This window comes from Polyodon spathula, chromosome 5, assembly GCF_017654505.1.
Source record: "Polyodon spathula isolate WHYD16114869_AA chromosome 5, ASM1765450v1, whole genome shotgun sequence".
NCBI lineage: Eukaryota > Metazoa > Chordata > Actinopteri > Acipenseriformes > Polyodontidae > Polyodon > Polyodon spathula.
This window is the reverse complement of record NC_054538.1, coordinates 79583977-79649542: the sequence shown is the minus strand read 5'-3', so window position 1 is coordinate 79649542 and position 65566 is coordinate 79583977. Positions and strand designations below refer to the sequence as shown.

At 42.9% G+C, this 65566-nt stretch overlaps 4 protein-coding genes across 5 annotated transcripts; 2 read left to right on the top strand and 2 right to left on the bottom strand.

Annotated features, from left to right (window-relative positions):
* Positions 1-4939: 4939 nt before the first annotated feature.
* Positions 4940-12304, bottom strand: LOC121316368 (peripherin-2-like). 2 transcript variants are annotated; one of them, XM_041251446.1, is made up of 4 exons: positions 9849-12304; positions 8556-9342; positions 6338-6584; positions 4940-5314 (listed from the first exon to the last, which is right to left on the bottom strand). In XM_041251446.1, exons 2-4 carry the CDS (start codon positions 9134-9136, stop codon positions 5090-5092), a joined length of 1053 nt encoding a protein of 350 aa, XP_041107380.1. In that variant the 5' UTR covers positions 9137-9342; positions 9849-12304; the 3' UTR covers positions 4940-5089. The 2 variants fall into 2 exon arrangements, with proteins under 2 accessions (XP_041107380.1, XP_041107379.1); XM_041251445.1 differs by having other exon boundaries at positions 8556-12304.
* Positions 12305-12453: 149 nt separating this feature from the next.
* tbcc (tubulin folding cofactor C) lies at positions 12454-14126 on the bottom strand. Its single transcript, XM_041251443.1, has one exon. The coding sequence runs from the start codon at positions 13735-13737 to the stop codon at positions 12646-12648; it is 1092 nt and encodes a 363-aa protein (XP_041107377.1). The 5' UTR covers positions 13738-14126; the 3' UTR covers positions 12454-12645.
* A 3782-nt stretch (positions 14127-17908) lies between these two features.
* Positions 17909-37140, top strand: LOC121316463 (BRD4-interacting chromatin-remodeling complex-associated protein-like). The gene is made up of 13 exons (XM_041251527.1): positions 17909-17984; positions 24390-24438; positions 29024-29069; positions 29419-29467; positions 30006-30071; positions 30513-32174; positions 32884-32983; positions 33102-33199; positions 34565-34614; positions 34840-34985; positions 35393-35487; positions 35843-35945; positions 36935-37140. The coding sequence occupies exons 3-13, from the start codon at positions 29029-29031 to the stop codon at positions 37138-37140; spliced, it is 2616 nt and encodes an 871-aa protein (XP_041107461.1). The 5' UTR covers positions 17909-17984; positions 24390-24438; positions 29024-29028.
* A 46-nt stretch (positions 37141-37186) lies between these two features.
* Positions 37187-40641, top strand: LOC121316462 (BRD4-interacting chromatin-remodeling complex-associated protein-like). The gene is made up of 3 exons (XM_041251526.1): positions 37187-37197; positions 37834-37898; positions 38868-40641. Exons 1-3 carry the CDS (start codon positions 37187-37189, stop codon positions 39425-39427), a joined length of 636 nt encoding a protein of 211 aa, XP_041107460.1. The 3' UTR covers positions 39428-40641.
* Positions 40642-65566: the final 24925 nt, after the last annotated feature.

Here is a 65566-nt window from a genome sequence, read left to right as displayed (position 1 = left end):
AGCAATTTCACACCGGAGCGATGATGTCACACCCGGACCGATTTCAGCCAACCCATTTGTAATGTGCTGTGAGGAGTTCATTCGACATTTCTAGTATGTTCTTGTAGCCACCTCAACAAGAAAGCATCCCTTTTGCTAGTAGCCCAGAACAGTTTTAAAATTGAGTGATTGCACTTAATAAACCTCCACTGAATACAAACGTGGCACAGCAGTAAATGGACACCTAAATGTGTGCAAACAGAGGAGTTGATTCAATCGATCTAAACAGAGCTACGATTTAAATATCATAGCAGAACCAAACCTGTTTTTACTTATTTTAAAAGACAACCCTACACCTTTTATCAAGCAGTATTTACAGTGGCTTGCGAAAGTATTGACCCTCCTTGGCATTTTCCCTATTTTGTTGCTTTACAACTTGGAATTAAAATTGATTTTTTTGGGGGTTTGTATCATTTGATTTACACAACATGCCTACCACTTTGAAGATGCAAAATATTTTTTATTGTGAAACAAACAAGAAATAAGACAAAAAAAACAGAAAACTTGAGCGTGCATAAGTATTCACCCCCCCAAAGTCAATACTTTGTAGAGCCACCTTTTGCAGCAATTACAGCTGCAATTCTCTTGGGGTATGTATCTATAATCTTGGCATATCTAGCCACTGGGATGTTTGCCCATTCTTCAAGGCAAAACTGCTCCAGCTCCTTCAAGTTGGATGGGTTCCGCTGGTGTACAGCAATCTTTAAGTCATACCACAGATTCTCAATTGGATTGAGGTCTGGGCTTTGACTAGGCCATTCCAAGACATTTAAATGTTTCCCCTTAAACCACTCGAGTGTTGCTTTAGCAGTATGCTTAGGGTCATTGTCCTGCTGGAAGGTGAACCTCCATCCCAGTCTCAAATCTCTGGAAGACTGAAAAAGGTTTCCCTCAATAATTTCTCTGTATTTAGTCCCATCCATCATTCCTTCAATTCTGACCAGTTTCCCAGTCCCTGCCGATGAAAAACGGTGTTCTCGGGGTGTTGAGAGGTGTTGGGTTTGCGCCAGACATAGCGATTTCCTTGATGGCCAAAAAGCACAATTTTAGTCTCATCTGACCAGAGTACCTTTTTCCATATGTTTGGGGAGTCTCCCACATGCCTTTTGGCAAACACCAAACGTGTTTGCTTATTTTTTCCTTTAAGCAATGGCTTTTTTCTGGCCACTCTTCCATAAAGCCCAGCTCTGTGGAGTGTACAGCTTAAAGTGGTCCTATGGACAGATACTCCAATCTCCGCTGTAGAGCTTTGCAGCTCCTTCAGGGTTATCTTTGGTCTCTTTGTTGCCTCTCTGATTAATGCCCTCCTTGCCTGGTCCGTGAGTTTTGGTAGGCGGCCCTCTCTTGCCAGGTTTGTTGTGGTGCCATATTCTTTCCATTTTTTAATAATGGCTTTAATGGTGCTCCGTGGGATGTTCAAAGTTTTGGATATTTTTTTATAAACCAACCCTGATCTGTACTTCTCCACAACTTTGTCCCTGACCTATTTGGAGAGCTCCTTGGTCTTCATGGTGCCGCTTGCTTGGTGGTGCCCCATGCTTAGTGGTGTTGCAGACTCTGGGGCTTTTCAGAACAGGTGTATATATACTGAGATCATGTGACAGATCACGTGACACTTAGATTGCACACAGGTGGACTTTATTTAACTAATTATGTGACTTCTGAAGGTAATTGGTTGCACCTGATCATATTTAGAGGCTTAATAGCAAAGGGGGTGAATACTTATGCACGCACCACTTTTCCATTATTTATTTTTTAGAATTTTTTTAAACAAGTTATTTTTTTCATTTCACTTCACCAATTTGGACTATTTTGTGTATGTCCATTACATGAAATCCAAATAAAAATCAATTTTAATTCCAGGTTGTAAGGCAACAAAATAGGAAAAATGCCAAGGGGGTCAATACTTTCGCAAGCCACTGTAGATCGTCCACCTTTTAGATAAACGGAGCAGGTCCCAATGTGCCAGATTTCAAATATTCAAACATGTTCATTTACAAAGAGGTTTCTTTTTTATGCAAGATGCTTTTAATAGTGAACATACTTGTAAGCAGCATATAAATAATAACTAACAGCATTTCACAAATCGCCTTACTCACTGAGCTGAGATAAGACAAAGATAGGCTTACCTCTTTATATAATACAGAAAAAAAATCCAGCTAACAGCTTTGTAGGAAAGGACAAGACACAAGAGTCAATTTACAGTACTAGTTATTTAAAAGTACAATTTCAAGAAAAAAGTTGAATTATAGATACATTGAAAATTAGAATTTTGAAGAAGGGGAGTCAGTAAGGCCGGATCTTGCCCCTGAAATGCTGAAGTCTGAGACAGTGTGAAGCTGTCTACGCAGTGAAGTCTGAGACAGTATGAACCTGTGCACGCAGTGAAGTCTGAGACAGTGTGAACCTGTCTACGCAGTGAAGTGTGAGACAGTGTGAACCTGTCTACGCAGTGAAGTGTGAGACAGTGTGAACCTGTGTATGCAGTGAAGTCTGAGGTATTGCCATTACATTATCCACCTGTGTGACCACATTACTGATTGGGACCCCAAAGTGTAAAAAGATATCATTTCAATGGTTAGAGAACTCCGATCCAAATGAAACTGGCCTCACACAAGACTTGAACAGTTCTGCATTACCAAGCAGTTTCATTAGTGCTGAAGGAAAGCTCAGTGTGAGCTCTTGTATCAGACCTCACAGTTCTGCACAAACACTTCACATTGATGGAAAATGTAATGATGGAACCCCAGGCTTCATTCCGTACGCTAGCTTCACAGTTCAAATCGTGGAAACATTCAGACGTATTGTTTCATGAATTCTTCAAGGGCTCAATCCAGGCTTTATTGGCTGTGCCCCGTCCTTTAACATCAGTATCATGGACACAGTTTTATTGCATCCATAGAGCACGGTATGAAGGGGCAATGTTAAAATGTGATGTATAGTTCAGACCCTCCTCCAGTATGGTAACTCACTCCCAAGGGGCTGGTGATCACAAACACTGCAGGATGCCTGCATGCAGGACCAGGTTTTTATGGGTTATTTTTTGACATTCCCCCTTGCAAAGCTGCAGCGATCGACTTTGAACCCCATATTTGCTGTTACTTAACCCTCTTCTTTCTGTGTTGAAAGCCTCTGTTGTTCCCAACAGGGATTCTCAAAGTAGGACACCATAGAAAGCAGACTGAGCTGTCTGGTAACTGACTGCATGGTGTGTGCAGGCTCCCTGACTGCATGGTGTGTGCAGGCTCTCTGACTGCATGGTGTGTACAGTCTCCCTGACTGCATGGTGTGTGCAGGCTCTCTGACTGCATGGTGTGCGCAGGCTCGCTGACTGCATGGTGTGTACAGTCTCCCTGACTGCATAGTGTGTGCAGGCTCTCTGACTGCATGGTGTGTACAGGCTCCCTGACTGCATGGTGTGTGCAGGCTCTCTGACTGCATGGTGTGCGCAGGCTCTCTGACTGCATGGTGTGTACAGTCTCCCTGACTGCATGGTGTGTACATGCTGCCTGACTGCATGGTGTGTGCAGGCTCTCTGACAGCATGGTATGTATAGGTTCCCTGACTACATGGTGTGTACAGTCTCCCTGACTGCATTGTGTGTACATGCTGCCTGACTGCATGGTGTGTGCAGGCTCTCTGACTGCATGGTGTGTACAGGCTCTCTGACAGCATGGTGTGTATAGGTTCCCTGACTGCATGGTGTGTACATGCTGCCTGACTGCATGGTGTGTACAGGCTCCCTGACTCCATGGTGTGTATAGGTTCCCTGACTGCATGGTGTGTGCAGGCTCCCTGACTGCATGGTGTGTACATGCTGCCTGACTGCATGGTGTGCGCAGGCTCTCTGACTGCATGGTGTGTGCAGGCTCTCTGACTGCATGGTGTGCGCAGGCTCTCTGACTGCATGGTGTGTACAGGCTCTCTGACTGCATGGTGTGTGTAGGCTCCCTGACTGCATGGTGTGTACAGGTTCCCTGACTGCATGGTGTGTACAGTCTCCCTGACTGCATGGTGTGTGCAGGCTCTCTGACTGCATGGTGTGTGCAGGCTCTCTGACTGCATGGTGTGCGCAGGCTCTCTGACTGCATGGTGTGTACAGGCTCCCTGACTGCATGGTGTGTACAGGCTCTCTGACTGCATGGTGTGTGTAGGCTCCCTGACTGCATGGTGTGTATAGGTTCCCTGACTGCATGGTGTGTACAGTCTCCCTGACTGCATGGTGTGTACATGCTGCCTGACTGCATGGTGTGTGCAGGCTCTTTGACTGCATGGTGTGTACAGGCTCTCTGACAGCATGGTGTGTGCAGGCTCCCTGACTGCATGATGTGTACAGGCTTGTACTGTGTGGGACTACTATGAGTTACCCAGTGAAAGAACCCCACCTCCTCACATAGACAATCTCTCTCTGATTAAACATGGGCAGGCAGTGCAGCTCTTCACTGGCTGTGGTGTACAATAAGCTTCAGATGGATAGCCATGGGGTAATCACTTATCGGGTTAAAAATCCATTCCTTATCTCAGAAATGAATCACAATGCAGTCACACAAGGGAATATGATACACATTTCATGAAAGGATGGGTTCATTTAGTTATTTGTGTTTTTCCTGTCCTCTAACTGAGGGTATTGCACATTGCAAAGCAAACCTTCTAACTTTAAAGCAGAACTGTTTGATGGGCTGAAAGCTTATATGAATGAGGGAGTGGTCATGGGGAGATTTTACAGTCTATTCAATTACAGTGGGTTGGCTCAGGGTTTGGATTGAAGTCTAATGTTACAATATGTCACAGAGACCAACAAGTTGTTTCACGTATTACATCTAAAAATATATATATTATATATATATATATATATATATATATATATATATATATATATATATATATATATATATATATATATATATTTATATTTATTGTTCATGTGGGTTCGCATTCTACATGGTGTAAAATACTTGTTCACTTTTGAGTGCAGTTAGTTTCTTGGTTGTCTTGCTTCCCTCCCGCTCTCTGATCTGGGATTGGTCAAAGTCCCCCAGGCTGACACTCCTCAGCTGATAGTGGTGACAGTCTGTGCCTCCCCTCCCCCGGCCTCCACGTCGCTGTCCACCTGGTTCGACTTACCCATGGACTTGAGGCCCTCGAGGAACGAGCTCACTGTCTCCTTCACGCTCTTCTCCAGCAGCCAGCCTTCACTCTCGCTCTCTGGGTCCTCCGGGTTTGACAGGCTCTCCAGGGAGGTGTGCAGGTACCGCAGCCCCACCATCACTGCCCCCTGCAGGTGGGGATGAGTAAACAGACGCGTGTTACACAGAGAGCCAGCAGGCAAACACATGCCCCACTCCCCACTCTCCCTGCTATCCGTGCTCCTCCACTCCCCCGCTCTCCACTCCCCCATTCCCCACTCCTACCCTCACAGCTCCCCCATTCCCCTGCTCTCCCTGCTCCCCTGCTCCCTGTTCCCCACTCTCCCTGCTCCTCCATTTGCTGCTCCCCCACTCTCCCTGCTCTCCATGGTCCTCCATTCCCCACTCTCCCTACTCCCCCTGCTCTTCCATTCACTGCTCCCCCACTCACCCACTCTCTCTGCTGTACCACTGTCCCTGTTCCTCCCGCTCCCCAATTCCCCTACTGTCACTGCTCCCCCGCTCTCCCACTCCCTGTTTCCTGCTCCCCCACTCTCCCCGCACCTCCATTCGCTGCTCCCCCTGCTCCACCATTCGCTGCTACCCTGCTCCCCACTCTCCCCGCTCCCCTTGCTCCCCCTACTCCCCCGCTCCCCTGCATCCCCTGCTCTTCCTGCTGCCCTGCTCCCCTGCTGTCCCTGCTGTCCCTGCTCCTCCACTTTCCTTGCTCACCGGCTCCTCTGCTCCGCCTGCTCCTCCACTCTCCCTGCTCTCCCTGCTCTCCTTGCTCCCCCCGCTCCCCACAGTCCCTGCTCCCTCTGCTCCTCCACTCACCACTCCCTGATTCCCCTGCTCCCCATCTCTCCCTGCTCTCCCTGCTCCTCCACTCGCCTCTCCCTGCTCCTCCACTCGCCTCTCCCTGCACCCCCGCTCCTCTGCTCCCCCACTCCCCACACTCCCTGCTCCCCCGCTCCCCATTTCTCTGCTCACCCTGCTCCCCATTCCCCTGCTCTCCCTGCTCCTCCACTCTCCCTGCTCCCCCTGCTCCTAAGCTCCCCCATACTCCCTGCTCCCTGCTCCCCCTGCACCTCCACTCGCCGCTCCCCCGCTCCACTGCTCTCCCTGATTCCCTGCTCTCCCTGCTCCCCCACACCCCCCACGCCCTGTCTCACCTCCAGGAGCAGGACGAGCAACACCAGGATGCCGATGGAGTTCAGCATGCCACTGTAGTAGCTGAGCAGCGCCTCTCGACAGCCCCGAGTCCAGATGTTCAGCTTCTCGCTGTGGTGGTCGTAGCTGTAGTGGGCAGAGTTGTTGGTGATCTGGAACTGGATGCAGGGCCGGGGGGAGCTGGGGTTACAGCAGCTGAAGGGGACCCCATCCATCAGATACTTCCCATCAACGTTACTCTTAATGCGGCTGGAAAAACAACAGTAAGAGAAGGTGAGACGCAACGCCCAACACACGCTACAGCAGGGCTGCAAAGACAACTAGAGCTCAGAGTTACAGCGTGCCTACTGAACAATATTTAGCTGAAAACATGCATTATTATGATTTAATTAAATTAGAAATAAATACAGCTCCTCTATTTGGGGCTTTAATTTCTAACAGACAGATAATTTCCTCTAAAATTCCTTTATTAATGGTTGTCTCTACTGTGGTTGTCTCTACTGTGGTTGTCTCTATTGTTATTCAGCTGACAGTCTTTGGATTGTCCCGCTGTTTTGGAATGTTGTTTTTTAACAACCAGCACTCGCTATGCACTGTACCCCACTGTACTGTGTAGGTCTGATCAGACACATACTCTACACCCCTTCCATCCACTGTACTGTGCAGGTCTGATCAGTGACATACACTCCTTCCATCAACTGTACTGTATAGGTCTGATCAGACACATACTCTACACCCCTTCCATCCACTGTACTGTGCAGGTCTGATCAGTGACATACACTCCTTCCATCAACTGTACTGTATAGGTCTGATCAGACACATACTTTACACCCCTTCCATCCACTATACTGTGCAGGTCTGATCAGAGACATAGACATGTAGGTCTAACCTTAATATACAGTGTACTGAACTCAAAGAATGCTAATGGTATTCTGGAACTCTGTTGGAGATTCCACTATTGTATCAAACAACACTGTTTTTATACAAATACAGTGTTTAATTTGCTTTTAATCTTTATCAAAAAAGGAAACAGTTAACAGAAGTCAAACAAAACATTAGGATTGTTGTGCAAGATATTCCAGTTGTGCCACAATAGAAAACAAAAAGAGGTTCAAACCAGCCACTGACACACAAACACATCCACCTAATCTAAAGCCTCACAGCCGATCATTCAGCCTTCGATGTCATGAGAATATTCATAGGCTGACTGTGAATGCCTACTAAACTGGAGCAATATACTTCAACACAGAGCATCAAACAAGAAGTGCATTGAAATGCACTGCAACACAGAGCTTCAAACAAGAAGTGCATTGAAATGCACTGCAACACAGAGCATCAAACAAGAAGTGCATTGAAATACACTGCAACACAGAGCATCAAACAAGAAGTGCATTGAAATGCACTGCAACACAGAGCATCAAACAAGAAGTGCATTGAAATACACTGAAACACAGAGCATCAAACAAGAAGTGCATTGAAATGCACTGCAACACAGAGCATCAAACAAGAAGTGCATTGAAATACACTGCAACACAGAGCTTAAAACAAGAAGTCTATTAAAATACACTACAACACAGAGCATCAAACAAGAAGTGCATTGAAATACACTGCAACACAGAGCTTCAAACAAGAAGTGCATTGAAATACACTGCAACACAGAGCATCAAACAAGAAGTGCATTGAAATGCACTGCAACACAGAGCATCAAACAAGAAGTGCATTGAAATACACTGCAACACAGAGCATCAAACAAGAAGTGCATTGAAATACACTGCAACAGAGCTTCAAACAAGAAGTCTATTAAAATACACTACAACACAGAGCATCAAACAAGAAGTGCATTGAAAGGCAAGAATAGGAACCTGCTTGGAGCTGCCAAGACCTCAGTGCTGTACCTCAATGATGTTTGAGGAAGGGACGTGAAGCAGCATTTAATACAACTAATACTATAGTAATAAGAGAGGCATTGAAACAACACACGCACATTAGTAAACATAAAAATGAATGAACTGTTATGTATCAATAGATAATGTGTTAAAAGAATGCACATACAAACACTGAGCTTTCTACAGACCATGCACCTCTCTCTCTCGGTTTGTTTCTGAATCACTAATACAAGATTTTAACATTCTACTACTTTAATGTAATATCCTAATAAAACAACACTAGATGAATTGAGCTGATCATGTAAAACAGCAGAAGAACAGGAGAGAGACTTACTCTTTCACCTCCTTGGAACTGAAGTCCAGGTAGCGGTTGCTGATCCACTGGATTTCGAACCAGTCCTTGTAGTTATTATTCCCGCAGCAGCGGAATTCGATCTGCATCATGTCCAGGGTCGTCTTCATGTAGCAGCGGCCGGGCGTGTCTGTGTCCTTGTAGTAGCGCATGCCACTCTTCAGCCCATGCATCAGGGTGCTCTCCAGGGCCAGCCGCATGGTGAAGCACAGCCCAGCCGTGAGGAGCAGCAGGATGTTGAAGATGAAGCAGGTGGCCAGGTAGGGCTTCATGAAGGGCTTCCACTTGCTGTACTTGGCCAGGTCCAGGGAGTCATAGCAGATCTTCCCCCCAAAAGCGTTCAGGGCGCAGCCAAAGATCCCCACGCAGATCAGAGAGTTGGGGACGAAATGGCTCTCGGCATTGTCCATCATCTCGCTCCTCTTGCGCAGCTCCACTTTGAGGACCAGTCCCAGGCTGAAGACCAGGACCCCAGCCATCACAGAGAACCAGTTCATCAGCCATAGTCCCTGGGCAAGCGTCACCCTCTTCTTCAAGTCAAACTTCACCGTCATGAGCGCCATCCTGCCTTTCTACACTGTTCTCCAAAAATATATATATTTATTATTTTAATTATTAAAGTACAAGAACAAATATAAAAACCAAAGTGGCGGAGAAATCAAATTTAAAAAGAAGCTTGTAATCCGTTCCATACAGCAGCTGCAAAAGGCAAGACTTTGTTTGAAATCCCAGGTTGTCCATCCATGCTGACCACCCAGCTTTTCGTAACCTAGAGCACAAGCAATTGAAAATGCATCACCCCCCAAAAAAATGATATGTATTTATTATTATTATTTTAATACATATGAAAGAACTGGTCAGTGGGCTTTACAGCTATTTCAGATCCTTTTCCAGCAAAGGAGAAGGATTGTGCGGGATCCAACTGATAAACCCTGAAGTTCCAGGACGTCATCCTAATGCCACTAATCAGCCTCATCCCAATTACAAAAATCCCTGTCAGCAGATGAGCCAGGAAAATAATCCTGTTTTACTATTTAACTGCTTTGGTCGTCTTACTCACAAGGTCATCCTGTCTGTGCTGTAGGAGCCAAGCAGGGGTTCAAAGCACAGTCCGTTTATAGGGGCTTGTTGAAACAGAGGACATGGGGGAAAGCAAAGCCATGTCTCACTATATAAGACCCAGACCAGTGAGCTGCTAGTTAGTTAGAAGGGTATCAATCAAGTCAGTTCAATAGTTATTACATATTTTAAACCAGGTCACAGTGACCTACATACCCAGGTATAACAAATGCTCATTATACAAAGCAGAAGAGTGCTTCCCAAGATGTAGCCTTCAATAGTTCAACCAGTCAGTACCATGCAGCAGTTCCCCATACCTACAAACACAGTATGTGGAATAAGTACATGTAACAAACGTCTTACAGCATTGCTTCAAATTTGGATGGGATTTTTTTTTAGCCCAATCAATGAGGTAAGATCACCAAGGCTTGAGTGCTGAACCTATAACCTATTATTTTGAAATATATTTTGAAATATATGTTACAGTTCATGTGTAAAATCGGTACATCTATAGATTAACCAGTAAATATGTAGATTAAGCAGCTCAGCGGCCAATCTATAAAATAGCCAGTATATGTGTAGGTTTACCAGCTCATCGGTCAATGTATAAAATAACTAAGGAGATGGTAGTTAATGCTATAGTAGTTATAATGCTGCAGCATGTGAGGTGAATTCGGAAACAAAGTAGCGTCAGAATGGCAAAAAATAAATAAAGATTTCTGTAAGATCTGCTACGTAGTTGGGAAAATTAACTAATTTGTTATTTATTTTTCTTAAACTCCAGCCTTAGGATTTATTTGTATTATTTGATTAATCTTATTATTAGTAGTATTAAATAAAAACAACAAAAGCACCGTATGTATTCAGCAGAGACGATGTATTAATGTTTTGCCCGATGTACAGACATGATTAGAGACAGATTTCTGGTTTTATTTCTAACCATTTTATCCCCCTTGTCTCTCGCTTTATTTAAGAAAAATGCACTTTCACAATTTTATTTTAAATCAAAATGTACCAGAGGGCAAAGTCAGGTACGGTAATAACAGCATCTCTTCAGTAAAGCTCATGTCTTCACTAAGTGTGATTTAGTATTATTTAGTGGAACTCATTTAGAAAAAAGCATAACCTAAGTGCAGCAGATTTCGCATCTCAGTGAGCTACTTTACCACCAACACATTATTTTGTACTGTGAATTGTTGCCATACAGTGTTCATAGATGTAAGTAAGAACGTATTTATAATTGCAGCATTAAAGCAAAAGACATACTGAAATCTTTAGCCATATTTCACATACAATCTACTGCTGTTATTGTTTTATTTTTATTTTCTCCAGAGCTGAATCTGTACATAGTATATTGCCCAAAGCACTTAAATATTTGAAATAAAACATGAGAAGTTACTCAGGGCAAGAGACATCTGTCTCAATTTTAATTGTGTTTCTGGGAAGGACACAGTCAATCAGTTAACACCTTACATCATCAATAATTACTTTACAATAATTACACAAGCAATTGACTTTTTTTTTTTTTTTTTTAAACATTTCTAAAACAATCAGTATATATTGGGTGTTGAATCGCCATTGGAACATTTTTATTTTAGTTTAACATTGAAAGCCACGTAGTTTTGAAGTTAGGAACAAAACAGAGGGAAGGAACAAAGCAAGGAACTATCAGTGGACACAAGTCACAATCCTACATGCTTATTATTTCTAAATACTCTACATAGAACTGCTGCATATACCACATTCTACATATGTGAAATCCATTACTTTTTTCCATCCTTTGCATTATCACCTGCTTTAGATGAGACTGTATTTACATCACATAACTTGTACAGATCACTCTATGCCATATCAGCCAGTGCACAGACATTGAATGAGTCTGAAGTGTCAAAAGGATCAGAGCTTGTCAATCAGTCATACTGTAACGCCGGGAATAGTACTTTCCTTACTAATGACTTACAAGCATTAAGAACTATGAAAGTGCATGTCCTCAAATAGTTCTAGAATGATATTCCTGTAAGATTCATATTTTACTAAAGATAAATAAACAAATAGATACAGAGTTCTATTTGTATGATTTCCCTCCACATGCACGTTTACTTCTTACTACACAAGGTTTGTATTCTCCCCAAAAGATTCGTTTTTATTGAATAACAAACTCAAGTAAAAGCAAACACAACATAACGGTTTGCATTCACTCTACGTCACGTGTGTGTGTGTGTGTGTTGTGCTCAGCATGCATGCCAAGGAGCACTACATCACGTAGGGGCTGCCTGCCGCTAAAGTGATAACAACACACCAACTACAAAGACGCTTGGTCTGACCCATTACACTGTGTAACAATTTTTTGGTGTACCCTTTCTATAGTGAACTATACCCTCCCCAGCACTGTCTCACTGCCGATGTGCTCAGGGCTATTGGGCTATTTGATGTGCGTTTGCGCTCTAGGGGAATGAATGTGTGCAGTGAAGCTGCATGGATTTATCTCATGCGTCACTTTATCCAGTGTAAACGTACAACACAGGAAAACCAGTTCAATCTCACTGCAGTCCAGTGTTACATGAAGAAATACCATCTTACCTAATTTTAGTTTTTGTGGCAGATTACACCGTGTAACAATTATTTTTTTTTGGTTCCTGGGTAGTAAGTGTTATTTCCTAATTGCTTATGCCTCAAAGTATAGAAAATGGCTATTATTCCCCACAAACTTTACGAAAAGACACACATTTGCCCGTTTTCCCATTGGAAATAATGATATTTTGAAATATCACTGTCCTGGTCACAAAAGCAAAGTTTGTGGGGAATAATAGCCATTTTGTATACTTTTGAGGCATAAGCAATTAGGAAATAACACTTACTACCCAGGAACAAAAATTGTGTTACATAGTGTTATCTGAACAGGTTCGTGTTACTCTGTGGCATCCAGAAATACATGTCAGGTGTGGGGCCCGATACTGAAACCAGGCAGACAAGCAATTCGAGTAGGTTTTATTGCAACCCCTTTCACATGACTTTAATCCCAGGTAGTTTTCCTCTCCTCCTCGGGAATGACACTCCAGTTGGGAGAAGGGGCGTCACTCACCAGCCAGTTGAAATCGTCCACCTGAGTCCAGTTATTTCTTTCCCTGTCTAAGCCAGACACCTGGAAGTCTTCCTCCAGGCCCGGGTAGCTCCAGCTAAAGGGTGCAAATCGCACCCCGCTGCAGTCCTCTACAATGGCCCGGCTGGTGACGTGCAGGTACGCCTGGCTATCTGTCGTGTTGTGAGTACGCAGCTGCTGGCACGGGAACGCAAAGGTGCAACCCGAGCAGTGGTCGATGAAGACGGAGCTGGAAACGGGCCCGCACAGTATGGTGGAGTCCCTGACGTGTTTGATATGGAGGGTGCTCGGGGCTCCGAACAGCTTCACCGTGCAGCTGGACAGGTGTGTGAGCAACACGTCCCTCTGACTAATCTCTTCCGCCCTCTTGATCAGAACCTGCGAGTTCACGTTGGAAAAGCCGCACTGCGCGCTGACATCATCGCTGTTAACTGGAGGCGCGGTGGCACAGGCGTCTGTCAACTCAATGGGTGTGCTTGCTTGCTTGCCCCCCTTCCTAGGTTCGGGGGTCTCTTTGATATTTGCCCCGACATTGCGCGATCGGAAGGCAAACTTCTTCTTCGGCAGCAGCTCGCCTCTCTTCTCTGCCAGGTCGCTCTGGAGCTTCTGCAAGGCGGACTGGGCCTGCCGCAGCTCGTACTGGGGCAGAAACACCATGCTGTCGTTGAGAAACTTTTGCAGCTGCTGGATCCGAGCCGAGATATCCTCCAACCGACCTGCCAGCGACCCGGGCACCGCCTCACCGCCGCTCGCCAGCATGTCCTCGATATCCGCCTTCTGCTTGGAGAAAGTGCTGGTGAAGAAGTCGCTCTTTTCCTCCGTTACCTCCTTGCTCCCCTTCGCCTCTTTGCGCCTCTCCAGCTCCTCCTGCCTCTCCTGGTCCCTCTTCTGGAGCCTCTCCGGGATCCTCGCCATCCTGCCCGGCTCCACGCCCCCGTTTCCCTGGCAGGTCTCCCCGACTTCGATAACGGAATGCGGCTCCATCTTGCAATCTTTCAGTCTCATCAACACTGTGCTATTACAGGAACCGCGCAACTGCGCGGATAGCCACTTCCGAATAAACCCCAATCTCAGTGGGCGAATCTACCCGGTCCCTTCTTGTATGCGCACTTTTCATTGGTGTTCGTTGGTTGAGTCAAGGGGCACTGTTTATGACCTCTTAAAGAAGTCCCGCCCCGCGGTTATTACACTATTTCAATGAGTCTGCAAACACTGGGTTAGATTATAACTCTGTTTTGCCCCCACTGAGAAAGAAACCCTGCCGTTTCTTTTAGTTGTGGCAGTGTATTTATTGAGGAGAGAGTTATTTTCGGCTTTGATTTGTTATACAGTCAATAAGGGTCAATGCAGGGTGTTTTTCTCAGCTTGATTAGCACTTTGTATCGGTGATAAGCACAGGTGGGTCTTATTAAACATAGTAAAACCAAGAATGGATCAGACTGCTATGCAGTGGGAGTCTTATTATTATTTATTCCTGGAATGATTCAGTTAAAGTGACACTAATATTAGTACTCTATATAAATTGTGGGTAAAATAAAACACTTTTTGTTTATTTAAAAAAGGCACATTTAGTGGGTTTTTTTGTGTTTTTTTTTAAGTGTAGCGACAATGTCTTGGAACATACTATAACGGAGATAAGGAGCCAGATGGGCGCAGCAAGTCTTGACTGCTGAAGTGAGGGTCAGCACACGACACAGCCTTTATACAGCAAAACCCCTTTTAAAACATGGAACATTTACACATTTCCAGACATACACTGTAGACATAACAAGACATATGATTGAACCCCACAAATTGAACGAGGGATAAACACAACATGATTGGACAACATTCACAAGCACACTGGGGTCACGACTTGCTCACATGCACTCAAGGAACAGCGACACAAAACGATACAACACAAAACACTCAGTACAGATTGCTAAAATATTTTGAATGAAAAATAATATGTTTCGACAGTATTAGGTAGCCCACAAGTCTACCTGTAAGCATATCACAGACTTGGTTCCAAAAGAGCAACAATATGAAGTTATTACAAAAAAAAGTCAAATTTGTCTGCAATCAGGTGTATAGTTGTGTGTTTGGTACAAGAATCAATGTCTAGTTACATATATAATCATAAAGTAGAATAGCTTTCCTCCATACCAAAGCCGTAGGAATGCAGGATCTAACCAATGAAAAGATCCAGGGCCTATGTCCAGGAAATGCCTCGACAGACACCCCGTTATAGGATGGCTCTTATATGAGATGTGGTAATTATGCTAATGCATGCAAACTGACAGAATGGAGCCCACTCTGGGAGGCAGGATCTCTGGGGTGCAGGCAGACTGTCTCACTTCAAGACAGGAGTGTTCCCTGAACACATGAGGGAACAACTGCATTAGTAGGACAGTGAGGACAGACTGAGTGCAACTGCAAGGAAATAACCCCACTAACACTCACGTCAATGCAGTTTCTGTTGCTTATAATAATAATAATAATAATAATAATTATTATAATAATAATAATAATAATATATTTAGTTTTATATAGAGGCTGTGAACTGTGTATTATATGCAGAGTCACTTGCAATAGGACACTGATTTAACATCTCATCTGCAGGATGGAGTACAAGGAGGTTCAGTGACTTGCTCAGGGTCACAAACAGTGGCAGAGGTACGATTATTTTTCTTTAATGTGTGTAAATTATTGGTACCGGTAAGTTCAGATGGTGTCTGCAACTATGAGATAACATGAAAAGTGCTATTTATGAGCAAAACTTGCTTAATGTTACATGGGAAAGATCCAAAATTTACATTCCAGTTTGTTTACATTCCCTAGGTGCCTTGCTCTTTAAAACCTGCTTTTTACTTTATCATTCTAGGAGCCCCACTCTGCTGCAGCAGCACGTGGTACAGTGAGCACTCTACACGCAGCCAGCAATGCACCAATCACAAAGATCGGCTAAGTGCTTACAAGAAACACCAGCAGCTCCCTAGCAACCATCTGCCATACAAACAAACCCCTTCAAAGTTTATTTTAATGTGTCTTTATTTCCTTGCCTGTTTCAAGAAATAACAAATAAACTTCTGTATCTAATTCGTGTTTAATGTGCTTTTATAACATTTACAACTGTACTTACAGATGCACCAGCATGCATTTCTCAGTACCCTTTCACTGGAGATACATATCTTGAATTTTACTGGAGTGCAGTGTTTTCACGCATATTGTTCAGTCACACCTGCCATGGTCTGTTTCATCTTGGTCTACAGATGTACTCGTATTTATGTTTTTAAAGGCAATGCGTTGGTTTGGCTACGTTCTCGGGTATGAGACTAAACTAAAATGATAGTGGTACCATGTCAGGACTTTGTATGACATTCCAATAACATGACAGTGTTTTGACTCAATACCCAGTATATGAGATTCACTGTGAAACACTTACAGTAATGATTATTTATGTAGTCCAGGGGTATAGGCAGCTATAATTGGGCACGGGTTTCAGCTCAAGTACGGCTTTACAATTTGTGCTCACTGAAGTTGCAATAAAAGGCAAAATATTCTGATGAACACATTTCTTTTTTCCCATTTATTTAATATATAATTTATGTCACAGCCGTTTGGGACTGACACCCTGCTGGTTCAGAACAGAATACCAAAAAGTAGGTTTAAATCTTGAAACTTCATTACATATCTCTAGATGCACAGAATTAAAAGACAGATCTGGGAATCTCTTTGGAAACATGTATTCGCTTTCTATTCTGCAAAGTCAGTATAAATAATACAGAATAGTCTGCATGCAAACGTTCATCATGTTACTATTTACTTCCGACTGTAGCATAATTATGTGTGCCATTTAAAATGTTTACAATATCAAAAACATTAACCTCAATATAAAACAATAAATAACTATTTGTTTTATTAAAGCAGGGATCAAAATTAACCAGAGGGACTCTGTATAACTTTCTGTGGACTCTTGTGTTTTCTTCCTTCATTTTCCTTTTGAAAGTATGAAATTTATCCAAAGCAAATTCAACCAGCCGCTATTGCTGTTACTAAAATGCAGCCACAGTAATAAATAAAACAATAACTGTCGAAATATGAGTCTTGTGATTAGCCTACTATTTACTGTATGTTTACCGGAGCATTTATAGGCCTAATTCTAAACAATGCAGAAACACCGTGCTTCACTGATACGACAGGTTCTAAACAGCGAAGATCACAAGCAGTACAGAGCACTCTCCATAGGCAGAAATAATATACTGTCAGTCAAAATCATATTGAAATTTGTGGCATTTATTTTGTATCCACAATAATCAACATGAATTCATCAAGTCCAAAAGAGCAAGCACTTATTTGAAAGTGCGACCCTGCATTACAGTGATAGATACACCTGTAATTGTATCAGTATATGATATACAAGTAACTGTATTTAAACATAGCTATTTCCTTGCACAATATTTAATGCTGATTTAGCTTTGTGTTTCTTTTATTTCAGTATAATTACAAAATATGTTGTGAAATGAGAATACAAAATTAAACTTTACAAAAAGCAGATTTAAGACTCAAAGGTGTTCAATTTTTATTGCAGAAAACATTCTGTCGATTGTCCTTTTGTGTAAATGGATCATCACATTTTGGTTTTATTTTTATCTGGTTTTATTTTACATCATAAAAAATAGATACTATTCAGCTGAAGAATAAACAGTTTGACAACTGACAACTGTTTTTTGAATGGGTTGAGATAAAGACAAGTCGTGGCCTGCTAACTGAATACTGTGTGGATAAGAACAAAGTTACATTTTTGCATTTCCAAACTTTGTCCAAAATAAAGTTATTTGACCAGATGATCATTTATTTAATGCAAAAACATTAACTTTTTAAAAAGCAGTTAGAAAAAACGCATGCATGAAATTGCTATGTTGAATGTACTACAGGAGAGCTAAAGCAAGCCTGCTGTTTTATGAACAAACTCTGCCCCCCTAGCATTTAGCGTTTTAAAGTTTATTACATAGGGTTTCTTAAAAGCCTAATGGGCTTTGTACCTTTCAAAAAGTTATTTTGATGAAAATGGACCACACTAATATTGCGGGCCACAGACTGTATTGCTTTAACATTTTCCCCGGTTCCTTGTGTATGTGTGTGCAACTCTAGTGGTAAGCATGGGGCTCCCGGCTTGCAGTTACTGCTGACTGCAAGAGCGGCACTGCCCCGCCGGCCCCTGATGTGATGGCGAGGAAACCCCGTTGACAAGGCACTGCTTTTTCATGACGGTGAGTTTCCCTTTGAGTGTATTATAATTTTGTGATAAAAATTTCAAGGAAAAAAACACACAACCTCCTTCCTCCCCTTCCTTCGGGGAGGGAAGAGAGTGAGAGAGAGAGCGAAACAAAATCTATCCGAGACAGAAAAAAGGAGAGAGAAAAAGACATATGAGTGAGGGAGAGGGAGAGGCAGAAGAGGGGGGAGCAAATTAAAAGTTGCCAAATGGAGATATTAGGTTTCATGAGGGGTGAGACAGGAGTAAGGGCTTGCCTTTTAAAAAAAAAAAAAAAAAAAAACCGTATTGATGTTATGCAAATTTAAATAAATATTTATGCTTGTCCATTTAGGTCTATTTTGGACGGTGCAGAAACCAGAGGTTTCCAAATAAAAATAATGGGAAAGACCACGTTAGGTTTTCAGGGCCACATTAGAAGGCGAGCGACTAATCGAAAAAGAAAGGCTTTCGGCGTTAAACCTCTGCACTGGAACCCCTGGATTCACTTAATGTAGTAATTTGTGTATGTTGACAAAATAAATTATCTTTCACGGAGTTTCAAACAAGGAAACAAAAGCAAGCAAAGATTTCGTTAGATGACTGCCATCACCTCGGCGAAAGAGAAGGCGTGTGTGATCACAGCACAGGGCGACTTTCTTTGTGTGATCTGTCAATTGAGTCTATTTTTGGACATTAAAAATTGCTACACATCACGTTTCTAAAAAAAAAAAAAAAAAAAAAAAAAAAAAAAAAAAACACGAAGACAGGATGATAGGTTTCAGGGCAAGATTAGAAATAGTGAACTAAGGCGGAGAGAGAGGAGAGCGATAGTTTTTGCTGATGCGAACTAAATTGAGTAACAATATAACATAACAAACAAAAATCTTTCAATGACTCATTGATTAAACTGGGTTAAAATTCCCCACCCCCTTGATGATGTTGCAAGAGGAAGGAAAAAAAGAAAAATAATCTTTTATAATCTCCTCCCTCATTATATTTGCTCCTTTCTCGTTCTGGTTAACGCTGCTGTTTATTTTATTTTATTTTATTATCTGTTAACCGATCTCACTCGGGTGGTTGTTATCGAAAATTGTTTGACGATCAAAGTGAAAGATGTTAAAATGGCTGCATTTCTAAGGACTGATTGCTTTAGTGCTGCTGGGCATTTCTGTTTACTGTGCTGCTGCAGATGAGTAAAACAGTACACGTCTCCGTTTTGTAATCCATAGCAAGATCTTTTCATGTTTGTTGTATTTGGGATAATTCATATCGAGTACTGTTTCTTATATATTTGTTAAATAAAACGTTTAAATTTAAATATATGTTGAGAGTTTTATTTAAAAAAATGGGGTAAAAAAAGAAACATTATTCCTAAAGATAACAATTTATACACTTATTTTTGCTGTGCTGTGCAGGGTAACCATATTTTATATTTCATAAAACCATCTTTAAAGTGATCGTGTGACTTGAATTTAATCCATTTTTATTTTCGCTTGGTTTAAATCATTATATATTATATATATTGATATATATATATATATATATATAGATATTATATATAATATAATATATATATATATATATAGGCTCTTTATAATCTGAGTAGTTCACATTTTAAAAAGCTGCCTAAAATAGTCTTTGATTATTTAGATATTCTGTTGTATAATTCAAGACGGAAACACAGAAAATGTTGTTCCTGTTTGGGCCTTGGAACAAAACACGTACTGTAATGTTTTATTTATTTTATTTGTTTGCAAAACAGCACCTTGTTATATGTTGTTTTTTTCTTATTGACTCGTCGGCATTATCATATATATATATATTTTTAATGACTAAATTAAATGCTTTTCAAAACGCCATTGTGACAGACACTGTGCCAGGTTTGTGGCGCAGTTCATAACAGCCGCCGCCATTTTAAGACCGAAAAAAACTATTGCAATTGTACTCTTTCATAACGTAAATGTTATGTTTAAATGATTTAAATGTGTAGGATACAGTACATTTTGTGAAACGGTTACACTGAATTACGTGTAGTTGTACAATGTGAACTAGCGAGTTTAGTAGCCCAAGAAAACTTACCACACATGACGACTGGTTTGTGTACCTAAGGCTACAATACATTATATTTACAAGCACAAACTGGATTGCAGTGCAGGCCTATGTATAATGTAGATATAAAATACAAAAAAAAAAAATGTTATAGGCCCATGTGGGAGAGAGGATTAAAACAAACAGTTTAATTGACAATGCAGCCCATTTAAGAATGAATACTAACAGCTTCACAAGCTCTTATTATATTCATTTTACTGTTTTTGTAAATATCAGTTTCATGGGCTCCTGTTTATAAAGTTCCAGTAATGCACATTACGTTTGCTCTTTATCAGTATTAGTAATGTATTCTTAACTTGGTTTCTAGCACCTACAAATAGCATGTAATATATTCTGTTACTAAAAGGTTACTGAGTACTGAACAAATGCGGCCAAACCTACAGCCCTGAATCTTCAGTTTGATCAAAGGTCACACATCCATTATCCATTTATCAGAAGCATTTTTAATGCTTCTCTAATGCTGATCCAAGTTTTATGGATTGATGCCTGTGTTTCTCAGATAAGAGCTCTCTGTTTGCATCCATCAAACTATTGTATTTTATGATCTTCAGAATGAGATTGTTGGGGCAGCTTGTCCACCTGTTTTATCCTTTAGCTGAAGGGGCCTTTTCATACAGTGCTACAGTACTGCAATGGGAAGGCTGGTTCATGCTTTATTTATTGCGACTACAAGGAAACGATTGTGTGACGTGGCCAGCTAGAGTTTAGCTCCGGTGAACGGTTTCCTTTTGGTCGCTTGACCAGAAAGACTGTCAAATGCCTTTACTGTCTGTCGCAGGACTGAACGAACCATCCTGTTGCATGCTGTCCCTGCATAGTGCTACTGTGGTATGTGCAGTGTGTCCGGGGTAATCCAATGCTGTTATCATCCCAGGTAACCCACTGCTCTCATCAGAGAATACCCCATTAGCAACATGTGACCTTAACCAGAAGCTCTTGTTGTTTCCTTGTCACTAGTAAATGCAGGCGGGTTAAATGACCCCAAACTTTTCTGTTATGTTAATGTGTTCTGTAAATAGTGTGTGAGCTTTCAGTTTGAAGTTCCACATCCCGGTTTCACGCATGCTCACATAAGTGTTAAACTGCATTATAAACCACTGGCTGGCAAACGTGCATCCTGCTTGGCTAAAACAGTGGTCAATAATCTTTGGTGTATGTCTGAAGACCTCTTCACCACCTAACATATCATTACAAAGAGCACAAATGTTTTTATTGACTTAAGTGTAATCACATTACACAGAGGGCATTACCAGAGGCTATGGACCGGTTTGGCCAATATGCCCATCCAGGTTTCAGAAAGTACTTTGTGTACCTCATTTGAAATGAGGCCGAAGCGATGTGGACAGCACAGGATTGGACCTGCAAGAGCAGCCCTGTGGCTTCAAGGGGAAAATAGGTAAACATTGTGAGATTTAAAGTGTCACAAATGAAAGATTGAATTTACATTTAAAAGTTATAACACTTGTAATTTATGCAAGTATAGAACAAAAGGGGTACATGTTATTATACATAATGGGTATTCTACTGTGTTTGTTGCAATACAGTACTGAAATATTAATCTATTTAAATTGTGCCAGGGTTCCAGACAAGCAAATACAGTGGCATAACCAATTCAAATATTCTAATGAGCAAATGTTGGTACTACTAATATGTAACAAGCTGCTTAAATTGTGGTATTGTTATTACATGTACATTGAAGAGCATTTCACAATAATAATAATCTTTATATAGCACTTTTCATAGTGGACCACCATCACAAAGTGCTTTACAAGATAGGAGACTAGGGTGTTTGAACTGTGCATCATTTACAGAGTCACTAGGAGGTTAAGTGACTTGCTCAGGGTCACACAATGAGTCAGTGGCTGAGCTGGGATTTGAACTAGGGACCTCTTGCTTACAAGCCTGTTTCTTTAACCACTGGACCACACAGCCTCCAACTGTCACATTTATTGTATATAGTAAAATAAAGTTTATTGAACTAAGTGCTAAATAACAACAGAAAGGCTACTATAGTACAACTAACTAAATAGTATAATTGTCTTGTACTGAAGAATAACTAGAAATAGGCATATCAATATTAGTATATTAGGGTTACTGCTCTGCAGTGTTGAGTGGAGTTCTCTTTCCTATACTACTAGACAGTTCTCTTTCCTATACTACTAACAGCTTTTCTTTTCTGAAATCGGCACTCTACTGGAAGTACTAAAGTACCAGAACCCAGTTTGAGCCCCTGCTTCAAATATGAACCCACACCTTAAAGCTGTCGGGCTCTTGGAAATGGGGACATGTGAAGGGCTTGGTTTGGAAATGGGGACAGGTGAAGGGCTGGGTTTAGAAATTTGGCAGGTGAAGGGCTGGGTTTAGAAATGGGGCAGGTGAAGGGTTGGGTTTAGAAATGGGACAGGTGAAGGGCTGGGTTTAGAAATGGGGACAGGTGAAGGGTTGGGTTTAGAAATGGAGCAGGTTAAGGGTTGGGTTTAGAAATGGGGCAGGTTAAGGGTTGGGTTTAGAAATGGGGACAGGTTAAGGGTTGGGTTTAGAAATGGGGCAGGTGAAGGGTTGGGTTTAGAAATGGGGCAGGTGAAGGGTTGGGTTTAGAAATGGGGCAGGTGAAGGGTTGGGTTTAGAAATGGGGCAGGTGAAGGGTTGGGTTTAGAAATGGAGCAGGTTAAGGGTTGGGTTTAGAAATGGGGCAGGTGAAGGGCTGGGTTTAGAAATGGGGACAGGTGAAGGGTTGGGTTTAGAAATGGGGACAGGTGAAGGGTTGGGTTTAGAAATGGGGCAGGTTAAGGGCTGGGTTTAGAAATGGGGACAGGTTAAGGGTTGGGTTAAGAAATGGGGACAGGCGAAGGGTTGGGTTTAGAAATGGGGCAGGTTAAGGGTTGGGTTTAGAAATGGGGCAGGTGAAGGGTTGGGTTTAGAAATGGGGACAGGTGAAGGGTTGGGTTTAGAAATGGGGCAGGTGAAGGGTTGGGTTTAGAAATGGGGCAGGTGAAGGGCTGGGTTTAGAAATGGGGCAGGTTAAGGGTTGGGTTTAGAAATGGGGCAGGTGAAGGGTTGGGTTTAGAAATGGGGACAGGTGAAGGGTTGGGTTTAGAAATGGGGCAGGTGAAGGGCTGGGTTTAGAAATGGGGACAGGTTAAGGGTTGGGTTTAGAAATGGGGCAGGTGAAGGGCTGGGTTTAGAAATGGGGCAGGTGAAGGGTTGGGTTTAGAAATGGGACAGGTGAAGGGTTGGGTTTAGAAATGGGGACAGGTGAAGGGTTGGGTTTAGAAATGGGGCAGGTGAAGGGCTGGGTTTAGAAATGGGGACAGGTTAAGGGTTGGGTTTAGAAATGGGGCAGGTGAAGGGTTGGGTTTAGAAATGGGGACAGGTGAAGGGTTGGGTTTAGAAATGGGGCAGGTGAAGGGCTGGGTTTAGAAATGGGGACAGGTTAAGGGTTGGGTTAAGAAATGGGGCAGGTGAAGGGTTGGGTTTAGAAATGGGGCAGGTGAAGGGTTGGGTTTAGAAATGGGGCAGGTGAAGGGCTGGGTTTAGAAATGGGGACAGGTTAAAGGTTGGGTTTAGAAATGGGGCAGGTGAAGGGTTGGGTTTAGAAATGGGGCGGGTGAAGGGCTGGGTTTAGAAATGGGGCGGGTGAATGGTTGGGTTTAGAAATGGGGATAGGTTAAGGGTTGGGTTTAGAAATGGGAACAGGTTAAGGGTTGGGTTTAGAAATGGGGCGGGTGAAGGGCTGGGTTTAGAAATGGGGCGGGTGAAGGGCTGGGTTTAGAAATGGGGCAGGTTAAGGGTTGGGTTTAGAAATGGGGCAGGTGAAGGGTTGGGTTTAGAAATGGGGCAGGTGAAGGGCTGGGTTTAGAAATGGGGCGGGTGAATGGTTGGGTTTAGAAATGGGGCAGGTGAAGGGTTGGGTTTGCTTCACATCATAAAACCCCCTCCTTCCCACCTGTGGGGAGAGTAAAATAGATCTTATGTAAAGTACGAAATCAAAAATACTGTGGATTGCAGAACAGAATTTGGACCCTGGATTCCAGTGTGTATTCCACGCTAGATGGTGGTGATGGGAACAAACAATCTGTAGAATCTGATTTTATAGTCACCCTAAAATCAAGGCAGTAATTGTAACAGCTTTTTAAAAAGTTACTTTAATGCAACAAATAAAACAAAAGTGATGAAGATATGCATTCAATATTAAGAATTCTAACTAATATTGGAAAAAAAAATCGAATGTGTTGTATTGAATGCAGCAATGTGATGTGTGTTGTTTCCCTGGACAGTTTCATCAGTTTAAATTCTTTTCTTCACACAGGAACTTAAAGGTGTTAAATGAATATCTTCAGGCACCACGCTATAACTCAGTAAGTAGTGCTTTTTGCTCAATTGTAAAAGTGTTCTTTCTTTTGGATTAAGGGTTCTCTCCTGGTAAGCCATATTATTAGTTTTATCTTCCTGGTGTGGGAAAGTCGTCAGGTTAGACTTGCCTGCAGCAGAACACCATTCACAGATGGAGTGAACTGGAGAGCTACAGTACGTCGGGTAGCTTTGTTATCTGAATCCATGCAGAAATCCTGCTTGAAACCCTGGTCCCTTTATACTAAACACAAAGCTTTAAAATCAGTCTAGAACAGTCTCATGAATATCACAGACTTTAAGAGAACATTCTTTTAATCTATTTCATTAGGACCATCCATCTGTTTACTGAAGTGTCAATGTACCTATGTACAAAGGATGGCACTTTTATAAGGTGTGGAATTGCAGACAGAAAGCAAATATGTCAGATTCCTCCTAAAACTCTCATGTCAGTATACGTCTGAACTCCGGATAACCACTGTTCTGTGGCCGGCTCTAATCACTCAGATGTTAACACTGTTTTGTGTCCGGCTCTGTTTTTAATTGCTCAGATGCTAACACTGTTCTGTGTCCGGCTCTAATCACTCAGATGCTAACACTGTTCTGTGTCCAGCTCTAATCACTCAGATGCTAACACTGTTCTGTGTCCGGCTCTTAATCACTCAGATGCTAACACTGTTCTATGTCTAGCTCTAATCGCTCAGATGCTAACACTGTTCTGTGTCTGGCTCTAATCACTCAGATGCTAACACTGTTCTGTGTCCGGCTCTAATTGCTCAGATGCTAACTCTGTTCGGTTTCCGGCTCTTAATCACTCAGATGCTAACACTGTTCTGTGTCCGGCTCTAATTGCTCAGATGCTAACTCTGTTCGGTTTCCGGCTCTTAATCGCTCAGATGCTAACACTGTTCTGTGTCCGGCTCTAATTGCTCAGATGCTAACTCTGTTCGGTTTCCGGCTCTTAATCACTCAGATGCTAACTCTGTTCGGTTTCCGGCTCTTAATCGCTCAGATGCTAACACTGTTCTGTGTCCAGCTCTAATTGCTCAGATGCTAACTCTGTTCGGTTTCCGGCTCTTAATCACTCAGATGCTAACTCTGTTCGGTTTCCGGCTCTTAATCGCTCAGATGCTAACACTGTTCTGTGTCCAGCTCTAATTGCTCAGATGCTAACACTGTTCTGTGTCCGGCTCTTAATCACTCAGATGCTAACACTGTTCTGTGTCCAGCTCTAATCACTCAGATGCTAACACTGTTCTGTGTCCGGCTCTTAATCACTCAGATGCTAACACTGTTCTATGTCTAGCTCTAATCGCTCAGATGCTAACACTGTTCTGTGTCCGGCTCTGTTTTTAATCACTCAGATGCTAACACTGTTTTGTGTCCGGCTCTGTTTTTAATTGCTCAGATGCTAACACTGTTCTGTGTCTGGCTCTTAATCACTCAGATGCTAACACTGTTCTATGTCTGGCTCTTAATCACTCAGATGCTAACACTGTTCTGTGTCTGGCTCTAATCACTCAGATGCTAACACTGTTCTGTGTCCGGCTCTGTCTTTAATTGCTCAGATGCTAACTCTGTTCGGTGTCCGGCTCTTAATCGCTCAGATGCTAACATTGCTCTGTGTCCAGCTGTAATCGCTCAGATGCTAACACTGTTCTGAGTCTGGCTCTAATCACTCAGATGCTAACACTGTTCTATGTCTGGCTCTAATCACTCAGATGCTAACACTGTTCTGTGTCTGGCTCTGTTTGTGATTGCTCAGATGCTAACTCTGTTCGGTGTCCGGCTCTTAATCGCTCAGATGCTAACATTGCTCTGTGTCCGGCTGTAATCACTCAGATGCTAACACTGTTCTATGTCTGGCTCTAATCACTCAGATGCTAACACTGTTCTGTGTCTGGCTCTAATCACTCAGATGCTAACACTGTTCTGTGTCTGGGCTTTAATTGCTCAGATGCTAACTCTGTTCGGTTTCCGGCTCTTAATCACTCAGATGCTAACACTGTTCTATGTCTGGCTCTAATCACTCAGATGCTAACACTGTTCTGTGTCTGGCTCTAATCACTCAGATGCTAACACTGTTCTGTGTCCGGCTCTGTTTTTAATCACTCAGATGCTAACTCTGTTCGGTTTCCGGCTCTTAATCACTCAGATGCTAACACTGTTCTGTGTCTGGGTCTAATTGCTCAGATGCTAACTCTGTTCGGTGTCCAGCTCTAATTGCTCAGATGCTAACACTGTTCTGTGTCCGGCTCTTAATCGCTCAGATGCTAACACTGTTCTGTGTCCGGCTCTGTTTTTAATCACTCAGATGCTAACTCTGTTCGGTTTCCGGCTCTTAATCACTCAGATGCTAACACTGTTCTGTGTCTGGGTCTAATTGCTCAGATGCTAACTCTGTTCTGTGACCAGCTCTAATCGCTCAGATGCTAACACTGTTCTGCGTCCAGCTCTAATCGCTCAGATGCTAACACTGTTCTGTGTCCAGCTCTAATTGCTCAGATGCTAACACTGTTCTGTGTCCAGCTCTAATCGCTCAGATGCTAACACTGTTCTGTGTCCGGCTCTTAATCGCTCAGATGCTAACACTGTTCTGTGTCCGGCTCTAATCGCTCAGATGCTAACACTGTTCTGTGTCCGGCTGTAATCACTCAGATGCTAACTCTGTTCGGTGTCCGGCTCTTAATCACTCAGATGCTAACTCTGTTCCGTGTCCGGCTCTTAATCACTCAGATGCTAACACTGTTCTATGTCTAGCTCTAATCACTCAGATGCTAACTCTGTTCGGTGTCCGGCTCTTAATCACTCAGATGCTAACACTGTTCTGTGTCTGGCTCTTAATCACTCAGATGCTAACTCTGTTCTGTGTCCGGCTCTAATCACTCAGATGCTAACTCTGTTCGGTGTCCAGCTCTAATTGCTCAGATGCTAACACTGTTCTGTGTCCAGCTCTAATCGCTCAGATGCTAACACTGTTCTGTGTCCGGCTCTAATCACTCAGATGCTAACACTGTTCTGGAAGCTGCACTCTGCTGATGTTGAGCATTTGTGTGCAAAACCCAAACACACTATCTATTTGTTAAATAGGCCGTTTGGTATTGTAATAGTACAGATCATTTTTTATGTAATTAATGTCTTGAATAAATGTGTACAGTAATTATTATGCCCAACTTTCACTGTCAATGCCTTATAATGACACTAGTTAAAATATATATGCCTATACATAATTTTTACTAAATAATATGTAATGTGATACAGAATAATAGAATTGTGTGCTTTGCCATAAACTTCAGTGTATGGTACATTGATTTCCACATGTAGGTTCTCGTAGAGTGTATGCATCATGTGATGTGTTTTAACCAGTGTTCTCGTGGAGCGTGTGCATCATGTGATGTGTTTTAACCAGTGTTCTCGTGGAGCGTGTGCATCATGTGATGTGTTTTAACCAGTGTTCTCGTGGAGCGTGTGCATCATGTGATGTGTTTTAACCAGTGTTCTCGTGGAGTGTGTGCATCATGTCGTGTGTTTTAACCAGTGTTCTCGTGGAGCGTGTGCATCATGTCGTGTGTTTTAACCAGTGTTCTCGTGGAGTGTGTGCATCATGTTGTGTGTTTTAACCAGTGTTCTCGTGGAGCGTGTGCATCATGTCGTGTGTTTTAACCAGTGTTCTCGTGGAGCGTGTGCATCATGTCATGTGTTTTAACCAGTGTTCTCGTGGAGTGTGTGGATCATGTGATGTGTTTTAACCAGTGTTCTCGTGGAGCGTGTGCATCATGTCATGTGTTTTAACCAGTGTTCTCGTGGAGCGTGTGCATCATGTCATGTGTTTTAACCAGTGTTCTCGTGGAGTGTGTGGATCATGTGATGTGTTTTAACCAGTGTTCTCGTGGAGCGTGTGCATCATGTCATGTGTTTTAACCAGTGTTCCAGTGGAGCGTGTGCATCATGTCATGTGTTTTAACCAGTGTTCTCGTGGAGTGTGTGGATCATGTGATGTGTTTTAACCAGTGTTCTCGTGGAGTGTGTGGATCATGTGATGTGTTTTAACCAGTGTTCCAGTGGAGCGTGTGCATCATGTCATGTGTTTTAACCAGTGTTCTTGTGGAGCGTGTGCATCATGTCGTGTGTTTTAACCAGTGTTCTCGTGGAGCGTGTGCATCATGTCGTGTGTTTTAACCAGTGTTCCCGTGGAGCGTGTGCATCATGTCGTGTGTTTTAACCAGTGTTCTCGTGGAGCGTGTGCATCATGTGATGTGTTTTAACCAGTGTTCTCGTGGAGCGTGTGCATCATATCATGTGTTTTAACCAGTGTTCTCGTGGAGCGTGTGCATCATGTCATGTGTTTTAACCAGTGTTCCCGTGGAGCGTGTGCATCATGTCATGTGTTTTAACCAGTGTTCTCGTGGAGCGTGTGCATCATGTGATGTGTTTTAACCAGTGTTCTCGTGGAGCGTGTGCATCATGTGATGTATTTTAACCAGTGTTCTCGTGGAGCGTGTGCATCATATCATGTGTTTTAACCAGTGTTCTCGTGGAGCGTGTGCATCATGTCATGTGTTTTAACCAGTTCTTGTGTTCTCATGCTTTCAGTTGTCATGGATGATGACGATGACCGCCGCCTTCTAGATATAATAGGGTAAGTGAAACCCTAATGAAATATATGCCAGTAATATACAGCAGTGCTTTTCATAACATTATCATTATGCTATATTATCCACACTTGTACAAGAGATTTACCAAACTCAGTTAGACTTTGAAAGTATGACCTTATGAGTATTATTATTATTATTATTATTATTATTATTATTATTATTATTATTATTATTGTGTGTTTATTTAGCAGAAGCCTTTATCCAAGGTGACTTACAGAGACCAAGCAATGGAAATAGAAGGTTATATAGGGTGTTGTTTGGTGCAAGTTGATATAAAATATGCTTTTAAAATGCTGTAGGAATTAAATTATTATCTTCATGTCTTTTACCCAGGGATGTGCAGGCATTAAATGATTATCTTCATGGCTCAAGCAATAAATCAGTAAGTACTACTTCTTTGCATTTGTTCAGAATACTTGTGTTGTTCTGTGTGTAAGCCACACTGGTGATCTAGAATGAATGTGTTGTTCTGTGTGTAAGCCACACTGGTGATCTAGAATGAATGTGTTGTTCTGTGTATAAGCCACACTGGTGATCTAGAATGAATGTGTTGTTCTGTGTGTAAGCCACACTGGTGATCTAGAATCAATGTGTTGTACTGTGTGTAAGCCACACTGGTGATCTAGAATTAATGTGTTGTTCTGTGTGTAAGCCACACTGGTGATCTAGAATGAATGTGTTGTTCTGTGTGTAAGCCACACTGGTGATCTAGAATGAATGTGTTGTTCTGTGTGTAAGCCACAGTGGTGATCTAGAATCAATGTGTTGTACTGTGTATAAGCCACACTGGTGATCTAGAATGAATGTGTTGTTCTGTGTGTAAGCCACACTGGTGATCTAGAATGAATGTGTTGTACTGTGTGTAAGCCACACTGGTGATCTAGAATGAATGAATAAAGGTAGAAACACTGTCTTTCCAGATTGATGAAGATGACCTGGCCAGCGCTGCCTTTGGTTCAGCCAACTCCCTGTTTGCCAGTTCCACTGTGAGTACCGAGGATCCTGCTTCATGTCTCTATGCTGTGTTGTAGTTTTACCTGTGTTGCTAATTTTATATAGCGCTTAATATAATGTTTCATAATGCGCAACCGTGCATAGTGGTACCACTTTACCCCCCACAAATTAATTACGAATGTACTGAATTCATGGTACTAACCTTCAGACGTGTTTAAATTGTTCACAGATAGTGAGGTGGAGTGGCTGCAGGCGCCATACACTTGTATTTTGTGTGTTCTATCCAATTAACATAGCTAGAAATAACACTCCCTCTATAAATATGTTATACATATGCATAATTGGGGCCCCTTGTTACAGATGTTGCAGGGGAGTGGGATGTAGTCATATGACAAGTGTTGGCAGAAAGGTTTTCTATACACTGGATGTTCCAGTTAGATATTGACTGGGTTCTTTTATATATATTGTTGCAGAGTGCTGGACCCCAGAGCCTGAAGGATGTGAGTAACCACCTGGAGGGACCCGCGGGGGTGGGGCTGCAGCTCTCCAGCAGCCTGCAGTTCCTGGAGGACGAGCTGGGGGGCGCCTCTCCCCTTGTGGGTGGTGAGCTGGGGGAGGAGCAGCCCTTCGACATCCTGCAGAAATCCCTCCAGGAGGCCAACATCACAGAGCAGACGCTGGCTCAGGAGGCCTTTCTGGAGTCTTCCTCCATTGGCCCGGGCCAGCCCTTCCCTCAGCAGCTGGGGCTGTCGCACCTCCCTCACCTGCAGCAGCCTATGGGGGGGCACTTCCCTAACATGCAGCCCCACAGCTTCATCCAGCAAGTCCACCCCCAGCACTTGCACAATGGACACCCGGCCGGCCAAATCCAGCTGCTGGGTTCCTTCAACGCCCAACCCTCCATGATGACCATAAACAACCTGGATCGACCCCAGATCATCCTGAAGCCGGACCAGCCCTCCTCCCCTGGCATGGGCAGCGGGCTACTGGTCCAGAGGCAGTCCAGCAGCAGCAGTGCTGGCTGTGTTCCCATGTTCAGCAGCTCCGTGGGCTCACAGCTGGCCATGCCCTTCAAAGGCTGCGGGCTCCAGACTCCCCTGCCGCTGCAGAACATCATCATCCAGAGGGGGCCCTCTCAGTCATTGGGGGGGAATGCTGCCATGGCTGCAAATCAGAGCCAGAAAGGGCCCATTAGCATTCAGCCCAAGCCCCTGCAGGTGGGCCATCAGACTGTGTACAGTGTGAACAGCATGGGGATCCAGACTCAGCAGCAGCAGCAGGGCAGCCCCTACGTCTCAGACAGCTCTCCCCAAGCAGGCCAGCAACAGCAGCAGATGACAGTCGACATTGCCAGCCAGCCAGGGCTGAGGACAGCCATGCATGGGCACCAGGGGATCAACCACTCGAACAGCAGCATTGCGATCCACCCTCCTATGGGAGGGCAGCACCAGCAGCTCCAGCAGCAGCAGCCCCACTTGCCTCAGAATCAGTTTCTGCTCCCTACTTCCCTCTCCGTCACCCCAAGCTCCACGAGACAAAGCGTTCAGGCTCTCAATGGTCAGATCCTGCACACCCAACAGGGCCAGCTGCTGTCTAACAATACCGACCCAGCCTTCAGCAACCGGACTTCCGCAAACCCTTCCTACTCCAGCTCCGTCCTGGCCAATCACAATGCAGCTGTGCAGCTGGTTTCGAGGCAGAGCTTTGCAGCTCCTGGAGGGCAGCTCTTAGTTAATCAGCAGCTACAGCAAGTCTCCCCCACTGTGCTGCATCTCTCGGCCTCTCAGGGGAACATGCCCACAGCCCGGGCAGGGTTCCCCATGAGTGGGCAGCCGGGATCCATGATGGTCCAAGGCATTCAAATCCAGAACAGGTTTGCTGTCATAAACTCGACTGCCTCCATGCATCCTGGCTATGGAGGTCAGAGCCAGCCGGGGGTTCAAGGAGGCACTGCCCAGCAAGCCCTGCAGCAGCAGCAGCAGCAGTTGTTACAGGTCAGGCAGCAGGTACCCGTCAGCATGGGCCACCGCTTCCTCATCCCTGTGTCCCAAGCATCCAGCACTAGTGCTCAGCACGTGGGGAATCAAGTGGCACAGCAGCAGCACTTTGAAACACCGCAGTTTGGGCAGAATCAGGTACAGCTTCCCACTACATGTGCAGTGTCGAATGCTACTCATTTGTGTTTTTTATTTTGTTTGTGAAAACAGCATATATACGACTTGTTTCAGAGACCTTGATTCGCACTAATCGGACTGTTGTGAAACTAGCCATTGCAGTAGATTGATGCTAATACTGCAGGAAAATGTTCAATTTGTTTGTTCGCGCAATAACAGAAGAGTTAAAAATTATTAATTTGTCTTGTATACCTTGTGCAGCAATCAGAAGAGTTTGATCATTTATCCCTAGTTCAGTTTTACAAAACAAATTTGAGGCTTTTGAACAGGTCTGTTAGGGTTAAGTTCATTCCAGCTCCTCTTCTATCAGTTCATTATTTCATGTGGGGCTGGAGTGACACAGATCATTATCATGTGGGGCTGGAGTGACACAGATCATTATCATGTGGGGCTGGAGTGACACAGATCATTATCATGCCACCCTTTCCACCATCATACATGGTTTGTGTCTCAATAACTACAGAAGGCGGAAATACCGTCCTCCCCAGAATTTGGTGCAATTTTGCTGGAATGACCCAAGAGAACCAGTGTTTTAAAATCCATTCTTCCTTGTTGTTAGCTTTATCAGCAGCATGATCACATTATCATTTCTGGTGATACAGTGCCTCCAGTACCTCTCTTTACCCCACTTTATTTAATAGCTCTTATTTTATCTGAACTAACTTTGCAGGTTCAGAAGGAAGCAGGGATTCAGACATCAGCAGGATTTGTTTCGAAGCTGCAGGATGGCTTAAGACAACCTCAGTTGGCCAACCTCCTCAGTAACAAAGGCAAGGCTGCATTTCAAGGGCTTGTAATGGAATATCTATCCCTCATTAATTATGCCTTTTTGTTTTTAATCCATTTCATTAACAGTCTATGAAATTAATATTTCCACTTTATTAATAGCTGGTAAGGTCTTGGGCGGGTCATCGTCAAACGTGGAGAACATACTGCAGCTGCAGAACAGAGTGTCCAGACAGACTCCCCTTCAACAGAACACACAGGTACCAGGGTTCAAATGCTTCGATAATATACTGCACCTGCTTATCCTTTGCGGTCCTTACAATTTTGCCTTTCCAGTCCGAGGTTTGGAAAAAAAAGACGTGAAGCACAGGTCTCTAGTCGTTTTTTTTCCAGAAAAAGCAGAGAAAACCTTTCAATGGCCAAGTGAGAATGATAGGAACTGAATGAAGCCAAAAAAAAAGAAAAAAAGGGTGTATCTGATAGACCCATGCACCACAGAGATAAAACAGACATAAACAAAGGAGAGAGCTGCTTCTGCTTCCAGCGCTCAAAGAATATCACAGACATTTGCAGAGCTTTTTGAGATGTTGTAGTAATAAAATCATGACTTGGATCGCACTATTGAGGAGTTTGGTGATAAAACAAGTGATCAGGAGAGGATTTATCAGTATGCGCGTCTGTAAAGAGGTATGTGAAAAATACAGCGAACAAGGCGTGGGGCTTGGCTGGAGATACAGTACTGAGAGTCCTTTTGCGATTCAATGCCTTTTACTCTGTTGTTTAATTCTGAAAAAAAAAAATGTAAACAGCCCATGTAAAATAAACAGTGCCTGTGAAAATAAATTGGACCTGACGCGCCTGACAAGTGCTGAATAAATGGACCTCTAAGGGTTAATAGTGTCTGGACAGAGTCCCCTTCAAAAGAAAAACACAGATACCAGGCTTCAGATACTTAGAGAAAATACTGCACCTGCTTAATAGTGTGTTCAATGCCAGTGTCATTGTTCTGGGCTGTGTGTTCAGTGTCAGTTTCATCATACTTGGCTATGTGTTCAATGCCAGTGTCATCATGCTGGGCTGTGTGTTCAATGTGACTGTCATTGTGCTGGGCTGTGTGTTCAATGCCAGTGTCATTGTGCTGGGGTTTATATTCAATGCCAGTGTCATTGTGCTGGGCTATGTGTTCAATGTCATTGTGTTGGGCTGTGTGTTCAATGCCATTGTCATTGTGCTGGGCTGTGTGTTCAATGCCAGTGTCATCATGCTTGGCTATGTGTTCAATGCCAGTGTCATCGTGCTGGGCTGTGTGTTCAGTTCCAGTGTCATTGTGCTGGGCTGTGTGTTCAATGTCATTGTCATTGTGCTGGGCTGTGTGTTCAATGCCAGTGTCATCGTGCTTGGCTATGTGTTCAATGCCAGTGTCATCAGGCTTGGCTATGTGTTCAATGCCAGTGTCATCATGCTTGGCTGTGATCAAACTCATTGTAGTTTGGGGTTTGGTTTCCTATTGGGTGGAGGAATGCTGGATGCTTAGGTAATGCACAGATTGCTGGTGACACGGCAGGATCTGAATTGTAATTTATCTTCTGTGTTGTTCAACATGTGAGTCTTTGTCTCACTCCCAGGTTGGTACACAGAAGAGGCCAGCATCTCAACAGCTAACAAAAGGAAGCTTGTGAGTAAACTCTGCTGATTCATTCATGTATTTACTATCTCATCTGTAGCTGACAACTCCCGTATAACACTTTCCCTTAATAAAAGCATAGCAGAGTGAAATAAAGCATAGTGTAAGCATAGAGATGTGTGGTAAAGCATATTAAAACAAACATGGTAAATACATGAGAAAAGCATGTGAAAGCTGCTATGGTATTTTGTGATGGAGCTTCATGTCGTCTTGCAGCATCCTACAGCAGCTGCACAAGGACCAGACCTGCGTCCACGCTGCCGACCGCTCCCCCTTCACTTGTGTGGACGAGGCAATACACAGACTGCTGCCTTACCACGTCTTTCAGGGATCACTGCCCTCCCAAGAAGAGTTTACAAAAGGTACAGTGCGCTTGCATGAACATCAGCCTCTTTGTATTCAGTCTTTATAAATGTGTACAGTGGTGTCTGTGCTGAGCAGTGCTTGCACAGTGAAGTCTTTGCTGACCAGTGCTAGCACAGTGGTGTCTGTGCTGACCAGTGCTAGCACAGTGGTGTCTGTGCTGACCAGTGCTTGCACAGTGGTCTTTGTGCTGACCAGTGCTTGCACAGTGGTGTCTGTGCTGAGCAGTGCTTGCGCAGTGAAGTCTTTGCTGACCAGTGCTTGCACAGTGAAGTCTTTGTGCTGACCAGTGCTTGCACAGTGAAGCCTTTGTGCTGACCAGTGCTTGCACAGTGGTCTTTGTGCTGACCAGTGCTTGCACAGTGTTTAGTAATGCTTCACTTATTTCCTACATTCCCTCCTCCAGTGGATGATGAGTTTGAGGCTGTGTCCACGCAGTTGCTGAAGAGAACACAAGCCATGCTGAACAAGTACAGGCGCTTACTATTGGAGGAGTCCAAGGTGATTCTGTCTTCTCTCTTTCACCCGGACATAATTAGCAGAGCATTTCACCATCACCTGGGAGCCACATATGGCTATTTCATTATTTTATTTTAAAGAAAAATGTGCTGGGTGTATTTGCTGTCAACCATTTTTTTTATGTTAAGGTTGAAAATATTATTAGTGACCCATTAGGTCATCTTGTCTTGTAATTTAGTGGCTTAGATTGTAGACAAAGGACTGAAGTTCGTTTGAGCAGCACAGCAGTTCTGTGCATGGAAGCACACTTGTGAAATGCTGTTAGCAGCTGTGCTGGGTTTATCAGTCTCTGGAAATGTAACCCCCCCCCACCTCCCCCCCTTCTGTTTCTCTGTAGCGGCTCAACCCCTCTTCCGAAATGGTGATGATTGACAGGGTGTTCAATCAAGAGGAGAGAGCCACGCTGACTCGGGGGAAGCGGCTGTCTCTCATGGATCCAGGTGAGATACAGGAATGGGAGACAGGCGTGTTCTAGCTTTCTCTTGGGCTTGGCTTATTCTGGATATTGTCCTGGGTGGAATAGGAGGTTAATGCAATACACACTGCTTTTTTTTGTTTTCTAGTTTTTTTTTTTTTTTTTTTTTTTTTAATTTAGTAGTTTTTGGCATTCAAAGGGATATTAACAATGGGAAAAAAGAGGGAAGTTAAAACTTTACGAGTTAAACTTTTAGGCTCAGCTCACCACTACCACCCCCACGCTGACTCAGGTGCGGCAAAGATGAACACAGGCAGCTTACAGGCAAGCCCGCAGGACCCCGGCCAGACCACAGGGGTCGCTGGTGAGGGGTGAGCCGAGGACACCCTGGCCGACATAAGCTTTCCCCACCCCGGGCAGCGCTCAGCCAATTGTGCGCCGCCACCTGGGAGCTCCCGTCCACAGTCGGCAGTGGAATAGCAAAAAACCTGAGGACTTGTCCACGCCGGCATTGGGTACCGACCTTGAACCTCTCCGACCTCCAGGCTTAGGGCACATAATTTTTGATTGCCTTTACTGGATGTGCCACTCGGGAGCCCCTGTTTTGTTTTAGTTTTAAACACTACAACACCTCTGCTGTTCTTTTTTTTTTTGTATAAAAGATCCAGGTGAAATAGAGGGATAGAATAGGCTTTGTTGCCTTTCTTCACCTTCTATATAAAACTGGTGGAGTTGGACTTTCTATAGGGTTATATATCTTCTTATTGAATTTGGCCTTGATTTAACCAATAACTTTGTGGCTTCCATCAGGCACCCAGGTTAACACTCATGCTAATTATGTACATCCAGATACGTCTTGTGGTAGAAATTCATAATATACCGGAGCAAAAAATAGCTACAGATGCATGCACACAAATGCACTTCAGCACAACTGCAATTCGTTTATATTGCCCTGCTTACGGGGCTTGTTTGAATGCAAAGCTTTGAAGTCATTTCTGATCTCTGTCATTGCAGATGGCTTCCTGGAGGACTTTTGTTGTTTGGCCAAACCTGCAGAGCAAAGCGCTGGTGAGGAGCCGGCACTCCCTCACCTTGCTCTCTCCTCCCCGAGCTGCGCATCGCTGAGCCAGGCCAGGCTCCCGGAACTGAGGGCCGAGCCCAGGGGATCCAGCCCAGCTCCATGCAGCTTGTTACAGTGTGAATCATCCTCCAGTGGATGATGAGTTTGAGGCTGTGTCCACGCAGTTGCTGAAGAGAACACAAGCCATGCTGAACAAGTACAGGCGCTTACTATTGGAGGAGTCCAAGGTGATTCTGTCTTCTCTCTTTCACCCGGACATAATTAGCAGAGCATTTCACCATCACCTGGGAGCCACATATGGCTATTTCATTATTTTATTTTAAAGAAAAATGTGCTGGGTGTATTTGCTGTCAACCATTTTTTTTATGTTAAGGTTGAAAATATTATTAGTGACCCATTAGGTCATCTTGTCTTGTAATTTAGTGGCTTAGATTGTAGACAAAGGACTGAAGTTCGTTTGAGCAGCACAGCAGTTCTGTGCATGGAAGCACACTTGTGAAATGCTGTTAGCAGCTGTGCTGGGTTTATCAGTCTCTGGAAATGTAACCCCCCCCCAGGGGTTATTGTTTTTTTACGGGTAAATTTTTAGGTGGAAAGAGGCAATTATGATAATTGATTTTTAACATGGGCATTTATAATCTCTAAAATTATCAAGTGTTATTTTTATTATTTATAAGTTGGTTTGTAGTGTGGGGTATTACGCACAAGTTAGTGGTTCAAATATAGGGGAACACGGCCAGCGTAATGGGATAAAATTCATAGTTGTTTTACTTTAATTTTTACTCGACTCGTAAGCCCGCTATCGCCACTTTAAGATTAATTTTCTTAACAGGGTGTTCAATCAAGAGGAGAGAGCCACGCTGACTCGGGGGAAGCGGCTGTCTCTCATGGATCCAGGTGAGATACAGGAATGGGAGACAGGCGTGTTCTAGCTTTCTCTTGGGCTTGGCTTATTCTGGATATTGTCCTGGGTGGAATAGGAGGTTAATGCAATACACACTGCTTTGGTTTTGTTCTAGTTTTTTTTTTTTTTTTTTTTTTTTTAATTTAGTAGTCCTATTCATTTTTACCCTTTTTTTCTCCCAATTTGAAATGCTCAATTGTATTTAGGCTCAGCTCACCACTACCACCCCCACGCTGACTCAGGTGCGGCAAAGATGAACACAGGCAGCTTACAGGCAAGCCCGCAGGCGCCCGGCCAGTCTACGGGCGTCGCTGGTGCACTGTGAGCCGAGGACACCCTGGCCGACCTAAGCCCTCTCCCACCCCCAGGCAGTGCTCGGCCAATTGTGCGCCGCCACCTGGGCCTGGAATGCTCGGCCAATTGTGCGCTGCTCCATGGGAGCCTGTCCACGGTCGGCAGTGGAATAGCCTGGACTTGAACCGGCGACGTCCAGGCTATAGGGCACATTCTGCATCCTGCCTTTACCGGATGTGCCACTCGGGAGCCCCTGTTTTGTTTTAGTTTTAAACACTACAACACCTCTGCTGTTCTTTTTTTTTTTGTATAAAAGATCCAGGTGAAATAGAGGGATAGAATAGGCTTTGTTGCCTTTCTTCACCTTCTATATAAAACTGGTGGAGTTGGACTTTCTATAGGGTTATATATCTTCTTATTGAATTTGGCCTTGATTTAACCAATAACTTTGTGGCTTCCATCAGGCACCCAGGTTAACACTCATGCTAATTATGTACATCCAGATACGTCTTGTGGTAGAAATTCATAATATACCGGAGCAAAAAATAGCTACAGATGCATGCACACAAATGCACTTCAGCACAACTGCAATTCGTTTATATTGCCCTGCTTACGGGGCTTGTTTGAATGCAAAGCTTTGAAGTCATTTCTGATCTCTGTCATTGCAGATGGCTTCCTGGAGGACTTTTGTTGTTTGGCCAAACCTGCAGAGCAAAGCGCTGGTGAGGAGCCGGCACTCCCTCACCTTGCTCTCTCCTCCCCGAGCTGCGCATCGCTGAGCCAGGCCAGGCTCCCGGAACTGAGGGCCGAGCCCAGGGGATCCAGCCCAGCTCCATGCAGCTTGTTACAGTGTGAATCAGCAGGCTGCCCTGAGCAGATGAGGAAGGACTCTCAGACTGTCAAGCCCAGCGGGACTCTGCCCAAGGGCCCTGGAGGGGAAGCCCCTCCCCAACAGGAAGTTTCCCTCAACCAGCACCTGGAGACGGCAATCAAGAGCATCCTGGACCTGAAGAAAAGCCAGAGACCCCCACTGATCAGTAACAAGAGTAATAATAATAATAATAATAATAATAATAACAATAACAACAGCAGCAGCAGCACTGCCACGCCTCCCGAACCAACAGCACCCATCAGCACAGCTCAGCCCAGTGCCACGCCCGCTGGCCAGGGTGCAGTAGACACAGACTCGGCTCTCGAAGCAGCTGTAAACAGCATCTTAGAATGTTAGGGGGGCTGTTCCTTCCAGCCCACCACCACCTGCCCAGTGCAGGAGCACAGAGGCGCTGGAACATGGAGAGAACGCAGCGTTTCAATGCACTTCAGCACAGAGGGACTTCCTCTCTCATCACGGGAGGAGTGAAGAGGTATTTCTTTATTAGTGAAGAAACATGTTTTCTTTTACTTTTGAGGTAAATGTCTTGCCAAAAGGAATGTGTGTCACGTCTCTATCATACTGTGATATGGAAAAACACGACTATATGGGGATATTAGATTTGCAAATACGTACATATGTAAACATAAGTATCTGTGGTAAAGTGCATTGAAACTGCCCTGCTTGACCCAAGCAAGCCTTGTATTGTGTTCATGTTGTCTGAGCTGTGAAGGGGTTCAGCCTGGGACACTAAACATGTCTGAGAAGGACGGGAAAGAACAGTTATTTTGACCAAGTATACGAAGAGCACTTTTTTTATTTGAAGAGTAGTATTTTTGTTCATGAATGTTTTTTTTTTTTATCTTAAAAGTATGTGCAACTCAAGCCTGTGTGATACAGACTGGCTCACCCACCCCACACACATTACTGACTGAACAAGATCTACATTCGTACCTTTTGTCAAACTCCCAGGTCTTCATGCCGAAGTGTAAAATACACACATTTCCATGGAGAGGCAGAGTAGGGACACTTTAGAGGTAATGCATTTTGGCTTTTGCAAGAAAGGTACAAATTGGCTTGAGGAACTTCCAGCTGTTCTTCATTTTTAAAAACATTTTTATTATGTATTTGTTTGAGCAGAATCCATACTTGTATTCATACTTGAAATAGCAGCACTTTTTCTGAGGATTGACATGAAGCTGGGAATTGATATTTTCAGTGTGATGGCATGTTCATTTACCATTCCCCAATCTCAGAATGAGACCTGAACTCTGAGAGCAGACACTTTTAATAAGCAACCACACTATTAATTGGCTGTTCCTGGAACTTGGAGGTAAATCCAAGGTGAGGACTGAGCAGGGAGGCCGAGTTATTTGCTCACTCGGTGATGCTGTCTGCACAAGTGTTTCCCACCTCATTGAAATGTGAGATTCAGCACAGGATCATATCAGCATGGTTGGCTGGCTGCTCTGTTGTAGGAGGGGAGAGCGTTTCCCTCTGTGGGTCTTTGGAGCATCAGTCTGTCGATGCCCAGAAATGCCCTAATTTTTTTTTTTTTTTTTTTAATAGTGGAAGGATATTAATATATTTGTAGTGTTTTTTTTTTTTTTTTTTTAATTCACACTTTAGCACTTCTACACTGGTAAGATGTGCCACCAATTAATTTTTTTTAATGATTCTTTGACTTATTTATTAGATACCATAGAGGGGGTGCAGACGGTGTTTATGTACAGTAATGCAATCCATGCTTAATTTATTATGGGCTCGAAGTCCACACTACACCAGCTTCCCTCACTTCAAGGCTAGAGATTCAGTAGTCTCCTTTTTAGGGTTTGACTTTTTCTGATTTATTTTGCTGCTTATTGTAAAAAAAATCACTTGTGTGGCCTTATCAGACTGACATCACATGAGGAGAATATATTGCTTCACATGTGATAACATTCTGAGACTGACTTCACATGAGGAGAATGTATTGCTTCACGTGTGATAACATTCTGAGACTGACTTCACATGAGGAGAATGTATTGCTTCACGTGTGATAACATTCTGAGACTGACTTCACATGAGGAGAATGTATTGCTTCACGTGTGATAACATTCTGAGACTGCCTTCACATGAGGAGAATGTATTGCTTCACGTGTGATAACATTCTGAGACTGACTTCACATGAGGAGAATGTATTGCTTCACGTGTGATAACATTCTGAGACTGCCTTCACATGAGGAGAATGTATTGCTTCACGTGTGATAACATTCTGAGACTGCCTTCACATGAGGAGAATGTATTGCTTCACGTGTGATAACATTCTGAGACTGACTTCACATGAGGAGAATGTATTGCTTCACGTGTGATAACATTCTGAGACTGCCTTCACATGAGGAGAATGTATTGCTTCACGTGTGATAACATTCTGAGACTGCCTTCACATGAGGAGAATGTATTGCTTCACGTGTGATAACATTCTGAGACTGCCTTCACATGAGGAGAATGTATTGCTTCACGTGTGATAACATTCTGAGACTGCCTTCACATGAGGAGAATGTATTGCTTCACGTGTGATAACATTCTTTGCTCTACTTTTGGTCTCACTTGTTTTGTATTCAGTTTTTTGTATAAAAAAAGAATGAAAAAAAGTTTTTTTTTTATATTTCCAAAAGAAATGGCAGTTCTTTTTTTTGTTATGCTGGATATGAATGTTGCAATGAGTGCTGAATATTTTGTTCATTCTTGGGTTACACATTGTTTCGTTGGATGTTCACACAAAAAAAAGACAAAAAAAAGTTTCAGTTAATTTTCAAATACAGCCAAAGACTTGATGAGACTGCTGTGTTCTATTTATTGTGCGCAATATACGTGTTATTGTGTGTGTGTGTGCGTGTGTGTGTGTGCGTGTGTGTTTGTGTGTTTGTGTGTGATAACATTTCTGTGTGTGTGTGTGGTGTATGTGTGTGTGTGTGGTGATGTGTTTGTGTGACTGTGTTTCTGTGTGTGTGTGTGTGTTGTGTGTGTGTGTGTGTGTGTGTGTGTGTGTGGTATCTGTGTTGGTGTCTGGGTGTGTGTGTATATATCTGTGTTGGTGTGTGTGTGTGTGTGTGTGTGTTGTGTGTGTGTATCATTGTTGTGTCTCCCACACCACACATGTAACAACGCAGACCCACACACATACACACATATACCACCACGACCCACACACATATATCAGACATTGTGTACACCACACACACACATACCCACACTGTACTTGTGTCGTGTGTGTGTGTGTGTGTGTGTGTGTGTGTGTGTCTGTTGTGTGTGTGTGTATGTCTGAATGTGTGTGTGTATATATCTGTGTTGGTGTCTGTGTGTGTGTGTATATATCTGTGTTGGTGTGTGTTTGTGTGATATGTGTGTGTGTGTATGTATCTGTGTTGTGTGTGTGTGTGTGTGTATATATCTGTGTTGGTGTCTGGGTGTGTGTGTATATATCTGTGTTGGTGTGTGGGTGTGTGTGTATATCTGTGTTGGTGTCACACATATATAGCGTGTGTGTGTGTGTGTATGTATCTGTGTTGGTGTCTGGGTGTGTGTATATGTCTGGGTGTGTGTGTATATATCTGGTTGGTGTCTGGTGTGTGTGGTGTGTGTGTATGTGTGTACACTGGTTTGTCTGGTGTGTGTGGTGTCTGGTGTGGGGGGGTGTGTGTATATGTCTGTGTTGGTGTCTGGGTGTGTGTATATGTCTGTACTGGTGTCTGGGTGTGTGTATATGTCTGGTGTGTGTGTGTATGTGTGTCTGTGTGGGTGTCTCTGTACACTGTATACAGACACTGGGTGTGTGTACTTCTGTCTGGGTGTGTATATATCTTGTTGGTGTCTGGTGGTGGCCACACACATATATATACACCCACACACGATATATATACACAACCACAGACCCACAACACACACATATATAGACTGTACTTGGTGTCTGGGGTGTGGTACATGTCTGTACATGGGTCCTGGGTGTGTGTATATGTTGTGTGTGTGTGTGTGTGTGTGTCTGGTGTCTGGGTGTGTGTATATATCTGTGTTGGTGTCTGTGTGTGTGTATATATCTGTGTTGGTGTCTGGGTGTGTGTATATATCTGTGTTTGCTTTGTGTGTGTTATGTCGTACGGTGTCTGGTGTGTGTATATATGACTGTTGGGTGGATGCCCACAGTGTGTAATAACATCTGTGTGTGGTGTCACGTGGGTGTGATTAGGGTACCACTGTGGTGTCCTGGTGTGTGTATATGTCTGTTGGTGTGTTGTGTGTGTAATCTGGGTGTGTGTGTATATATCTGTGTTGGTGTCTGTGTGTGTGTGTATATATCTGTGTTGGTGTCTGGGTGTGTGTGTATATGTATGTGTGTATATATCTGTGTTGGTGTCTGGGTGTAGGTATTTAATTTTGCACCATATCTTCTCAAGTGCATAACAACATGACAAAAACTCCCTGATGAGGACAAACAAGTGTCTCTATTTTTGGGATTCAATTTAAGATACGTAATGGTGCTTACAAATCCAGTCTATAAGAGTCGTTGCTATGTGTATGTGCGCAAATGTGTGTGTGCGTAAATTTGCGTGTATCTGTGTGCGTCTCTGTGTGTAGGAGTGAGAGAGCAATTATATAATGCCACTACAGTGAAAGATGACCGTAATTAAACAACATTCTAGAAATGATTCACTTGTAGGTCACCATGATGTGAATTCGGAGAACCTGACGAATTGCTGGTAATGAGCATTTATCTTTAGCTTAATTCATTCCGAGAGCTGGAGCAGATCATTCTGAGAGCTGGAGCAGATCATTCTGAGAGCTGGAGCAGATCATTCTGAGAGCTGGAGCAGATCATTCTGAGAGCTGAAGCATATTATTCAGAGAGCTGGAGCATATTATTCAGAGACCTGAAGCAGATCATTCAGAGCTGGAGCATCATCATTCAGAGCTGGAGTATATCATTCAGAATGCTGGAGCATATCATTCAGAGAACTGGAGCAGATCATTCTGAGAGCTGGAGCAGATCATTCAGAGCTGGAGTATATCATTCAGAATGCTGGAGCATATCATTCAGAGCTGGAGCAGATCATTCAGAGCTGGAGCAGATCATTCTCAGAGCTGGAGCAGATCATTCTGAGAGCTGCAGCAGATCATTCAGAGAGCTGGAGCATATCATTCAGAGCTGGAGCATATCATTCAGAATGCTGGAGCATATCATTCAGAGAGCTGGAGCAGATCATTCAGAGCTGCAGCAGATCATTCAGAATGCTGGAGCAGCATATCATTCAGAGAGCTGGAGCATCATTCAGAGCTGGAGCATATCATTCAGAAGCTGGAGCATATCATTCAGAGCTGGAGCAGATCATTCAGAGCTGCAGCAGATCATTCTCAGAGCTGGAGCAGATCATTCTGAGAGCTGGAGCAGATCATTCAGAGCTGGAGTATATCATTCAGAATGCTGGAGCATATCATTCAGAGAGCTGGAGCATATCATTCAGAGCTGCAGCAGATCATTCAGAATGCTGAAGCATATCATTCAGAGGTGGAGCACATTCAGAGCTGGAGCAAATCATTCAGAACTGGAGCATATCATTCAGAGCTGGAGCAGATCATTCAGAGCCGGAGCAGATCATTCTGAGAGCAGGAGCAGATCACGATTAAATTACATCAGTACCGAGATCAGTCGCTCTGCTCTGTAAACATATATTGTCATATGCTGGTTGATTTTAATGATCTTAATACCACCACTCTTGTATGAATCCTGCTGGTTGGTCAGTTACAGTATCTCACTGCCTTGGCCAGCCAAACTCTGTCACAGTCATGAGAAATAATAAACACACATAGTTAAAGAAAGGAGAAGGACAGGAGGGTGAGTGAGTGCATGCCCTGTGCTGCCCGAACCAGCTGCAGTAGCAATGATAGCAAGGTCTATTATTAGGTGATTAGAGCAGCCAGGGATTGGGACAGAATTACTGTCAACTCCATTCAATTTGACAGGTCCACTCACTGGACTTGAAAAGCAACTTGCTGCCCAGCAACAGCGTTACAGCCCTACAGGAATAGTAATGGGTTCACTGCTCCACGGAGGGTCAGGACTCAATATCCATGGTGTGGTTTAGTTAGAAGCAACATTAATTACAATTGCAATGCTGTTTATTTGACCAGGAAAGTCCAATAGATATTATTTGTTTTGCGAGGTACAGTTGATCAAGATGTCTGCTCAATGAGTTGAATTAATCCCTTACTAACCACTGCAGCCCTAGTGCCGGGACCCAAGCTATACCAGCCACTAGCCTGGGGCTCAAATCATCACTGCTCCAGACACAATGATCAACTCACACCTCATACTTTCTGCTCCAGACACAATGCTCAACTGACAGCTCATGCAATCTTCTGGTTTAGCCATTATTATTATTATTATTATACCAGTACACTCCTGTCTCATGCTGTTTTATAAGTAGGCTGAATTCCTGCAATGTGCCAATGGCTACATGTTTACTGGGGAAGGGCCTGTCCATTACTTTGATTTTTTTCAAAGGGAATCATCTAACTCTCTAACCCTCTAACTCTCCAACTCTCTCTAATTCTATCTACTTCTAACTGTCTCTAACTCTCTAACCCTCTAACTCGCCAACTCTCTCTAACTCTATCTACTTCTAACTGTCTCTAACTCTCTAACCCTCTAACTCTCTCTAACTCTATCTACTTCTAACTGTCTCTAACTCTCTCTAACTCTATCTACTTCTAACTGTCTCTAACTCTCTAACCCTCTAACTACCTCTAACTCTCCAACTCTATCTACTTCTAACTGTCTCTAACTCTCTGTCTGTAACACTTTCTAACTCTCTAACTCCCTTTAACTCTCTAACACTCTAACGCTCTGTAACTCTATCTAACTCTTTAATTCTCTCTAACTCCCTCTAACTCTTTCTATCTGTCTAACTCCCTGTAACTCCCTGTAACTCTCAAACTCTCTCTAACTCCCTCTGACTCACTCGAACTCTTCTATCTGTCTAACTCTCTAACTCCCTGTAACTCTCTGCTTCTAACTGTCGAACTCCCTGTAACTCCCGCTAACTCTCGAACTACCTCTAACTCTCTAACTCCCTCTGACTCACTCTAACTCTCTAACTATCTAACTCTCTAACTCCCTGTAACTCCCTCTAACTCTCTAACTCTCTAACTATCTAACTCCCTCTGACTCTCTAACTTTCTAACTATCTAACTCCCTGTAACTCCCTCTGACTCACTCTAACTCTCTCTCTCTCTAACTATCTAACACTATCTAATTCTCTAACTCCCTCTGACTCACTCTAACTCTCTCACTAACTCTCTAACTATCTAACACTATCTAACTAGCTCTAACTCCCTCTGACTCACCATAACTCTCTAACTCTCTAACTCTCTAACTATCTAACACTATCTAATTATCTAAACTCCCTCTAACTCTCTCTCTCTAACTTTCTAACTCCCTCTGACTCCCTCTGACTCACTCTAACTCTCTCTCGCTCTCTAACTATCTAACACTATCTAACTCTCTAACTCCCTCTAACTCCCTCTGACTCACGCTAACTCTCTCTCTCTAACTCTCTAACTCCCTCTGACTCCCTCTGACTCACTCTAACTCTCTCTCTCTCTAACTCTCTAACTATCTAACTCCCTCTAACACCCTCTGACTCACTCTAACTCTCTCTCTCTCTCTAACTATCTAACACTATCTAACTCTCTAACTCCCTTTAACTCCCTCTGACTCACTCTCTCTCTCTCTCTCTAACTCTCTAACTCTAACTATCTAACTCCCTCTAACTCCCTCTGACTCACTCTAACTCGCTCTCTCTCTATCTAACACTATCTAACTATCTAACTCCCTCTAACTCCCTCTGACTCACTCTAACTCGCTCTCTCTCTATCTAACACTATCTAACTCTCTAACTCCCTCTAACTCCCTCTGACTCACTCTCTCTCTCACTCTCTAACTCTCTAACTATCTAACTCCCTCTAACTCTCTCTGACACTCTCTAACTCTCTAACTATCTAACACTATCTAACTCTCTAACTCCCTCTAACTCCCTCTGACTCACTCTAACTCTCTCTTTCTAACTATCTAACACTATCTAACTATCTAACTCCCTGTAACTCCCTCTGACTAACTCTAACTCACTCTCTCTCTAACTATCTAACTCTACCTAACTATCTAACTCCCTCTGACTCTAACTCTCTCTCTCTATCTAACCCTATCTAACTCTCTAACTCCCTCTAACTCCCTCTGACTCACTCTAACTCTCTCTCTCTAACTATCTAACACTATCTAACTATCTAACTCCCTGTAACTCCCTCTGACTCACTCTAACTCTCTCTCTCTAACTATCTAACACTATCTAACTATCTAACTCCCTGTAACTCCCTCTGACTCACTCTAACTCTCTCTCTCTAACTATCTAACACTATCTAACTATCTAACTCCCTGTAACTCCCTCTGACTCACTCTAACTCTCTCTCTCTAACTATCTAACACTATCTAACTATCTAACTCCCTGTAACTCCCTCTGACTCACTCTGACTCTCTTTTTAACTCTCTAACTCTCTGTGGTATTTTCTGGTATACTACCGGCACCTTGCAAAGGACCATATGGACAGCTGGAAATAATTAATCAAAACGCATGGCTGAAGACGTGGTGCACACGGGAAGGCTTCACCTATCTTGATCACTGGACCACATTCTACAACAAGGACTATCTGTATAGACGGGATGGACAGCATTTAAATAAAAGGGCACCAGTCTACTCGGAGAAAAGATCCTCGAGCAGGTTCAGAAGCATTTAAACTATAAAGGAAGGGGGGAGAAATCAACAAAAAACAGAAGGGAGACCGCATCAAAACAAGAACAACAACTCAGGTAAGACAACCATTAAATGTATTTATCTAAATGCTAGAAGTATCAGAAACAAAATTCTAGAACTTGAAGCTACTGCACTAACAGGTAACTATGATGTGATAGGTGTTACAGAAACATGGTTATCTGAGAGTGATGGGGACGAATATAATATTTGTGGGTATACACTGTATAGGAAAGACAGGCAGGACAGAAGAGGAGGAGGGGTAGCGCTATACATAAGAAACAGTCTTGAAGCCCAGGTGTTAAACCTGGACAAAGAAAATAAAACCGAATCAATATGGGTCAGAATAACCGACAAAAATTCAAAGGGCATAATAATAGGAGCATGCTATAGACCGCCAGATTCAGACGGTGAGCACAATAATCTGTTATACAATGACATTAGAAATGTGTGTAGCAAAGGAGAAGCCATACTAATGGGGGATTTCAACTTCCCCCAAATAAAATGGGAAAACCCGGTGGGTAGCGCGAAGGATGAAATAGAAATGGTGGAAATGACAAATGACTGCTTCCTAACACAATTTGTCAAGGCACCGACTAGAGGGGAGGCATGCCTTGATTTAGTCTTTTCAAATAACGAAGATAGAATAACTAAAACAGAGGTCAGAGAACCACTGGCAAACTCAGACCACAACATGGTCTCATTTGAAGTGTTTTTTAAATCCCCAAAAGTAATGACTAAAGCTAAGGTTTACAATTTTAGAAAAGCAAACTATGAAGGTATGAAACAGAGACTAACAGAAGTAGATTGGAGTAAAATAGAGAAAACACCCACAGAAGAAGGATGGTTGTTCTTCAAAAATGTAGTACTAGAGGCGCAAAACAATTACATCCCTAAAGTAGACAAATCTAAATGTAAAACTAAATTGCCAAAATGGTTTAATAGATCAATTAAAAAAAATATTCAGCGAAAAAAGGCACTTTACAGAGCATTAAAAAAGGACCAAAAAGAAAGTACGCAGAAAGAGTACACAGAACTGCAAACGCAAGTCAAAAAGGAAGTTAGAAAGGCCAAGAGAGAAATAGAAATGAACATTGCTAAGGGAGCTAAAACCAATTCCAAAATGTTTTTCCAATATTACAACAGCAAGAGAACATTCAAAGAGGAGATTAAATGTTTAAGAGATACAAATGGCAAAATCGTAGATGAAGAAAAAAAAATAGCAAATATATTAAATGATTACTTTTCACAAGTTTTTACAAAGGAAGATACTGACAACATGCCCCACATGTCATCCAGTTCCTATCCAGTTTTAAATAACTTTAGCATAACTGAGGCAGAAGTGTTAAAGGGACTAGGAGCTCTTAAAATAAACAAATCCCCTGGGCTGGATGAGATCCTCCCAGTAGTACTCAAAGAAATGAAAGAAGTAATTTACAAACCGCTAACCAAGATCATGCAGCAGTCTCGTGACACAGGGGTGGTACCGACAGACTGGAAAATTGCAAACGTAATACCGATCCACAAAAAGGGAAACAAAACTGAACCAGGTAACTACAGACCAGTAAGCCTGACTTCTATTATATGCAAACTTATGGAAACTATAATAAGATCCAAAATGGAAAATTACCTATATGGTAACAGGGTCCTGGGAGACAGTCAGCATGGTTTTAGGAAAGGGAGATCGTGTCTAACTAACTTGCTTGATTTTTTTGAGGATGCAACATCGATAATGGATAATTGCAAAGCATATGACATGGTTTATTTAGATTTCCAGAAAGCTTTTGACAAAGTCCCGCACAAAAGATTAATTCTCAAACTGAACGCAGTTGGGATTCAAGGAAACACATGTACATGGATTAGGGAGTGGTTAACATGTAGAAAACAGAAAGTACTGATTAGAGGAAAAACCTCAGAATGGAGTGTGGTAACCAGCGGTGTACCACAGGGATCAGTATTAGGTCCTCTGCTATTCCTAATCTACATTAATGATTTAGATTCTGGTATAGTAAGCAAACTTGTTAAATTTGCAGACGACACAAAAGTAGGAGGAGTGGCAAACACTGTTGCAGCAGCAAAGGTCATTCAAAATGATCTAGACAAGATTCAGAACTGGGCAGACACATGGCAAATGACATTTAATAGAGAAAAGTGTAAGGTACTGCACGCAGGAAATAAAAATGTGCATTATAAATATCATATGGGAGATACTGAAATTGGAGAAGGAATCTATGAAAAAGACCTAGGAGTTTTTGTTGACTCAGAAATGTCTTCATCTAGACAATGTGGGGAAGCTATAAAAAAGGCTAACAAGATGCTCGGATACATTGTGAAAAGTGTTGAATTTAAATCAAGGGAAGTAATGTTAAAACTGTACAATGCACTAGTAAGACCTCATCTTGAATATTGTGTGCAGTTCTGGTCACCTCGCTATAAAAAAGATATTGCTGCTCTAGAAAGAGTGCAAATAAGAGCGACCAGAATTATTCCAAGCTTAAAAGGCATGTCATATGCAGACAGGCTAAAAGAATTGAATCTGTTCAGTCTTGAACAAAGAAGACTACGTGGCGACCTAATTCAAGCATTCAAAATTCTAAAAGGTATTGACAGTGTCGACCCAAGGGACTTTTTCAGCCTGAAAAAAGAAACAAGGACCAGGGGTCACAAATGGAATTTAGACAAAGGGGCATTCAGAACAGAAAATAGGAGGCACTTTTTTACACAGAGAATTGTGAGGGTCTGGAATCAACTCCCCAGTAATGTTGTTGAAGCTGACACCCTGGGATCCTTCAAGAAGCTGCTTGATGAGATTTTGGGATCAATAAGCTACTAACAACCAAACGAGCAAGATGGGCCGAATGGCCTCCTCTCGTTTGTAAACTTTCTTATGTTCTTACGAAGAATAGAGGGATTGAGCTTGACATCAAGAGAATCGACTTCACAAGAAATTCTGTCTCACCCGGTGCTCCTGTGTTATACTTGGTTCTTTATTTATTTTATACATTTGCCATGACACACATGCATCAACATATGAAAATAATAATAATAATAATAATAATAATAATAATAATAATAATAAACTGTCAAACTCAATTAATACATCACCCCTACACACGTTAACAAATGCAGCAGCTTTAGATTCATATTATTTAACAGAATCGTGCAGCAACTCACCAGAATGGAAAATACCAAATTGCTCGGCGACGTGTCTGATTCAGATTTTTTTTCAGGATCTTGAACAGTTTCCAACGTTTTAAAGCAGCGAAACATCGGTTCATTTCCCAGTTTGTTTGCATGCCATTTTGTAGCGATGAGGCACACTCATTGAAATCAGAATACAAAACGAGGCAATGATATGATGGTGCTTCTGGGAAGATTTAATAAACCAATCAGTGTGCCTCAAGACACTCTTGCAATTTGAAAAGATTGAATAAACTATTTTAATTTGAGTCTCATGATGATGAGTTATCCAGTTACACAACAGCACTGTATCTGTTGTGAACTAATCACTAGTGGTGCCAAAAAGGTGTTCTTTTAAGCAAAATTCCTGTTCCTTTAGCTCAGGGGTGCCCAATCCTGGTCCTGGAGGGCTGATGTCCCTCCTGGTTTTTGTTCCAACAGTACACTAAATTGCTTAATTGGACCAATTAAACCTCTAATAAGTGCTTGATTAGTCCAATTAAGTAATTTAGGGGACAGTTGGAACAAAAGCCAGGAGGACACTGGCCCTCCAGGACAGGATTGGGCACCCCTGCTTTAGCTGGAGCATTTACAATGTTTGTTGTATATTGCACTTCCAGAAGTGCTTTTTATAAATTAGAAACCTATTGAAGCATGTTGAAAGACAAATTCAACAATATATGGCTTTCAACATTGCCTTATAAAAATACAGGCACACACTGGAAAATAACCGAGATGATAACGTATGAACTATCACTTAATTTTTACACTTATGGCTCAATATTTTGGTAAACTTACCAGGTATCCACATGGGGTTTGCACCAGTGGAAAGTTCAATGTGCTGAACAAAACCATATATATGATTACTTGGATACCCTAAAAGGTGGATATAATAATCACGATTAAATGAATGTATTGCACAAACTGTTGAATTCCTGTGGCCAGGGAGGTGGCAGCTAACATTGGCAGCAAAGAGGATAATGGCCACACGATGGCAGCATTGGACAAGGAATAGATAAAGCTAACGTTCACTACTTCACTAAAAATGCTACTGTTTTATTTTTTCGGTTAGGATCCCTGTGGGTTTTACTTAATACATTGTAAGTAACATGAAATGAATGAATGAATGAATGATTGATTGATTGACAGTATGAAAGGGGCTCGATGTTCCAGAGATCAACACAGACGAAGATCTGTCTGACCCGGCACAGGGCTGCATTTCAGAGAGGAGTTATCATTGCTCACACACAGTGTCGTGCACAGGGCTGCATTTCAGAGAGGAGTTATCATTGCTTACACACAGTGTCGTGCACAGGGCTGCATTTCAGAGAGGAGTTATCATTGCTTACACACTGTGTCGTGCACAGGGCTGCATTTCAGAGAGGAGTTATCATTGCTTACACACTGTGTCATGCACAGGGCTACATTTCAGAGAGGAGTTATCATTGCTTACACACTGTGTCATGCAGAGGGCTACATTTCAGAGAGGAGTTATCATTGCTTACACACAGTGTCATGCAGAGGGCTACATTTCAGAGAGGAGTTATCATTGCTTACACACTGTGTCATGCACAGGGCTGCATTTCAGAGAGGGGTTATCATTGCTTACACTCTATGTCGTGCACAGGGCTGCATTTTATAGAGGTGTGGGCATTTGGAGTGGAGTTATCATTCCTCCACCTTTCATTGGTTTATAACATTAAGAGTTAATTTTTTTTTTGTAAAAAGTGAAAAGGTGAAAAATGAAAAGCATAGAGGTGACCGATCAGGCCCACAGTGCAAAAGCCAAACTGTAAAAATGTGTCTTTAAAGGGTTTTAATGTATACTGTACTGTCCAAATAAACCACAAGAAAGAAGACAAAACTTCTTCAAACAATACCCTACAACCCTGAATGGAGGCTTTATAAATGAGTTATTTTTGGATGGTTTTCAGTTGGATCTGCTTAAAGAGTTCTGTTCTTGTGGTGGGTTTTTAAGTTCATTCATGTATTATTATTATTGTGACTCCATGTGAGTCTGCTTTTCAAAAAGCAGTATGCCTCCCTCCCGCCCCCTACTACCTCTTGTTGCTAATTATCACTCTTTCTCTCAATTTGATCTGAATGTACTTCAAAGGAAGTCACCTCCTTCCATTCAGTTATTCCTTACAGTTTAATGACTTTTTAATTTGAACCAAACGTGGACTGGCATTCTGATCCAGCAGAAATGAGAAGGAATGTGTTTATTCATGATGAGCTTTTGATACCCCGTGATTCACTGGGTCCTGGGAGAGGTTTTTCTAAGGAGCTGCTGGAGTGGAGTTCTTTTTTTCTATCCTGTGATTCACGGGGTGCTGGGAGAGGTTATTCTAAGGAGCTGCTGGAGTGGAGTTCTCTTTTTCTATCCTGTGATTCACGGGGTGCTGGGAGAGGTTTTTCTAAGGAGCTGCTGGAGTGGAGTTCTCTTTTTCTATCCTGTGATAGAAAAAGAGCCAGAGAGGGAGGAGGATCTGCCGTCGCTCCCAGAGCCAGAGAGGGAGGAGGATCTGCCGTCGCTCCCAGAGCCAGAGAGGGAGGAGGATCTGCCGTCGCTCCTAGAGCCAGAGAGGGAGGAGGATCTGCCGTCGCTCCCAGAGCCAGAGAGGGGTGAGGAGCTGCCGTCGCTCCCAGAGCCAGAGAGGGAGGAGGAGCTGCCGTCGTCCCCAGAGCCAGAGAGGGGTGAGGAGCTGCCGTCGCTCCCAGAGCCAGAGAGGGAGGAGGAGCTGCCGTCGTCCCCAGAGCCAGAGAGGGGTGAGGATCTGCCGTCGTCCCCAGAGCAAGAGAGGGGTGAGGAGCCTCCGTCGTCCCCAGAGCCAGAGAGGGGTGAGGAGCTGCCGTCGCTCCCAGAGCCAGAGAGGGGTGAGGAGCTGCCGTCGCTCCCAGAGCCAGAGAGGGAGGAGGAGCTGCCGTCGCTCCCAGAGCCAGAGAGGGAGGAGGATCTGCCGTCGCTCCCAGAGCCAGAGAGGGAGGAGGATCTGCCGTCGCTCCCAGAGCCAGAGAGGGGTGAGGAGCCGCCGCCGCTCTCAGAGCCCGAGAGTGAGGAGCCGCCGCCGCCGCCGCCGCCGCTCTCAGAGCCCGAGAGGGAGGAGGAGCCGCCGCCGCTCTCAGAGCCCGAGAGGGGGAGGAGCCGCCGTCGCTCTCAGAGCCCGAGAGGGAGGAGCCGCCGCCCGCTCTCAGAGCCCGAGAGGGAGGAGCCACCGCCGCCGCTCTCAGAGCCCGAGAGGGAGGGGCCGCCTCCGCCACCAGAGGGAGCCGGGCCGCAGTCGCCGCCTCCGCCACCAGAGGGAGCCGGGCCGCCGTCGCCGCCTCCGCCACCAGAGGGAGCCGGGCCGCCGCCGCCTCCGCCACCAGAGGGAGCCGGCCGCCGCCGTCGCCGCCTCCGCCACCAGAGGGAGCCGGGCCGCCGCCGTCGCCGCCTCCGCCACCAGAGGGAGCCGGGCCGCCGTCGCCGTGCTACCTTGGAGATTCGGGGCCCCCTCAACCAAAGAAGGCTTGGGGGCTCCGACATCAACCCCGCCCACCACCACCCACCATAACAGCCCACCCAAGGGACATAATTGGACTCTTGGGGGGAGGGGGGTGGGGAGGGTGGGGGGAAGGGGGGAGTTGGCCGATTGCGGCCGGTGTACGTTGTACATGGGGGGAGGTGTGTGGCAGAGCAAAGCTCTGCCCTTTAAATTGGCAGGGATGGGGTTAATTTCCCCTGCCTGCCTGGGTTTATTATGTTCAGGTGGCTGGGGTTGATTAGTTGATTAGGTTGATTAACGATCAATCAGCGCCCAGCCACCTGATATAAAAGGAGGCCTCTGCTTCTCATTTGGAGAGAGGGAGCTGAGGAAGCAGGTTGTTTTTTTTTTGGTTGTTTGGAGAGCTTGAATCCAGTGAAGGCATTGCCCAGCCTGGAGATTGTTATTTTTGTAAATTTTGCTTTTTGTCTTTCTTTGTGTTTAAATTGTTTTGTTTTGGCCCTTGTGCCCTTTCATTTTGTGTTTATTTATAATAAAATAGTTATTTTTTTGAACTGCAGTCTGTCTCTGGGCCTCTATCCACTCGCCAGCCTGCCACAGAGCTGCTGGAGTGGAGTTCTCTTTTTCTATCCTGTGATTCACCGGGTACTGGGAGAGGTTATTCTGCAGAGCTGCTGGAGTGGAGTTCTCTTTTTCTATCCTGTGATTCACGGGCTGCTGGGAGAGGTTATTCTAAGGAGCTGCTGGAGTGGAGTTCTCTTTTTCTATCCTGTGATTCACAGGGTGCTGGGAGAGGTTATTCTACAGAGCTGCTGGAGTGGAGTTCTCTTTTTCTATCCTGTGATTCACAGGGTGCTGGGAGAGGTTATTCTAAGGAGCTGCTGGAGTGGAGTTCTCTTTTTCTATCCTGTGATTCACAGGGTGCTGGGAGAGGTTATTCTACAGAGCTGCTGGAGTGGAGTTCTCTTTTTCTGTCCTGTGATTCACAGGGTGCTGGGAGAGGTTATTCTACAGAGCTGCTGGAGTGGAGTTCTCTTTTTCTATCCTGTGATTCACAGGGTGCTGGGAGAGGTGATTCTGCAGAGCTGCTGGAGTGGAGTTCTCTTTTTCTATCCTGTGATTCACAGGGTCCTGGGAGAGGTTTTTCTAAGGAGCTGCTGGAGTGGAGTTCTCTTTTTCTATCCGGTGATTCGAGGGGTCCTGGGAGAGGTTATTCTGCAGAGCTGCTGGAGTGGAGTTATCTTTTTCTATCCTGTGATTCACGGGGTGCTGGGAGAGGTTATTCTACAGAGCTGCTGGAGTGGAGTTCTCTTTTTCTATCATGTGATTCACAGGGTTCTGGGAGAGGTTATTCTGCAGAGCTGCTGGAGAGGAGTTCTGTTTTTCTGTCCTGTGATTCACCGGGGACTGGGAGAGGTTTTTCTAAGGAGCTGCTGGAGTGGAGTTCTCTTTTTCTATCCTGTGATTCACTGGGTACTGGGAGAGGTTTTTCTAAGGAGCTGCTGGAGTGGAGTTCTCTTTTTCTATCCTGTGATTCACAGGGTCCTGGGAGAGGTTATTCTACAGAGCTGCTGGAGTGGAGTTCTCTTTTTCTATCCTGTGATTCACAGGGTCCTGGGAGAGGTTATTCTGCAGAGCTGCTGGAGTGGAGTTCTCTTTTTCTATCCTGTGATTCACAGGGTCCTGGGAGAGGTTATTCTGCAGAGCTGCTGGAGTGGAGTTCTCTTTTTCTATCCTGTGATTCACGGGGTGCTGGGAGAGGTTATTCTGCAGAGCTGCTGGAGTGGAGTTCTCTTTTTCTATCCTGTGATTCACGGGGTGCTGGGAGAGGTTATTCTACAGAGCTGCTGGAGTGGAGTTCTCTTTTTCTATCCTGTGATTCATGGGGTGCTGGGAGAGGTTATTCTGCAGAGCTGCTGGAGAGGAGTTCTGTTTTTCTGTCCTGTGATTCACCGGGTACTGGGAGAGGTTATTCTAAGGAGCTGCTGGAGTGGAGTTCTCTTTTTCTATCCTGTGATTCACAGGGTGCTGGGAGAGGTTATTCTGCAGAGCTGCTGGAGTGGAGTTCTCTTTTTCTATCCTGTGATTCACGGGGTCCTGGGAGAGGTTATTCTGCAGAGCTGCTGGAGTGGAGTTCTCTTTTTCTATCCTGTGATTCACGGGCTGCTGGGAGAGGTTATTCTCCAGAGCTGCTGGAGTGGAATTCTCTTTTTCTATCCTGTGATTCACAGGGTGCTGGGAGAGGTTATTCTACAGAGCTGCTGGAGTGGAGTTCTCTTTCCCACAGGCACACAGGAGTGCTTCCATTATTAGAGTGCTTCTGGGCTGTGGAACACATTGGTGGCTTTGCAGTGGAAACAGACCAGGGTCTGATCCGATTGTGTTTAGAACAGGTCTGAGGTACCTCTGAAGTGTCCAGGTTTGAATCACTTCATAAGCCCATACCAGACACAAACACAAACTTGTACATTGGGCTTCTCCTTTTATTTCAAATGTGTCTGTTTGTCAATGTTAGAGATGCCAAGGTCAGGAAATCCAAACGAGCAAGATCTGAAAAAGTTATTAGTGAGAATGTGCAAAAGGGTGGAGGCTGGGTGCATTTGTGATTTTAAAGCTTTTAACCACATCTCGTCTCACTGACGGGAAAACAGAATTTGTAATCTATAGGTACAGTACAACACATTGCAAATGCTCCATTAAAATACATGGTCAGTGCCTTTCTTTTATGAGTGAGACAGCTAAAACTGTGAAATGAGAGAGACTTAACACGTCTGCGAAATAATGTTTTAACATCACCTTCCTAGCATCAAACTTGGGTTCCATTCTGACATTCCTAACATGTCTGAACCAGACCCCCTTTGAGTTATCCACACAGGACTCTGTGGCAATCATAAGGGAGTGGAGTGTATGTGAAACATACATAACATGACATTATGAAAAAGTGAACTGTCTGTCTGCCTGTCCATTATGCACTGCTGCTGTCTGTGTGTGTCTGTCCATTATATACTAATGCTGTCTGTGTGTCTGCCCATTATATACTAATGCTGTCTGTGTGTCTGTCCATTATATACTAATGCTGTCTGTGTGTCTGTCCCTTATATACTAATGCTGTCTGTGTGTCTGTCCATTATATACTAATGCTGTCTGTGTGTCTGTCCCTTATATACTAATGCTGTCTGTGTGTCTGTCCATTATATACTAATGCTGTCTGTGTGTCTGTCCATTATATACTAATGCTGTCTGTGTGTCTGTCCATTATATACTAATGCTGTCTGTGTGTCTGTCCATTATATACTAATGCTGTCTGTTTGTCTGTTCATTATGCACTGATGCTGTGTGTCTGTCTGTCCATTATGCACTGATGCTGTCTGTGTGTCACACTCTCCTGGGTGAACAATAACTTTGTTCAATTTCATGTCCAGTTTCATTTCCATTATTAAGTCTATAGAGAAGCTAAACCATGGCATGACGGTGAGTCCGGCGTTTGAGTCATCCTCTGTTCAGGTTACAAAAGTCACGTTTACAATGAAAACGAAGACTGTCGTGATTATAGTGGAACTGAAAAAAAATGACTTCAGTGGGCCCTGCTTCTTAGCACACTGAACTTGGAGGTGTTGTTCCACTGTGAGTCCTTGTTCCTAGTAATGAAGGATGAGTCATACTAATAACAAGGTGCTGTAAACTAGTCCAGCATTGCCTTAAAAAACGCTGGAATGACAGAGCAGAAATGCTCCAGTTACAACATAAGTAACAAGTATTCTCTCTCTCTTTGACGATGGTTAAATGTAATTATTTCTGAAGTGCGTCCCTAAAGATTCCCTCATCATAACAGAAAAAAGATTAGTTGATATGCTGTACTAAAGTTGTGGCAGTGTGACATTCTTGTTAAAATCTTTGTTTTGGTTTTACATATGCACAACATGAGGTAACAGAGGAATGAAATGCAGTCCTAGGAGAAGCATGGGCTGCAGTTAAGGCACTTGCCTGTGGGTGGTGCTGTTGTTAAACAAACCAAATTGTCTTTCTTGAGGAAGCTGCCAGTCATCGGTCTAGACTTCTGCTGAAACCAGCTTGGGGAGAAATTAAAATGAACAGAGAACAGAATTACATCAACCTACTGCCAGTCTTCCAAATGTAACGTCAATGCAACTTCCTGTGAGGATTACACCTGTTCCTGATGAATGTATTATTATTATTATTATTATTATTATTATTATTATTATTATTATTATTATTATTAATAGGAAAACAGTAAGTTTGCAACAAAGGGGTGGCATAGTTATACTTCCAATTAACAAATCATCACCAGTTCAGGTGTTGAAAAATATAGTGAATAATAAAAAAGAACACAAAACAGGGATTCAATGGAAAGTGAACTGAATATATGTGATGTGTACATAATTATCAAAACACCTAAGCAAGATTAAACAGAAGGATTGTCTGGAGATGCAGTGTGATTTCTTAAATGAACTGACTGACCCCATTGTCCTGGATTCCTCACAGACCTGTGTTAATGGAGGGATGCCTATTGATATTACAGACCTGTGTTAATGGAGGGATGCATATTGATATTACAGAGCTGTGTTAATGGAGGGATGCATATTGATATTACAGCGCTGTGTTAATGGAGGCATGCATATTGATATTACAGACCTGTGTTAATGGAGGGATGCATATTGATACAGAGCTGTGTTAATGGAGGGATGCATATTGATATTACAGAGCTGTGTTAATGGAGGGATGCATATTGATATTACAGAACTGTGTTGATGGAGGGATGCATATTGATATTACAGACCTGTGTTAATGGAGGGATGCATATTGATATTACAGAGCTGTGTTAATGGAGGGATGCATATTGATATTACAGAGCTGTGTTAATGGAGGGATGCATATTGATATTACAGAGCTGTGTTAATGGAGGGATGCATATTGATATTACAGAGCTGTGTTAATGGAGGGATGCATATTGATATTACAGAGCTGTGTTAATGGAGGGATGCATATTGATATTACAGAGCTGTGTTAATGGAGGGATGCATATTGATATTACAGAGCTGTGTTAATGGAGGGATGCATATTGATATTACAGAGCTGTGTTAATGGAGGGATGCATATTGATATTACAGAGCTGTGTTAATGGAGGGATGCATATTGATATTACAGAGCTGTGTTAATGGAGGGATGCATATTGATATTACAGAGCTGTGTTAATGGAGGGATGCATATTGATATTACAGAGCTGTGTTAATGGAGGGATGCATATTGATATTACAGAGCTGTGTTAATGGAGGGATGCATATTGATATTACAGAGCTGTGTTAATGGAGGGATGCATATTGATATTACAGAGCTGTGTTAATGGAGGGATGCATATTGATATTACAGAGCTGTGTTAATGGAGGGATGCGTATTGATATTACAGAGCTGTGTTAATGGAGGGATGCATATTGATATTACAGAGCTGTGTTAATGGAGGGATGCATATTGATATTACAGAGCTGTGTTAATGGAGGGATGCATATTGATATTACAGAGCTGTGTTAATGGAGGGATGCGTATTGATATTACAGAGCTGTGTTAATGGAGGGATGCATATTGATATTACAGAGCTGTGTTAATGGAGGGATGCATATTGATATTACAGAGCTGTGTTAATGGAGGGATGCATATTGATATTACAGAGCTGTGTTAATGGAGGGATGCATATTGATATTACAGAGCTGTGTTAATGGAGGGATGCATATTGATATTACAGAGCTGTGTTAATGGAGGGATGCATATTGATATTACAGAGCTGTGTTAATGGAGGGATGCATATTGATATTACAGAGCTGTGTTAATGGAGGGATGAGAGCTGTGTTAATGGAAGGATGCATATTGATATTACAGAGCTGTGTTAATGGAGGGATGCATATTGATATTACAGAGCTGTGTTAATGGAGGGATGCATATTGATATTACAGAGCTGTGTTAATGGAGGGATGCATATTGATATTACAGAGCTGTGTTAATGGAGGGATGCATATTGATATTACAGAGCTGTGTTAATGGAGGGATGCATATTGATATTACAGAGCTGTGTTAATGGAGGGATGCATATTGATATTACAGAGCTGTGTTAATGGAGGGATGCGTATTGATATTACAGAGCTGTGTTAATGGAGGGATGCATATTGATATTACAGAGCTGTGTTAATGGAGGGATGCATATTGATATTACAGAGCTGTGTTAATGGAGGGATGCATATTGATATTACAGAGCTGTGTTAATGGAGGGATGCATATTGATATTACAGAGCTGTGTTAATGGAGGGATGCATATTGATATTACAGAGCTGTGTTAATGGAGGGATGCATATTGATATTACAGAGCTGTGTTAATGGAGGGATGCATATTGATATTACAGAGCTGTGTTAATGGAGGGATGCATATTGATATTACAGAGCTGTGTTAATGGAGGGATGCATATTGATATTACAGAGCTGTGTTAATGGAGGGATGCATATTGATATTACAGAGCTGTGTTAATGGAGGGATGCATATTGATATTACAGAGCTGTGTTAATGGAGGGATGCGTATTGATATTACAGAGCTGTGTTAATGGAGGGATGCATATTGATATTACAGAGCTGTGTTAATGGAGGGATGCATATTGATATTACAGAGCTGTGTTAATGGAGGGATGCATATTGATATTACAGAGCTGTGTTAATGGAGGGATGCATATTGATATTACAGAGCTGTGTTAATGGAGGGATGCATATTGATATTACAGAGCTGTGTTAATGGAGGGATGCATATTGATATTACAGAGCTGTGTTAATGGAGGGATGCATATTGATATTACAGAGCTGTGTTAATGGAGGGATGCATATTGATATTACAGAGCTGTGTTAATGGAGGGATGCATATTGATATTACAGAGCTGTGTTAATGGAGGGATGCATATTGATATTACAGAGCTGTGTTAATGGAGGGATGCATATTGATATTACAGAGCTGTGTTAATGGAGGGATGCATATTGATATTACAGAGCTGTGTTAATGGAGGGATGCATATTGATATTACAGAGCTGTGTTAATGGAGGGATGCATATTGATATTACAGAGCTGTGTTAATGGAGGGATGCATATTGATATTACAGAGCTGTGTTAATGGAGGGATGCATATTGATATTACAGAGCTGTGTTAATGGAGGGATGCATATTGATATTACAGAGCTGTGTTAATGGAGGGATGCATATTGATATTACAGAGCTGTGTTAATGGAGGGATGCATATTGATATTACAGAGCTGTGTTAATGGAGGGATGCATATTGATATTACAGAGCTGTGTTAATGGAGGGATGCATATTGATATTACAGAGCTGTGTTAATGGAGGGATGCATATTGATATTACAGAGCTGTGTTAATGGAGGGATGCATATTGATATTACAGAGCTGTGTTAATGGAGGGATGCATATTGATATTACAGAGCTGTGTTAATGGAGGGATGCATATTGATATTACAGAGCTGTGTTAATGGAGGGATGCATATTGATATTACAGAGCTGTGTTAATGGAGGGATGCATATTGATATTACAGAGCTGTGTTAATGGAGGGATGCATATTGATATTACAGAGCTGTGTTAATGGAGGGATGCATATTGATATTACAGAGCTGTGTTAATGGAGGGATGCGTATTGATATTACAGAGCTGTGTTAATGGAGGGATGCATATTGATATTACAGAGCTGTGTTAATGGAGGGATGCATATTGATATTACAGAGCTGTGTTAATGGAGGGATGCATATTGATATTACAGAGCTGTGTTAATGGAGGGATGCATATTGATATTACAGAGCTGTGTTAATGGAGGGATGCATATTGATATTACAGAGCTGTGTTAATGGAGGGATGCATATTGATATTACAGAGCTGTGTTAATGGAGGGATGCATATTGATATTACAGAGCTGTGTTAATGGAGGGATGCATATTGATATTACAGAGCTGTGTTAATGGAGGGATGCATATTGATATTACAGAGCTGTGTTAATGGAGGGATGCATATTGATATTACAGAGCTGTGTTAATGGAGGGATGCATATTGATATTACAGAGCTGTGTTAATGGAGGGATGCATATTGATATTACAGAGCTGTGTTAATGGAGGGATGCATATTGATATTACAGAGCTGTGTTAATGGAGGGATGCATATTGATATTACAGAGCTGTGTTAATGGAGGGATGCATATTGATATTACAGAGCTGTGTTAATGGAGGGATGCGTATTGATATTACAGAGCTGTGTTAATGGAGGGATGCATATTGATATTACAGAGCTGTGTTAATGGAGGGATGCGTATTGATATTACAGAGCTGTGTTAATGGAGGGATGCATATTGATATTACAGAGCTGTGTTAATGGAGGGATGCATATTGATATTACAGAGCTGTGTTAATGGAGGGATGCATATTGATATTACAGAGCTGTGTTAATGGAGGGATGCATATTGATATTACAGAGCTGTGTTAATGGAGGGATGCATATTGATATTACAGAGCTGTGTTAATGGAGGGATGCATATTGATATTACAGAGCTGTGTTAATGGAGGGATGCATATTGATATTACAGAGCTGTGTTAATGGAGGGATGCATATTGATATTACAGAGCTGTGTTAATGGAGGGATGCATATTGATATTACAGAGCTGTGTTAATGGAGGGATGCATATTGATATTACAGAGCTGTGTTAATGGAGGGATGCATATTGATATTACAGAGCTGTGTTAATGGAGGGATGCATATTGATATTACAGAGCTGTGTTAATGGAGGGATGCATATTGATATTACAGAGCTGTGTTAATGGAGGGATGCGTATTGATATTACAGAGCTGTGTTAATGGAGGGATGCATATTGATATTACAGAGCTGTGTTAATGGAGGGATGCATATTGATATTACAGAGCTGTGTTAATGGAGGGATGCATATTGATATTACAGAGCTGTGTTAATGGAGGGATGCGTATTGATATTACAGAGCTGTGTTAATGGAGGGATGCATATTGATATTACAGAGCTGTGTTAATGGAGGGATGCATATTGATATTACAGAGCTGTGTTAATGGAGGGATGCATATTGATATTACAGAGCTGTGTTAATGGAGGGATGCATATTGATATTACAGAGCTGTGTTAATGGAGGGATGCATATTGATATTACAGAGCTGTGTTAATGGAGGGATGCATATTGATATTACAGAGCTGTGTTAATGGAGGGATGCATATTGATATTACAGAGCTGTGTTAATGGAGGGATGCATATTGATATTACAGAGCTGTGTTAATGGAGGGATGCATATTGATATTACAGAGCTGTGTTAATGGAGGGATGCATATTGATATTACAGAGCTGTGTTAATGGAGGGATGCATATTGATATTACAGAGCTGTGTTAATGGAGGGATGCATATTGATATTACAGAGCTGTGTTAATGGAGGGATGCATATTGATATTACAGAGCTGTGTTAATGGAGGGATGCGTATTGATATTACAGAGCTGTGTTAATGGAGGGATGCATATTGATATTACAGAGCTGTGTTAATGGAGGGATGCATATTGATATTACAGAGCTGTGTTAATGGAGGGATGCATATTGATATTACAGAGCTGTGTTAATGGAGGGATGCATATTGATATTACAGAGCTGTGTTAATGGAGGGATGCATATTGATATTACAGAGCTGTGTTAATGGAGGGATGCATATTGATATTACAGAGCTGTGTTAATGGAGGGATGCATATTGATATTACAGAGCTGTGTTAATGGAGGGATGCATATTGATATTACAGAGCTGTGTTAATGGAGGGATGCATATTGATATTACAGAGCTGTGTTAATGGAGGGATGCATATTGATATTACAGAGCTGTGTTAATGGAGGGATGCATACTGATATTACAGAGCTGTGTTAATGGAGGCATGCATATTGATACAGAGCTGTGTTAATGGAGGGATGCATATTGATATTACAGAGCTGTGTTAATGGAGGGATGCATATTGATATTACAGACCTGTGTTAATGGAGGGATGCATATTGATATTACAGAGCTGTGTTAATGGAGGCATGCATATTGATACAGAGCTGTGTTAATGGAGGGATGCATATTGATATTACAGAGCTGTGTTAATGGAGAGATGCATATTGTTACAGAACTATGTTAATGGAGGGATGCATAATGCACTTTTAGGAATGTCAACATTCCCATTCCTATTATTGTTAATAATGGAAAGTTTCTGGAACAGCCTAATACATTTTTGGTATGAATCATTTACTAAAGATAATGTAAGGACCTGTTCTTAAAAACCCTCGTGAAGGACAATGTTATACATTCACAAATAACTGGAGTGTAGTTAAAGATGATTTCGTTACACAGAGATGCATTTTCCACTCTATCCTATTAAACTCTTGTATTAAGTCCTTCATTTGCATTTAAGGGCCCAATTTAAGAGACATGAAATATGCAATGAAATGTCATTTAAAATTAAAATGTTGATATTATAATGTACATGTTTGATCTTACTAAATTAAATTAGTCACGCCTTACCATTAAGCACAATGGGTATCAGGGCCCTTAGTAACAGATGTCTACAATTATACATCTGTCTTTCACAATCTGTTCCTCCCATGCTAATACCATTCCACCTCATCAGTCTGGCCTGATCTCATCTTTGTGCACAAAGAAATTAATGATATGCAGTTAGGACTGGACCTGATCCCCAGAATGTGCAGCACTCTGTTTGAGGCTGTGGGGGATAGATGTTCCAGGACACCTGAGAGGATGTTTGATATGCAGGTGTGTTGAAGCAGTCACTGGAGACACACAGCCAGTCAACACTAAGATATTGGGGGGTGTAGGTTAGTAAGCCAGGGTAGATCTGAATAAGTATGATCTGAACCCAAGGAAGAGTTCACCTCATTGCACACATATCAAG

Excerpts from the sequence above, each read along its gene's own strand:
- LOC121316368 (XM_041251445.1), bottom strand. The coding sequence starts at position 9,136 with ATGGCGCTCATGACGGTGAAGTTTGACTTGAAGAAGAGGGTGACGCTT. Across the intron at positions 6,585-8,555 it reads AGTTCCAAGGAGGTGAAAGA|CCGCATTAAGAGTAACGTTG; the intron begins GTAAGTCTCTCT and ends TTGTTTTTCCAG. Across the intron at positions 5,315-6,337 it reads TGCTCGTCCTGCTCCTGGAG|GGGGCAGTGATGGTGGGGCT; the intron begins GTGAGACAGGGC and ends CCCCACCTGCAG.
- tbcc (XM_041251443.1), bottom strand. The coding sequence starts at position 13,737 with ATGAGACTGAAAGATTGCAAGATGGAGCCGCATTCCGTTATCGAAGTC.
- LOC121316463 (XM_041251527.1), top strand. The coding sequence starts at position 29,029 with ATGGATGATGACGATGACCGCCGCCTTCTAGATATAATAGG. Across the intron at positions 30,072-30,512 it reads CCCTGTTTGCCAGTTCCACT|AGTGCTGGACCCCAGAGCCT; the intron begins GTGAGTACCGAG and ends ATATTGTTGCAG. Across the intron at positions 34,615-34,839 it reads CAGCTAACAAAAGGAAGCTT|CATCCTACAGCAGCTGCACA; the intron begins GTGAGTAAACTC and ends GTCGTCTTGCAG.
- LOC121316462 (XM_041251526.1), top strand. Across the intron at positions 37,899-38,867 it reads GCTGTCTCTCATGGATCCAG|ATGGCTTCCTGGAGGACTTT; the intron begins GTGAGATACAGG and ends CTGTCATTGCAG.